This window comes from Phyllobates terribilis, unplaced genomic scaffold (genome assembly GCF_046119375.1).
Source record: "Phyllobates terribilis strain yellow unplaced genomic scaffold, ASM4611937v1 Scaffold_1__5_contigs__length_1240528914, whole genome shotgun sequence".
Taxonomy (NCBI): domain Eukaryota; kingdom Metazoa; phylum Chordata; class Amphibia; order Anura; family Dendrobatidae; genus Phyllobates; species Phyllobates terribilis.
In genome coordinates this window covers 375,766,692-375,838,780 of record NW_027362761.1, presented here as the reverse complement: position 1 = coordinate 375,838,780, position 72,089 = coordinate 375,766,692, and the positions used below count along the sequence as shown (strand labels likewise).

At 45.0% G+C, this 72,089-nt stretch overlaps 1 protein-coding gene across 1 annotated transcript; it reads right to left on the bottom strand.

Annotated features, from left to right (window-relative positions):
• Positions 1-15,119: 15,119 nt before the first annotated feature.
• PEBP1 (phosphatidylethanolamine binding protein 1) lies at positions 15,120-46,419 on the bottom strand. The gene is made up of 4 exons (XM_073676386.1): positions 46,225-46,419; positions 23,365-23,471; positions 18,565-18,665; positions 15,120-15,556 (listed from the first exon to the last, which is right to left on the bottom strand). Exons 1-4 carry the CDS (start codon positions 46,357-46,359, stop codon positions 15,339-15,341), a joined length of 561 nt encoding a protein of 186 aa, XP_073532487.1. The 5' UTR covers positions 46,360-46,419; the 3' UTR covers positions 15,120-15,338.
• Positions 46,420-72,089: the final 25,670 nt, after the last annotated feature.

The window sequence follows — 72,089 nt, the reverse complement described above, 5'->3', positions numbered from 1 at the left end:
CAGGATAACTTATTGATTAGTGAAGGTTCGACCGCTGGGATCCGCACCGATTGGACAGAGCGGGGAAATTTTATCCCCATCAGAATAGAGCGGCAGTGTTCATGTGTGACCTGCGCTCCATTCACTCCCTATGGGTTGCCAAGTGCTGCACTTGGCTTTTTCCGGCAACCCTATAGAGAATGAATGGAGCAACGGTCCATTAATTTAGAAATGGAGATAAAACTTCCAAAGTCTGCCGATCTAAGTGGGTCTCAGAGGTCAGATCTTAACTTATCTCATTGGTTGGGTGATAATTTGGTTTCACTGGACAAGCTCTTTAAGGAAGTAAAGATTTTTTTTTTTAGAAGAAATTTTATCTAAAATAATTTACATAATACTTAACTATATACCTATTATTCAAAGGTAATAAATATGCAATTTTTTCCCTAATTATTGGGGCAAGTGATGTAATGATGTCTCCATTCTGATGTCACGGGATCTCCTATAATCAGGGATTTAATGGACATTTTCTTGACAAAAAGTACATCTTGAGTATAGAGATGTTGCTCTGCAGCGCGCGTACGCCATCTTGAGGTGCAAACATATAATATCAGAGCAAGCACTGACAACTGTATATTTAACGTTTCCAGCCTACAAGAGGTTACTAAATTATTTATTCAGTGAGCAATCACCCACCCAAGTATGAAGCTGCACATGCTGTGTTAGGAAATTAAATGTGAGTAACTAGCAGTGTATACAGCGAAGCTTGTAGTGGGGAGGAGGGTGGAAGCTGATCACATGAAGGGACCACTTACCTCATCACTTGCATTATACGAAATATTAACTTTTTATACATAAACACAAATAAATACATACATACTGATATGTACAATAATATAAACTGGACATACATATACACTCAATATATAATGTAATATATCAGAGACTGCAATCTTGTTTTAGTCCTGATGTCTGACAGGGGTCATTTAGTATTGTCTATAATTTACTGTATATATTATATGTATAATATAAATATATATATTATAGACACACTAAATGACCCCTCTCAGACATCAGGGCCGGAATCTGATTGTAGCCTGTGATCCCCTATGGTTAGTTTATAGTTTTTGGCTGGAAGTTCTCAGTCCAGTTTTTATTAAAACTGTCTCCATGGAGGCCAAAAACATATTCTCTTGCTTATGATCAGCAACTATCTGACTGCTGTGTTCTTGGCAATGAACACCACCAACCAACCCTGCCACACACACACTTTCTACAAGGGAATTAAAATGCTAAAGCGCCATGAAAAATTCCCAGAGAACAAGAGACCGATACTCTATATGAAATATGACTCCGATTCATGGGCGTACCCAGGATCAAAATTAGGGGGGGGGGGGGGCAAGCCATGGTCACATGGTCACAGATACCGAAGAGAAATATATATATAGTACAATGCAAAGATTTCACTTCTTACATTACATGAGTGATATCTATTGTAAATTCCACAGTAGCTCAGAAACCAGCGAATCGCTCCACACAGTATACTGGCCCCCATAAAATGCTCCATACAGGAGACTGGTCCCCATATAACGCTCCATACAGGATACTGGCCCCCGTATAACACTCCATACAGAATACTGGCTCCCATATAACGCTCCATACAGGATACTGGCCCCCATATAATGCTCCATACAGAATACTGGCCCCCATATAACGCTCCATACAGGATACTGGCCCCCATATAATGCTCCATACAGAATACTGGCCCCCATATAATGCTCCATACAGAATACTGGCCCCCATATAATGCTCCATACAGAATACTGACCCCCATAAAATGCTCCACATAGAATACTGACCCCCATATAATGCTCCATACAGGATACTGGCCCCCATATAATGCTCCATACAGAATACTGGCCCCCATAAAATGCTCCATACAGAATACTGGCGCTCATATAACGCTCCATACAGGATACTGGCCCCCATATAATGCGCCATACAGAATACTGGCCCCCATAAAATGCTCCATACAGAATACTGGCCCGCATATAACGCTCCATACGGAATACTGGCCCCCATATAACACTCCATACAGGATACTAGCCCCCATAAAACACTCCATACGGAATACTGGCCCCCATATAACGCTCCATACAGGATACTGGCCCCCATATAACGCTCCATACAGAATACTGGTCCCCATATAACGCTCCATGCAGGATACTGGCCCCCATATAACGCTCCATGCTGGATACTGGCCCCCATATAACGCTCCATACAGAATACTGGCCCCCATATAACGCTCCATGCAGGCTGTTCCCCCCACATAATGCCCCACGCAGGCTGTTCCCCCCACATAATGCCCCATGCAGGCTGTTCCCCCCCCATATAGGATGTCACCCCCTTATAATGCCCCATGCAGGATGACACACGCCCCCCCTTCCTTATAATGCCCCATGCAGGACGTCACACCCCCCTCCTTTATAATGTCCCATGCAGGATGTCACACACACCCCCTCCCTTATAATGCCCCATGCAGGATGTCACACACACCCCTCCCTTATAATGCCCCATGCAGGATGTCACACACACCCCCTCTTTTATAATGCCCCATGCAGGATGTCACCCCCCCGCTCCCTTATAATGCCCCATGCTGGATGTCACCCCCCCTTATAATGCCGCATGCAGGATGTCACCCCCCCCTTATAATACCCCATGCAGGATGTCACCCACCCCCTTATAATGCCCCATGCAGGATGTCACACACACCCCTCCTTTATACTGCCCCATGCAGGATGTCACACAACCACCCCATATAATGCCCCATATAGGATGTCACAAACACCCCTCCCTTATACTGCCCCATGCAGGATGTCACACAACCACCCCATATAATGCCCCATGCAGGATGTCACACACACCCCCCTCCCTTATAATACCCCATGCAGGATGTCACCCCCCCCATATAATGCCCCATGCAGGATGTCACCCCCCCTCCCTTATAATACCCCATGCAGGATGTCACCCCCCCATATAATGCCCCATGCAGGATGTCACCCCCCCTCCCTTATAATACCCCATGCAGGATGTCAACCCCCCCATATAATGCCCCATGCAGGATGTCACACACCCCCACCTCACCCCCCTCCCTTATACTGCCACAGGCCTCCATACAATAAAAAAAAAAAATCAAATACTCACCTCACTTGCTGCCGCTGCTCCGGACTCCTCAGCGTCGCCGGCCTCATCCCGCTCTGCGCTGTGACTGCTCAGGAGAGAGCGTGTGTAAAGACATCACCGCGCCCTCTGACCTGAGACGTCACAGTGCAGCAGCCGCGGAGGATGCAGGAGCTGCTGTGGAGGCACGGGGAGGGGTAAGTATTGTGCTGGGTGCCGGGGCCCTGAGCAAGTGAGGGGGGGATCGGGCGCTGACACCGCTCTCCTCCGCTCACGGGTCCCATAGCGCGCGGGGTGCCCGACGGTGAGGGCCCCCCCGCCTGCTCAGGGCCCGGCATTTGCCCGGGTGCGCCGGGTGCTGACGCCAGCCCTGGTGTGCGTCGCGCGTCCCTGCTTCTAGGGGGGGGGGCAGCTGCCCCCCCCGCCCCACGGTGGGTACGCCCATGCTCCGATTCATGTGCTTTTTTGAAGTGCCTTATCTTTCTTGTCTTGTGTCTTCGAAATGTGTGGACATGCTGGTTGATGAATTTTGTGAAAAATCAAAGGTTTTTTTTGTGCCATTTTTGCTCATTTTTAGAGGAAAAATACATATCCTTTAACCCCTTTTAGTGATATCTGCTGTACACGTATGGTACAAATTGGTAGCGAGTGTATGAAACGGACTCAAGTGGTGAGCTCGCCCCATATCCGGCAGATAATGACTGTGTGTTACAGCAAGGACTTCCCTCTTACAGCCATGGGTGGAGCGAAGCTGTCGAGGGACGCCGAAGCGTTGCAATGACAGCCGAGGACTGTTGAATACTGTGCTATTGCTTTATATGGTACAAGCGATCAGACAATCGCAGGTTAAAATCCCCTAAGGGGACTAATAAATACAGTGAACAGGAAAAAAAAAAAAAGTTAAAAAAATATGAAAAAAAAAACCAAAAACATAACTTCAAATCAACCACCTTTTCCTCAATTAAAAATAAAGATAATAAAAAGATTTAAAAAATACACATATGCAGTATCCAGAAAAGTCTGATCTGTCAAAATATAAAAATAATTAACCCGATCAGCACTGTAAACAGAAAAAAATTTAAAACGCCCAAATAGTGGTGTTTTTTTTTTACACTGCAATACTGGAAGAAAATGCTGTATGCAATCAAAATGTCAGATCTATTCCAAAATGGTATCAGTGAAAATGTTGTCTCACCCCGCAAACAATCTCTCAAACTGCTCTATGAACCAAAAAATGAAAGCCTTACAGTCATCAGAAAATGGGACACAATCAAAAAGATTTTTTTTCTTCAAATTTCAGATTTTTTTTTCACCACTAAAATAATAAAATCACTGCACAAGTTTGATATGGTATCACCATAACCGTACCGATGATGAGAATCGTGTTGCAGGTCATTTTCACAACGCTTGGATTTTTTTTTCCTGTTTCCCAGTACACTATGTAGTAACATGAATGGTGTAATTAAAAAGTACAACTCGTCCTGCAAAAAACAAGTCCTCATTCGTGAATGTGGACAGAAAAATAAAATAGGTATGGGTCTTGGAAGAAGGGGAGGAAAAAATGAAAACGCAAAAGCGCAAATTGGCCATGTCGGGAAGAGATTAATAATGTTGCATGTCAGTCTTCAAATGCGCAAAAAAAAATTAGACAGATTTCCTACCCGACTGGCGTACTGGAGTAAAACTGCATAACAATTTTGAGACATTTTGCTCAAAATCATAAATGCTCTTTTTTCATCTTTTTGCCCTTTTAGAGTAAAAAAAATCACATCATCTTCCACTGTGAAAAAATACAATTCGGCAGATTTTCACCCCATATGGTACTAGAGTAGAATTGCACAAAAAATTGTGAGACATTTTGAAAAGTCACAAATAATGAATTAAGATAAAACCACACCCATAATGCCGAAACAATAATAAAAAAACAAACAGGCGAAACTAAGTAAAGTTAGTGTAAAAAAGATGCAAATAAAATAATGAATAAAGCACAAACATAAGTCAATTCTAGAAACATTTTTACTTCAGACAAAAAGGCACAAAGACAACAATGAATGGGAGGCTTATGTTTATTTCTTACATGAGTGTTACATGTGGATTAATGTTTCATTTAATTAAGAGGAAAATGCAGCTTAATAAATTTGTTCCTTCTTTATTTGTCGATGCACCAGATTCAAAATAGATTTCTGGTGGAAATTATAGTAAATCTGTTGGGAAACAATTTGCCAAGAACTGATCACTAGCGCTCACCCCCATTTCCGACACTTTTGAAAGTTACCAGAGTGTTGAAAAGTTTACATTTTTAAATTACTGTGCAACTAAATTTGCAATTTAAAAGTGATGTAATAAATGTCATAAATTCTCTCCAGTGTTTGTATCCAGGGATGTTGAGAGTACTGTTATTTTATATGTACAGTCATGGCCAAAAGTATTGAGAATGAGACAAAAAGTAATTTTTCCAAAGTTTACTGCTTCATTTTTTGTAATGGCAATTTGCATATACTCCTGAATGTCAAAGAGTGATCAGCTTAACAGCAATTACTGTACTTGCAAAGTCAATATTTGCCCAGAAAATGAACTTTAACCCCCAAAACACATTTCAACATCATTGCAGTCCTGCCTTAAAAGGAGCAGCTAACATCGTTTTAGTGATTGATCCATTAACACAGGTGTGGGTGTTGATGAGGACAGGGCTGGCGATCAATCAGTCATGATTAAGTAAGAATGACATCACTGGACACTTTAAAAGGAGGCTGGTTCTTGGTATCATTGTTTCTCTTCAGTTAACCATGGTTATCTCTAAAGAAGCACGTGCAGCCATCATTGCACTGCACAAAAATGGCCTAACAGGGAAGAGTATCGCAGCTACAAAGATTGCACCTCAGTCAACAATCTATCGCATCATCAAGAACTTCAAGGAGAGAGCTTCCATTGTTGTCAAAAAGGCTCCAGGGCGCCCAAGAAAGACCAGCAAGCGCCAGGACCGTATCTTAAAACTGTTTCAGCTGCGGGATCGGACTACCAGCAGTGCCGAGCTTGCTCAGGAATGGCAGCAGGCTGGTGTGAGTGCTTCTGCACGCACTGTGAGGCGGAGACTCTTTGAGCAAGGGCTGGTTTCAAGGAGGGCAGCAAAGAAGCCACTTCTCTCCAGAAAAAACATCAGGGACCGACTGATATTCTGCAAAAGGTACAGGGAGTGGACTGCTGAGGACTGGGGCAAAGTCATTTTCTCTGATGAATCCCCTTTTCGATTGTTTGGGACATCTGGAAAACAGCTTATTCGGAGAAGAAGAGGTGAGCGCTACCACCAGTCTTGTCTCATGCCAACTGTAAAGCATCCTGAAACCATTCATGTGTGGGGTTGCTTCTCAGCCAAGGGAATCGGCTCACTCACAGTCTTGCCTAAAAGCACAGCCATGAATAAAGAATGGTACCAGAATGTCCTCCAAGAGCAACTTCTCCCAACCATCCAAGAGCAGTTTGGCACCCAACAATGCCTTTTCCAGCATGATGGAGCACCTTGCCATAAAGCAAAGGTGATAACTAAATGGCTCATGGAACAAAACATAGAGATTTTGGGTCCATGGCCTGGAAACTCCCCAGATCTTAATCCCATTGAGAACTTGTGGTCAATCATCAAGAGACGGGTGGACAATCAAAAACCAACAAATTCTGGCAAAATGCAAGCATTGATTATGCAAGAATGGACTGCTATCAGTCAGGATTTGGTCCAAAAGTTGATTGAGAGCATGCCAGGGAGAATTACAGAGGTCTTGAAGAAGAAGGGGCAACACTGCAAATATTGACATACTGCATTAACTCTTTCTAACTGTCAATATAACCTATTGGTACTCATAATATGATTGCAATTATATTTCTGTATGTGATATAAACATCAGACAAACACTAATAAAAACCAGAGGCCAGCAGATCATGTGAAAATTTAATTTTGGTGTCATTCTCAATACTTTTGGCCATGACTGTATGTATCCGAAATACAGTATATAGCATATCAGACTGATTGCAAATCCACTAGTGGATTTTAGGGTTGGAACTACTGAATATTTTTCTCCTAAAGCAGGGGTGCACAAAATGTTTTGGTCCAAGGGCCAGAATGCCATACCGAACCAATCCCAAGGGCCACTAGTGCATTGGTAATCTGGTGTTGGTAAGGCTCTTTTTTTTCCTGTGTGATGCAATGTCAGGTCTGCCCCATGTACAATTGTATCGCATGAACCCACAAGTCCCATTATATCTTTAACAATGGTAAGGAGATACTGGGATTGTTGCTAACAGTCATCATCAGACTCTAGACCATATAGAAAACACAGCACCGATGAGACATAGTCAGGATCGCCATTACGTATTTACCTTCAGGTACCTTATATTTGACGTATTCTTTGATTGAAGTTGTTCTCATCCCTTTTGTCTCCACGTAGCACAGACAACATGATGAGATTTCATGACCAGAGCTCGTCTCTCTAGACTTCCTTCTTTTCCGATCTTCTGCACCACTTCTCGACACAGTGCCCTTAAAAATAAAAGTATCAATATACTACCCTATAAATATCCTCTGCACACTGCCCCTCTGTAAAATATTCCCCCACACTGCTCCTCTGCAAAATATCCCCCCACACTGCCCCTCTCAAAAATATTCCCCGCACACTGCCCCTCTGCAAAATATCCTTCCCACTAACCTTCTCCAAAATATCCCCTGCACACTGCCCCTCTACAAAATACCTATTTCCTACCCCCACTGACCCTCTCCAAAATATCTCACTGCCAGTCTGCAAAAACTACCCCACACTGAATAAAGTATCCCCTCCTGAAAAACTGTGCCCCCTTTCACAATTGTCCCCTCATTAAGTGCCCTCGCAGTAACATTAACCCTCACGCTCCCCTCATCCGCGATAATTTGCACTTAATCTTCGACTCCTTGATGGAGCGCTTACTGTAGCCCGCGCTGTCGCTACTCCTCTGCAGCGCTTTGGTGCTGAGGTGCCAGCATCAGTGTGATGAGGTCACAGCGTGCTGACCTCATCACGCCGCTGCATGTCGGGGACAGTGTGGACAAGTGCTGCTCTGCCTCAGTCCTGACACCATAGTATTCAAATGTATTCGCATCTGAAAAACGGTAATACATTTAAATATAAGAAGGGAGCGGTGTTTCCCAGATGAGTCCGAGGGCCGCAGCAAACCCTTTGGCGGGCCTCATGTTGTGCAGGCCTGCCTAAAGCATTACCACCTAATAGCGCGTAGAAATTGATATGTCCATTTTATTAGGGCTCGCTCACATGAGTGTATAACACAGCCGAGTGCTATCCAATGTTTTATCGAATAGCACTTGGACCAACGTGATTCTATGAGGCAGTGCAGATCTGCGAAAAATCACAGCATGCTGCCAGGGCCAGCTTCAGGTTTTTGTGGGCCCTGGGCGAAAGAGTCTCAGTGGACCCCTTTAACACACACCACGATTCATGATGCACAGATACGGCGGAGAAATATATATATATATAGTACAATGCCGAAGATTTTACTTTTACATTACATGAGCGATATCTATAGTAAATTCTACAATAGCTCAGAAACCGGCGAATTCTCTCAACGCACAGTGCAGACCGGACAGTATAGTCTTCCATACAGTATTATGGGCCCCATATATTGCTCCATGCAGAATACTGGTCCCCATATAACGCTCCATACAGGATACTGGTCCCCTTATAACGCTCCATACAGGATAGTGGTCCCCATATAACGCTCCATACAGGATACTGGTCCCCTTATAATGCTCCATACAGGATACTGGCCCCCATATAACGCTCCATAGAGGATACTGGCCCCCTTATAACACTCCATACAGAATACTGGTCCCCACATAATGCCCCATGCAGGATGTCACCCCCTCACCCTTATAATGCCCCATGCCGGATGTCACCTCTCCCCCCCATATAATGCCCCATGCAGGATGTCACCTCTCCCCCCCATATAATGCCCCATGCAGGATGTCACCTTTCCCCCTATATAATGCCCTATGCAGGATGTCACCTCTCCCCCCATATAATGACCTATGCAGGATGTCACCTCTCCCCCCATATAATGCTCCATGCAGGATGTCACCTCTCCCCCATATAATGCCCCATGCAGGATGTCACCTCTCCCCCATATAATGCCCCATGCAGGATGTTACCTCTTCCCTATATAGTGCCCCATGCAGGATGTCACCTCCCCCCCATATAATGCCCCATGCAGGACGTCACCTCTCCCTCCATATAATGCCCCATGCAGGATGTCACCTCTCCCCCCATATAATGCCCCATGCAGGATGTCACTTGCCCCCCCCATATAATGCCCCATGCGGATGTCACTTGTCCCCCCCATATAATGCCCCATGCAGGATGTCACTTGATCCCCCCCATATAATGCCCCATGCAGGATGTCACTTGCCACCCCCCCATATAATGCCCCATGGAGGATGTCACTTATTCCCCCCCACATAATGCCCCATGCAGGATGTCACTTGTTCCCCCCCATATAATGCCCCATGCAGGATGTCACTTGTTCCCCCCCAACATATAAGGCCCCATTCCTCCATACATATATAAAAAAAAATCAAATACTCACCTCACTTCTCACCTGCTGCTGCTGCTCCGGGCCCCTCACCCACAGCGGCGTCTTCCCGCCCTGCGCTGTGACGGCTGAGGAGACAGCGTGGTGTAGAGACGTCACCGCGCCCTCTGACCTGAGGCGTCACAGTGCAGCAGCCGCGAAAGAGGCCGGAGCTGCTGCGGAGGCACGGGGAGAGGTAAGTATTGTGCCGGGGCCCTGAGCAAGCAGGGGGGAACGGGCGCTGACACCGGCACTGCACCGCTCATGGGTCCTATAGCGTGCCGGGGTGCCCGACGGTGAGTGGGCCCTCCGCCTGCTCAGGGCCCCGGCACTTGCCCAGGTGCGCCTAGTGCTGACGCCGGCCCTGCATGCTGCGAGTAGCTCCAAAATTCGGATCACGAACACCCATTCAAGTCTATGGGTGCGTGTAAAACATTGAACTGCACTCAGATGTCACCCAAGTGCAGTACGACATCCGCGGACTCAGACAATGGAGAAGATGGAGAAATTAAGTTTTCCATCTTCTCCACACCTGTGCTCAGAATCTCTCATGCGTGAGAATTGGATCACATTAAGATGCCACTCTGCTCAAACTGTGACAGAGTCATTAGCATGATCGGCCCCATTCTCTCATATGTGACCCTGGCATTACTGAAACTTCTGTTGTTTATACAGTATATAGTCAGCAGATTTCTAAAATATCCAGCAAGCCTTTATGCTCGGATGCGGAACATTCACGCTTTCCACGAGATGTGTATGTGAACCAATATACATGTCTTATGGAGGCCTATAATGAATGACATACAGTGGCATCTATCACCAAGAAGCACCCATGTAAAAAAGTAAAAAAAATACCACTGTATATGTTTTGTTTTGTGATGACCTTCTGAATAAATAAACGCAGAAAGCTAAGCATACCTGTAGAAATGAAATAGGGGGGGTTCTATGCGTGACATCCCAACTGAGGTTGAAAAGACATTGTATTTTATTTCTCACTTTTTTCAAGTACAAAAATTAATATTTATAAGTGTGTATTGGAAAACCTTTTAGAAACCTCCTTCACAAACATTTTTTTTCTAAAACAAGTGTGAAAAAGGCCATGTGCATCAAGTTCTTTCAGTGGTGTCATTTATTTTATGACATTTCGGACAGGCATTTTTCCTGCCATTTTTTTTAAATCTCCATAGGGAACCCTAAAAAGGAGAAACTCATACCTAGAGCATATTATAAAGATGGCACAGACTAGACATTCTCATACTTATTGATAAAATTTTAACAAAACTTTTGCTGCAGACTTTATGTACAAAAAGCAAAGCACAAAAAATAACATTAAAATGCATCAAAACACTTAGTGTGACCTCAGCCAAAAACGTATTAAATCACACAAGACTGTTTAAAAAATCGTCAGCGTTTCATCCTGAAAAGTGGGCCAATTTATTTCTTATATCAGTGTGCAGTCTGTGTACAATCCGTTTTTTTCCTATGTTACAGAACTGCAATGGGTCCCTAAAAATCGGATGCTGTACTGTGGCTCCATCTGGCATCTGATTTTTTTGGCACCCATAGACTTGAATGGGCGAGTCTTATCAGATTTATGGAAGTTTTTTTAACGGATAACACTTGGACCAAAATATGGTCGTGTGCACGAGGCCTATGATTAGAAATTGAATTATGGCCCCTATACCTTCTAATGAACCAATAGGATCCACAGCCGATCCACATCAGGACATCATTATACACTAAAATGGATTAAACACAGACATATTACACAGAATCTTGTTGACAGGTTCTTAATAGTAGAAAAATAGTCAATGACGATATAAAACATATCCTACATTTGTAATCAGAAATGATTATGAAAGAAAAATCATCAATTATCTACTACTGCCCTGCAGGTGGCGCCAGCACAATACAAACACCAGTTACAGCCGCCTATATTGCACAGAGACTAGCTGTCATTGCTGTCAGATGTGGATCAAAACTTTAGAGTCCATTACAGGCAGGTGATTGACTGGGAATTTGAACCTCTATGTAATATCCCTTCTGAGATGAATAATTTATTTACCCTTTCACTGCCATGGGGTTTCTTAACATTTTGCGCCTCTGGTAGCAAGGACAATTTTTGTATTTTTGACATGTACAAATAAAATCTAAATTACAAAATTAAAATTGATATGAAACCCCTGTACAAAACTGTATATATTTTCTGAAAGTAGACACCTGCCTCATTGTCAAAATGCCACTTTGGCAGATTCACCAGATTTTGCGTCACCACGCCTCGTTTATTCCAGGGGCGTGGGACACAGTGCCTGAGACCCTATAGGCTGCAAATTGATTTTTTCAGGCAACTTTACCCATTCATATTGTTTCAGTTATGCTGCGATGAGGTATATAGAAACCCAGGGATCAAACTAGCTTGGAACTAAGGGTAGTGATAGGTATATACCTAATTACTGTTAGCACTTGCACTTTATTGTTCTGTAGCCTAGGCTACTTTGTTTTAACTCTTACATTACGTCTTAGGTTTCTCCAGGCTTATTATGTGTTCCTATTATGAGGTATTCCCTGTCATTTTATAGATTTTTTTTATGTAGTTTTTCAACAATTATAATTTTTAATATAGAATTTTTGCATTATTCTCTTCTTATACTGGGATTACACACTATTTTATGGGTTGTGGTTATTATTTATCAAGGGGTGTAGTTACCATTTTAATCCCAAAAATGTCCTCAAGAAGTTAATGTGCTCTAGATGGCAAAAAGTGAAAAAAAAATTTTTTTTTCTGAATTAGGGTTTTGTTTTTTTGCCGTTGACTTTGTGGCATAAAATACATATTACGTTTATTCTGTACGAGTAACAAAATGCCAAATTGATATAATTTTATTTATGTTTTCGTATCTATGCACAGTAGACCTATCCTGTATAAAACTAAAATATTTGTGTGTTGGTAGACATAACATTTTTATTTTTCTGTTGATGGAGCTGTATGAGGCTTATTTTTGTAGGATGCGTTGTAATTTTTCTTTGCACCAGCTCGAGGAATATGTGACTTTTTGATTACTTTTTACTCCTTTTGTGAGACAACGCAACATAAAGTGATTCTGACGTTTTTTTATGGTCTTCAAAGAGGTATAAATAGTGGGCTCATTTTATAGCGTGGATAGTTATGGACATGATGATAAATGTGGTTTTTTTTGTCATCATATTGTAAGACTTTTTTTTGACAGAGCCGTGTGAGGGCTTCTATTTTGCGGGCTTAAATATAGTATTTATTGAGATTATCACTTTTTATTCTTTATCTTTTTTAAGCAAAATAATCATAAAACCACAATGCTGTTTTATATTTATTTTGCTGGTGCGATACACACTTAATGTTGTACAGAGACAGGAGGAGATCAGACATCATCTCCCTCCTGTCCCTGCTGCAGCAGCCTCCCAGCTCCCCTGCAGACCCCACTCTTCTATTGTACACTGGCTGAAGTGGGAGTGGGGAGCATTTTAGAAAGTTGCATCTCAGCTTGGAAGCAATTAGCTGACATTCTTTATTTAAGGCCATGTACACACATTTAGTATTTGTTCATTATTTTACATCAGTATTTGTAAGCCAAAACCAGGAGTGGGTGATAAATACAGAAGTGGTGACGTGTTTCTATTATATTTTTCTTCTGATTGTTCCACTCCTGGTTTTGACTTACAAATACTGGTGGAAAATACAGAACAAATACTGAACGTGTGAATGTGGTCTTAAAATAAGTAGTCAGCCAGCTTCTTTCACAATGGGGTTACATAAAAAAATTTGGACTATTTGGCTTCTACAGCCTCCATGTATTGCCTCCTTCACAAGTCCATGTTTAAGCATGTACACGAAAAAACAGTACCGCTGTCATCAGTGTTTTCCATTATTGTTTTCCATCAGTGTGTCATCAGTGTCCGTTTTTCCCATCAGTCTATAATCAGAGTTTTTCAAGTATAAAGAAACAAAGAAATTACAAATCTTCTCCTATACTTTTCAATGTTAAAAACATACAGCATACGGACTGTACACTGATGCTATCCGCGTGCTTTACGTTTTTTTCACGGACCCATAGACTTGTATTGGCCCTTGTCATCTGTGCTGCCAGAAAAAAATGGACATGTGCATAGCAGCATAGGTTATAATGGGTACATGTTCTATCCATGAAAAAAACGAATACAACATGTAGTTGGAAACACAGATGTGTGAAGGAGGCCTATCATAGTATGGCTAGGGTCACATGACAGTATAAAAAATTGTTCAGAGTTGATCCAGAAAAGTGGGACATTTTTTTCTCACTTGTTATCGGTGTACAGTCCGTATGCAATCCAGTTTTTTACTCAACAGCAACTATTAAGCATGTACAGGACCATTTACAGTTTCCTATGTTACAAATTTGCAATGTATTTGTTAAAATTAGATGCTGTAGTGTTACTCTATATGGCATTCGATTTTCTTCTCACACCAATATACTTGAATGGGTGAGTCTCATCCACTTTTTGGAGGTAAATTGTGCATGCTGCGATTTTTTTCCATGCAGATTCAGTCAGTGAAAAAAACGTTCATCTGCACTGCCCCACTGAATAACATTGGTCTGACTGCGATCCTTCTTTTAACGGATAACACTCGGACCGAAAATACAGCCTTAAGTCACAGCAGCAGCCTGCAGATTTAGTTAATGGCAGAGACAGACTGCTGTATTTCTTGTGTGAGGATCGCATCATAAACCTTGGGGTGACCATCGTCTCTCCTGATCTGAGCTTGACAGCTGAATAGAAATACATCACGCTGTCATGCTCAAGTCAGGAGAGGTGCCAGCCAGTCGGTTCAGTGCGATGTGATCATCGCACGACTTATATGGCAGTAAGTCTCTGCCCTAACAGTCAAATCTGTCAATGAACGTGTTCTGTTGGTACAACCTGTAACCCTTATCTCTCAATTACTGAACAATCTTCTAAGCTGATTTATGACCATGTCAAAGTTCAACTTTGATTTGTTCATAAATCAGCTTACAAGATAGATGGCTACTGTGAAGTACTGTGATACATAAAGAATGTGGAAGCTAAATGGTTTTGCAACATTGTTTAGCCCAAAATACAAAAATTTAAGTAAACACAAGTCCCGTAAATGTGCCACTATCCCTTGATATATACGTTACTTTAGTGGTTTTGTTTTTTTTCATTTTGCTTTTAAACACAATCCATCATGAAATAAACAATCTATATATTTCCCTGGAGGCATCTTGTAATATGCTCCCTATGTAAAGCAGCCATGACTCAATGCTCAAAAGTCTTCTTTTAAATACTCTTTAAGTCACACAGCAAACAACCTTTTATACAAACTATTACACTACCTTTTCGATTTTATTCAGTTCATTTAGTACAGTGACCATATTTCCAATGATTTGTGTATTACAAGTATGCATAGCTTAATTAGAAAAAGCTCCTTTGTATCAAATTAAACTACACGATTTTGACCTTTCTTCTTAAAGACATCTGCAGATATATATAAACTACAAAAGCAGAAATACACTGATGAACATTAATTGTGGGTTACATTAGTTTTATGCTACCCCCAACTGTCTGTAAAGTTCAGGAACAGATTCGTCCCACTCAGCCTGGAAGCAAATAGCGGCAACTGGGGGGCCAAGTCCATACTTCTTCCGGAAACCAGCTGCATCAAACCTTTCCCGACGTTCAGCCGTTTTATCACTCACATGAAGTTCGTCACATTTGAGTGGTGTCGTCTGTTCATATACAAGCCAGGTATACCGATGCAAACCTGGACCAGGCAAAGAAAAAGTTACAGACTGTTCCTTACATGTACAATCATCACAGCCTTTAATAGCAGTCACACATCTATCAAACAATAGCCAAGATTTTTATTAATGGTCTAGAAATCTCTAACAATACCACAATCTATGTATTAAAATAGATTCACTTTGAACACATCAGGGATATTTCAGCAATTACTTAAAGAGAACATGCACATTGACCATGGTGTCTGATATACAAGAGAGAAGTTAAAGATAACCCGGCAGCTGATAGATGCTGTCCGATCCGTGGGCAGCATGTATCAGGCACTGGCTGTATGATCTCAGCCAGGTATGGCTGAGTCTGCAACGTTGCGGTGCTTCAAAGAAAAACATACTTTAAGAGAAGCCGGGGACCGAGCCGCGCTGGAGATCAGTTGGATAGGGGGGGTCCCTGGCAGCTTCTCCCTGTCAGCTGCCCTTGAGTGACAGGTCTCTCCCTATACGTACACACAGGCAGAGACCTATCAATCCAGGGCAGCGGGCGGGAGATGCCGTTGGGAGACTCATATGTCCAACTAGTCTCCAGCGCGGCTCGGTCCCCAGCATCTATTAAATTATGTTTTTTTCTGAAACGCCGCAGTAATTCAGAGTTAAACACATAGGGCTGGAATCGTGCTGCCACTGTCTGATATATGTACCAGCTGTCAGGTTCTCTTTAGAGAGGTTTTCCAATCTTCTTCATTCGAGCAGTTAAATGGGTTGTCCAATCTTCTCTCTTCTGGAGGTTGTGCACTCCTGAAGATTGACAGCTCGGGCTGGCGACATGGTTGCAAATCTGTCTGAATTGTGCCATCTGTGATGCTGCATGCTATGACTCTGCAGCATCGGGCAATAATAGGAACACTGAAGCTATCTGCATCCAGCAATCTGGCCAGCTTCAGAGGTGAGCATACAAGCTATCTAGCAAACAGCTTGCAAGCGCTCACACCTTGACTAGCACACCGGCCAGCCCTACCAAGACTGCAGAGGTGGTTGATAACCTAGCCAATGAGCTGCAAACTAGACAGTTGAAAATCCCTCCATTCTTGAGAAAAGAGAGGATTTTTAATTGAGGTAAATTAAAAAGTTGCTTATTTTTACAAGTGCTTTGCAATTGTTCCCATTTAAAAAATTGAGACAACCCCTTTAAGCAGATTTCTACTATAAATATATTTATCCTGGATGTATAGTATAATTTAAATGAGCATTAAAAGCATACTATGAGTATATTCCCAATATTGCACCACTTCGCCACTAATACTGTCTACCCACAGCCCCGCACAGCATGGGAACAATTAAAAAAGTATAACAAAAATATAATGTATTATTATACTTTTGTTTTTCCATAAAGGCCATGTTTATTTTGTTTTCTGGTTTACAACAGTAATAAACCAGCCACAGACTTTAACCCCCAAGTTTCCTGTGTCTACCTCTGAGAGCAGCTCAGTGAGTCAACCTACCACACTTGTTTTCACTTTTCTTGTAGTGCCACTGAATGCAATTGAAACTTTGGAAAGAGTCACTGAATAGAAAGCAAGAGATGACTTTTATTCAATTAAAATATTTGAAAATAGGTATTCTTAACCAGAAAACCCCTTTAGGCATTCTGGTGGCATATATTACTGGACATCACCCTCCCTTGTTAGCACTAGAGGAGGGAGGTTGATGGGTTGACCAACTCCAACATTGTCCATCATGACTAAAATCTAGGATAAACTTAAAAATATGTGTCAGGTCAATGCAATTTCTATATGGCATAACCCCAAGATCCCAAAGTTCTTTTGGCTTCATCCCATGGAAGGGAGTAGATATTTAAAGCAGCACCAAATTAATGTAGTGTTATAACAACTCAATAAAATTCAATATTCCGCAGAGACTGTCTTATCAGTTCTTACAACTGTGGTATTCCTATAAGAGACAGAGGAGAAGATACCCTATAGCCTTAGTTCTCATCCTGTAATGGAATGTATTGGAACCTGTGGTGGGGGTATAGGGTTATATCCTACATCTACTATCAGTTGCTGCCTGCTGTTTTGAAAAAAAACATCCATAGTCAGTTAGAACCAGATGGGAGTTAGATCTTGGCCCAATTACAGAGGAAAAGTGGGGAAAGGTCCTGGTGTTTGTGCTGAAGCTGTCTCCCAGTGAACGATTATGATTCTTCCAACATTTTTGTTACGCAGAATGTATAAGTCATATGGGGAAGATGTAGAGATGAGTGGATCAATCTACAGAGGATCGACTTTAAATCGAATTTCTTCAAATTTGCAGGTCCCTGAGAATTCTAACACTTTGTGATTCGCTTCTGGAGGATCGTGAAAAAAATTTGTTGCGCTTTTTCACACACTGCTGAAGACTCAGATAATGGCTAATGGCATTAAGACATGGTCTAGCGAAGCCAATCGGGGGGCTATCACATCATTTATAGAATTGTAACACTTCAGTGCTGATGCACACTGAAAACAGGAGTGGTAGTCTCAGTGGGTGAATAATAATCCAAATGCAAATGATATAGGGAGGTCCTGTACGTAGTCACTGAGTGTGATATATTATCCTACAGTAACTGTACCCTAATAACACTTCTTTTTCTTATTCGTCACCTGTATAGTACCTACAGTGGTGGTAGTGCCCTTATGTGGGGCTACACGAGTGCTCTTTGTGTTGGCCACATGGCAGTGGTCTGTGGCCACTCCATGAGAGATGGAGTATCGCCTCTTACCTACGCAGCTCTTTTTTTGATTTCCCAGTCTGGCGCAACATCACATGTGTGTCACACCACAATGAATGTTTGCTATGTATCTTTAATTCCGGCATTAGTTGCACCAAACTTATGTCACATATGATTTTAAACACATTTATTCATTCAATCTAAAAGAACAAATGTCCTTGCTAGACTCTTTGTATAAGTGTCTAGAGAAAAGGCATCGATTTTATTGCTCTGCAAAATGCACAAAATTATCAAATTACATCATATGCACCAAGTTATATCACACACCTGTATCTTTTCCTGCTCCTGAACCAACATATTCAGTCAGAGTGGTGCCGCTGTTCAGGTCATTTCCCTTAACATTCACCACCAGATAGTGATGCCATTGTCTGTAGAGAAAGGTAATAAGTTGACGTAGTGTTTGGGCACCGAAGCAGAGAGTCACTCACCCTATACAAGTCAGAAACATGGTGCCAAAGTAAAAAAAGGGTTTAGCACACAAAAAACATTTACTACCTATACACAGCGATGCTCACGCATGCACATTACCACTTTATTTGTTACCTGTAGGACTGACAGATAGAAGAGAGCTGTACTCAATATAAGGCCACGGCCCCACTATCAGTATTTGGTCAGTATTCGTTCAGTATTTTTTCTCAGGAGTGGGAGCCAAAACCAGGAGTGGGTGATAAATGCAGAATTGGTGACTTGTTTCTATTATACCTTTTCTCTGATTGTTCCTCACCTGGTTTTGGCTCCCACTCCTGAGAAAAAATACTGACCGAATACTGATAGTGAGGCTGTGGCTTTACAGTTCGAGAAGGAAGAGAGAAAGATTTTCCAGCTCCAAAGTTCGTGTCCCTATTGATTTCTATGGGGTTTGCGTTTTGGTTCAAGTTTGGGCATAGTTCTAGTGGAAGTTTGGACTAAAGTTCGATCGAGCCCAAGCTTCCACGTGACCGCTAATCTCTACACATAACTAAAGAGAATAGGAGCTGTCCAGCAGGACCCAGGAGAGGCCACTATACATTGAATGGATCTGTGCTTTTCAGCTCCATTCCAAATGTCGAAGCCGAAAAAGCTAAATAACAGATGATGGGTGGTGCTGAATGTCAAAATCGCTCTGATCCTATATTGATCTATCCCATAAGTAGATTACCATTTTGTTGTGACCAGACAAACCCGTTCAAGGCTTCCACCACCCTAAGTCTGCGGTCACTCTGTCAGAGTTTGAGCCGAGTGTCAGTTGACTGTGCTCCGATTGTCTCACATGAGAGAATCTGCGCATAGGTGTGGAGGAGACGGAGAAAGTGATATTGTAAAGGACATATTGATATTCATGCTATGGCAACTCCATTTTGTCTGCTTGCTTCAAAATCATGTTATTATACTCTTTGCATAACATACATTCTTTCCTCTTGATTCACATGCAACTTTTCCACACTAACCTTTTCTCTCAGGAACATTCTATGAGACACCCCGCTCCTGTTATCTAGCTAGTCTGAGCCGGGATGTACGACCTTGTAACTTTCCACTATGCACCGAACTAACGATAATATGACGATATGTGTATTTCCGTATTAATTGTACTAACATTGGTTCAAGCTTGTAGTATGGCTGTAGGTGATTGGACATTAATAAACTCAAAACAATATAAAATGCTAAGTAGAAATAAACGGGGTTAGAGATTCTTGAATCCCCCCATACAGAGCTTTGCCTCCATCTGGTTTTCTATTGGATTGCAATCAACCTTGTAACATAATAATTTGACACTCACTTGGTCAACGGTGAAGGGTCATTACTGCCCTCCCTCAACAATATATCCATCTTCTCCATTGCTGTCGTCTACGATAATCAGACCGCACTTGGATGGCATCCGAGTGCAGTCCAATGTTTCACACACACTCATAGAATTGTATGTGTGCGTGTGATCCAATTCCCGGATGCACACGCAGCATGCTGGGATTGTCTTCTCATGCCGAATCGTCATGAAAAAATCATCACAGGTCTGAGCTGCTACATAGTATAACATTGGGCCGAGTACCATGTGATAAAATACCGGCTAGCACTCGTCGTGTTATACGGCAGCCTTAGCGAGCCCTTGGGGAGAGATTTACTAACCTAATGCACTGGAATTCAGGGGCAATTTGCATCAAAAACTGTCTTTCTTGACTTGCACCATATTTATTATGTGTTTTGGGCACCTTAGGTGTCTCGTCTGACAAGAGTGCATGGTTTCCCTGAAAAGGGGCTTAGAAAATGTGTAAAAATTTTGGTGTAAATTTCTTCCTATAAGATTTCTTAAAAATAATGAAAAACTACTACAATAATGACAATTTGAATGCACTTTTTTTAAACAAAAATATCACAAATCAGCAAATAACATGAACATAATTCGTATCTCTGTGATTGTAAGAACCAGTACAATCCAGTGAACAGATTATTTACAGTGATATTCACTAATTATTGTGTTTTTGCTGCATTTTTTATACCCTTTCCCCCTTTTTTATGCGTTTATGGTGCAGATTTGAAAAGAACAATTTTTAATGCATTTTCACAGTACAGAAAAACTTGATTCTGTACTTAAAGATTCAACTGCATTTTTTACATGCATTTTTTTCAGACTCCTTATAGAAGCTTATAAAGAAAAAACACACAGTTCCACAGCGTATTTAGACACAGTGGGCAAGCAAGTCGATTCCAGCAGCTAAATACTAAAGGTTTCTTTACAGTTAGAGCAGTCAGACTGTGGAATGTTATATGACACAAGCCTATTTGGCTAAATCCATTCTTGTCTCAAAAATGACATATTATACATATTTCTATGTCTATTTAGTACCACACAACTACAAAGTATAACAGATTGATATATAGGCTTATGTGCAAAGATTTATTATAACTTATAGAATGGATATTTTATTCTGGTTTGGCAGACAAGGAGACAGGTATAATCAGTGATTCACGGTCATTACTATGTAAGTGTTGTGGTGCAGCGGCATTGCTGTAATGATCCAGTATGTGTGTTTATGCTATTTCCTCCCCCTCAGGTGACTGGTCACATGACTGTGACATCACACAGGTCCTTTTGCACACAGAAGGTCTGAACACATGACTGTGACATCAGCTCAGGTCCTGTGTGTGTGTACTGGATGGATATAAAAACCCTGGTAGTTTTAAGACAGCGGTGTGAGTGAAAGGCATGAGGCCTGTTCCCGCGTGGGACACCGTGAGAGTGAGAGGCCTGGTGAAGCCTGGTGGACTCCTGGAAGGTGAAGCCTGGATCCTTTTGTGTAAGGGATGCCAGTAAGCCTTGGAGGGCCAGAGGCTTGGGAAGATAAGCGTCCTGGAAGGCAGAGCCTGGATCTGTGTGTGTGAGAGATGCCAGTGGCCTTGGACGGGATAAGGGCTGGAGACCACGTTTGGTAAGCCTTAGAGCCACAGTGGTGGCGGGACAAAGCGGACTGAAGCAGCTACAACCCCTCAAAGGTAAAACACTGCTTGATGTGGACGTTGATGTGGACATTAATATAAGTGCCTTTGCTGAGGGATGTAACTGGAGCCAAGAGGGCCTGTCTGCTATTTAAAAGGCTCCTGGATGTTATATGTATAATATGCCAGTGAGACACTAAGATGGACTGTGTGACAAGCAGTTTATGAAGAGTAATAAACTGCTGAACTGTGAAATATTGAGAAACGTGGCTGGTGTGCGTTAATTGACCCGGCGCAGCGAGTATCCCCCAGGATGATGACTAGCGCTGCTTTACAGTGTGCATACAGAGATAGCTCTCAATCACTGGTTAGGACTGCCCCCTTGACTACTAAGCCCAGAATGAGTAGAGATTTTATTAAATAAAATGTAAGCAAGCATGGGTCACATGACCGTAGATTCTCTCATCCGAGAGAATTGTGTTTATTATGCTAATGACACTCTGATCAAACTCTAGTCCGAATTTGCTCAGAGTGTCAGCATAGTGTGACCCCAGGGCTGTGGAGTCGGGGTCGGTGTCCATTTTGATGGAGTTGGAGTCGGTATAAAATGGACCGACTCCAACTCCTAAAATATATAATAAATTGGGTACAGTAGTTCAATGCAGTTTGTGGGGAATATTTTTTTTTCATAAGAATTTGGAAAAGTTATGAAATGTCCTATAAATGTCCGTCCTATTCCTGATCTAAGGGTCTAGACTTTTAGCTGAGATGAATCTGTACTACAGTAAATTTATCACTTAAACATGAGCCATGTATGAGGGAGTCAGAGTCGTGTAGTTGGAGTCGGTGTCATGGAAATTGAGGAGTCGGAGGTTTGACTTACAGACTCCACAGCCCTGTGTGACCCGACCCTCTCGGATAAGAGAACCGTAGCACAAGTGAGGAGCAGATAGATAACTAAATTTCTCCATTCTGTCAATGCGCGGAAATTGGACTGCAGTCAAATGTCATTTGAGTGCAGTCCAATGTTTTCTATGCACTCACAGACTTGAATGGGTGGGTGCACAGCATGCTGTAATTTTTTTTACTGACAGACTCTGTCAGAAAAAAATCATGCATAATAATAATAATAATCTTTTTATTTATATAGCGCCAACATCGCCGCAGCGCTTTACAATTCAGACAATTTACAGACAATAACGCACTGTCCCCATTGGGGCTCACAATCTACATTAAATAAGCACTGCCCCATTGAATAACATTGGTCCAAGTGCTATCCGATAGAAAGTCGAATAACATTCGTACAATTTATATGCTCGTGTGACCCTGGCCTTATACTGAATCTTTTCCAGCAAACCTAAATACCAATGTGTTCAGCTACTCTTATTCTATAACATGCTGCCTATAAACTGGTGGCGCGGGGTGGTCATGTGACTGCAAGTATGTGATTTGAATACATCCTGCCACATTCCAACTAGACTGTGTGCACATGTCTAGTCAACACGTGACTGAGCGCGCTGTGAGGATTCACAAGTATGCAGTCACATAGGGTGATTGCACATTTGTGTCCTAAGGTTGGACAACCCCTTTTATGTGACCAGTCACTTTTACATTTACTTTACTGTAAACAAAGGTGAATATATTGTTTGTCGTTCTTACGCCAAAGAGCGATCACTCTTGCTGGGAACATCAGGATCCGTCAATATCACAGTATACAGCTTCTTGTCATTCTTGCCCTCCCATTCAATGGTTGGTTTATCTTTAATCTGAAAGATGAATATTAGAATAATCCTTTTAATGAAAAGATATCATGTATGTTATAGGGTGTTGTGTGCCAGCTTGATGAACAGCCTTGAAGGTGACTTCATATTATGATTTTGCCACAGTTTTGTGTAAAAACACAAAGCCATAGGCTGAGCTCCATAGGAGACAGAGATTTTCACTAAGTCGCGCAGTACCATGGTAGTGCAGTATTTAGTATAAGCAATCAACCATCTCAGCTTCAAGTCTTCTAAGGGGACTAAAAATAAAGAAAATAAGTTTTAAAAAGTAAATTAATAACAGTTCAAATCACCCCTCTTTTCCTCATTAAAAATAAAGGAAGGAAAAAAATACATATCTGTCATTGCTGCATTTGTAAAAGTCCGATCTATTAAAATATGGAATTACGGTAATTAACCCAATCAGCAAACACAGTGAAAAGAAATCAAAACAACAGAATTGTCGTTTTTTGGTCACTTCACATTTCTAAAAATGTAATAATAAGCAATCAACGCTTCGTAAATACACAAGATCGGTATCAATAAAAAAATCATCTCACTGTGCAAAAACAAGCCTCATCAACAGAAAAATAAAAATGTCTTGGAAAATGGCGACACAAAGCAAAAAATAGTTTTTGCAATATTCTGAATTTTTTTCATCACTTAAATAGAAAACAAAAATCGATGCATGTTTAGTGTAGCCATAATCACACTGGACAATCATGTTTCCAGATCATTTTTACCGCATGTTGTAAAAACAAAAAAATAAATGGCGGAATTGCATTTTTTTCACCATTTCATTACACTTGGAATTTGTTTCCTGTGTTTCAGTTCATTATATAGTAAAAAGAATTGCACTATTCAAAACTACAACCTTACCCACAAACAACAAGCCCTCACATGTCTATGTTGATGGAAAGATATAAAAAATGATGGCTCTTGAAAGTAGGCGAGGAAAAAAGCGAGAGCACAGGAATTAAAAATTCCCTAGTCCTTAAAGGTTATCTACAAACACGTATCACATAGCAAAAGATGTATATGCTCCCATAGGGGTAAACCAGTCATAGAGGTTACTCCAATCTTCTAATCAGCTTTATGACCAAGCCAAAGTTTAAAGAGTTATTCCCAAAATATAAATTTTAGCTCAGTGGTTCAAAATCCTAAAATAAATAATCTTGTTAAATGCAATCAATTTCCAAAAATGTTCACTGCGTCAGATATCACCCCCTGAAAATGTGAATGTTACAGACTTTGTTCATCTGTGTGCCATGTGTGGCACTCCAGGGGTCCGGTTGCCACAGTGACACTGCCTCCCTCAAAAGAGGTAATGCCATGCCTGGAAGCAAGCAGGTATCCCCTAGTCAGGTATACTAAACATGCAACACTTTCCTGGCTCCAGACCAGCAAGGGGAGCCACTCCCCTTGGCAACTGGGATCTGGGGGTGGGGTTAGTTAGTCTTAGTGTGAGGAGTTGAAGCGAGGACGTCGAAGAGAGAGGAGCTGGGGACTGGAGCAGCGCGGCAGCTCACCCCAGAAGTACCGCACAGAAGAACCGGACACCGGAGTCCGAGGCTGTTGGGCACCGAAGGCACAGCAGTAGAGACCGGAGGGCAGGAGATTGCAGGTCTCCTGGCCCCATCAGACGCCCGGAGGCTCAGCAGCACCGCAGGGTCCAGCACCGCCTCGTGGGAGAGACGCACCAGCAAGGCCTGAGCTGCCTGCCATACGGTTGAGCACAGAAACGTTGCACTCAGGGACGAGGGCCACCGCACAGCTACAAGCAGCAGGGCCAAAGAGTTTAGTGGAAAGGGAAGGCCTCCAACTTCACCTGGCAAGGAGGATTCTTTACTTGCTTCCAGGCTGCCCGGACTCCCACTTCTAGCCAGTACCTTAGTCCCGGCTTGTCTAATCACCACCAGTAAAGACCCTGGGACTGCACTTCCTTGTCTCTGTGTTTCTTGCTGCGCCATCAACCCCTGCACTACAACGCCCAGCACAACCTGCACTATCTACACTGCCCTGGAGATAAGCTGTTCCTGTGGAGAGCCACACCATCCCTGCTGCAGTAACATCAGCTTCAGAAGACTGCTCGGCAGCGGCGGCTCCCTTTGGCCGCATCCCACAGGTGGCGTCACAAACTCTATAAAAACACTATAAATCCCCTATCCAGAACTCCTTTTATTGACCGCCCTGGGTCACGGACCGGGTCACCGCCACTGTGACATCCCCCAGCATCCACCGGCCCGGCACCGGGTACCCCACGGCCCAGGGGGCGCGTCAACTTGGCGTCACGAACAGGATTCACGAAGCCCGGTATAACCGGGTCCTGTGTGCCATAGACTTTTTTGAACTGTGCTATCACGTGGTTTGCCGCCCGCCGAGAGGGAAGAAAGAAGCCCCGATCCGGAACCGCCGGGTAAGAGATCCTTCCGCCTGCAGAGCAGCATACTGGTGCATGAGGAGACGCCCAGGACCTGGCTGAGGTTCACTAGGGGGGAGGAAGATGCCCAACATGGAGGAGGGTTCAGTCGCAGGCGCCGCCGCTGCCACTGTGATGCTGTTATCTATGCCATATATACCGGGGGCGGCGTGGTTTCCCCAGTATTCAGGAGAGTCGCACACCCTGAACGACTTTGAGGAGAGACTGCACAGTTTGTTTAAAGTGTACCCCCTGTCTGAGGAGCAAAAAGTCAGCATCCTCATAGGACAGCTAATCGGTGCAGCCCAGAGAGAAGTGAAGACCTGGCCAGGCAGAGACAAAGGCACTGTAAAAGAAATACTGGTTCGGTTGAAGGATACCTTTGACACCCGCACCGCAGCAGAAATTAAAATGAAGTTTTATGGGTGCAAACAAAGGGTGCAGGACAGTGTACGGGACTATGCTCTAAACCTGCAGGAGGCGCTGTGGGCCATCAAACAGGTAGACCCCGACAGTGTGCATGATGAGGACAGATTGCTAACTGAGCAGTTTATTGAGGGGCTCCTGTTCAGCGCTCACAGGACACAGCTGCGCATTATGGCTCTGCAAAACCCTGATCTGGACTTTGCGCAATTTAAAGACAGAGCCATCCAGGTGCTGCGAGAATCCACACTAGGAGGCGCTGCATCCCACCGGCGCCCAGCTATCACCTACCACCAGGAGGTGGCATCCTTTTCCCCAGAACCTGTGGGGGCTGACGCGCAGACTCTGGACAATGACCCGTCTGCAGACCTGCGCCTTCAGGTCCAGGAGCTGACCAAAAGTGTGGCTGCGTTAACTAAAACCGTGCAGGCCAATCAAGTGTCCCCCAAGGAAAAGATCCAGCTGGCTTCCAGTCCAGATGACGTCCCGTGGCGACCACAGAAAAGAATTCCACCGATCAGAGGGAGGAACAGCGATCGCTACGACCAGGACGGACAACCCATCTGCCGCCGCTGTCAAAAGGCGGGACACTACGCAAGATTCTGCAATTTAAACGAGCAACACCTGGGGCAGAGGGCCAACCCCCAGGAGTAAGACGTCCAGGCCCACAAAGTTGGCGACACAAGTACGTGGAAGGACGGCCAGTCCTACCTGTCGTGCTTGATGGCATCCCAATGAACGCGTTGCTGGACACTGGGTCCCAGGTGACCACGATGCCATATATCCTTTATAAACAATACTGGACTGACTCAGACATTACCCACAGTCCAGATGAACATCTTAACATCTATTCCAGCAATGGTCAGCCCTGGCCTCAGGTGGGGTATAAAGAGGTGACCATAAAAGTTGGCAAAGTAGAATTGCTATCACAAGGAATGATTATTGTAGATATTGATCACCGAGAAAGTCATCCCATGATAACCTTAGGCACTAATGTGATAGAAAATTTGTCTTGGAGAAATTATTGTTTTGTTGCAACAGGTCACAGAGACTGCCAGTTCCAGTCAGCAGCGAGTTCTCCAGAAGGAGATCAGAGCCCTGATGAAAAGACAACAGGTAGAACTGCCTGGAGGGGAAATTGGCAGTGTCAGGATGAGTGATCCGTTCCCCATTGCAATGCCCCCTATTAGCGAAATGTTAATATGGTGTCGGGCAGCAATTGGTCTCAGGGGTCAAGATTATCAGGCCCTGGTAGAACCTGTATACTCTGACAGTAGGCCCACCATCTTGACAGCCAGGGGGATAGTCGACGTCCGCAAGGGGAAAGTGCCGATCCGCATCCTGAATTGTGGGGAGAAAGAGGTCCATTTACCTCGGTATGCTACCCTTGCTAAGTTATTCACTGTCAGTAACAACTCAATAAAGACAGTGGAACTCTTGCCTCCATCCAAACCGGCGGAGGATAATGGCTCCAAGGGGCAGATGGAGGATTGGTGTCAGAAGCTACAAGTGGGCACTGACTCCACCCCTTTGCACCAAAAGCATGCAGTATACCAGGTGGTCCAAGAGTATGAGCGGGTCTTCAGTAAACACCCATTAGACTTTGGGCAGGTAAAAGGGGTCCAACATCATATCCCCACGGGAGATCATCCACCCATTAAAGAGAGGTACCGGCCTGTACCTCCAGCTCACTATCCATGTGCCAAAGGAATGTTACGGGAGATGAAGGAGGCTGGGGTGATCAGAGATAGTTGTAGCCCCTGAGCAGCTCCATTAGTTCTTGTGAGAAAGAAGGATGGTACAATGAGGATGTGTGTTAACTACAGGCAGATTAACCACATTACACATAAGGATGCCTACCAATTACCCAGGATTGAGGAGTCACTAGCTGCATTAAGATCTGCTAATTATTTCTCCACTTTGGATCTTACTAGTGGGTATTGGCAGGTTCCTGTGGCAGAGGCGGACAAAGAAAAGACCGCGTTTACCACACCAATGGGCCTCAGCGAGTTCAACTGCATGCCATTCGGGCTCTGCAACGCCCCAGGAACCTTCCAGCGGTAAATGGAGTGCTGCCTAGGACACAAAGACTTCGAAACTGTCCTGCTGTACCTGGACGATGTAATTGTCTACTCGAAGATATATGAAGACCACCTGGAGCACCTGGCCGAGGTGTTTGAAGCCCTATCTGGTTTTGGCCTGAAGGTAAAGCCGTCCAAGTGCCACCTGTTGAAGCCCAAGGTGCAGTACCTAGGTCATGTGGTAAGCGCCGAAGGTGTAGCACCAGACCCTGAAAAAGTCACCGTGATCAAGGACTGGCCAGGACCCTCCACTATCAAGGAAGTGCGGCAGTTCCTCGGGCTCGTAGGCTACTACAGAAGATTTATCAAGGGTTTCACCAAGATAGCAGCACCCATGCAGGACCTCCTGGTAGGCCAGTCCAAGAAGGCCTAGAACCCGAAACCTCCGTTTAAATGGGGTAAACCAGAAGACGAATCTTTCACCCGACTGAAGATGGCTCTGACCGGAGACGAAGTCCTGGCCTACCCCGACTATGGCCAACCCTTTATACTCCATACAGATGCCAGCAACGTGGGATTGGGAGCGGTGCTGTCCCAGGTACAGCAAGGCAGAGAGCGAGTGATTGCATACGCCAGCAGGAAGCTCCGGCCCACGGAAAGGAACCCCGACAACTACAGTTCCTTCAAGTTGGAGTTTCTCGCCATAGTATTGGCTGTAACAGAGCGCTTCAAGCACTATCTCACCTCCACCAAATTTACAGTCTTCACAGATAACAACCCGCTGACGCACCTGGAGACTGCGAAGCTTGGTGCCCTAGAGCAACGATGGATGGCCCGACTGTCTAACTACGAGTTTACCATCAAGTATTGGGCGGGGCATAAAAATGCAAATGCTGATGCGCTGTCCAGCATGCCCACCTTGCCAGATGGGGGAGAAGACCCGGAAGAGCTGGAGGAGATAGAGATACCCGCTTTCCATCGTCATGGGGTGACCCAGTGCTCCCACTGTGTAAGGGACGAGTGCTCCACCAACAGAGGCCACGTTCAACCCATTGCCCCAACATGGATGGGCAGAAACGCAGGATAGCGACCCGGCTGTCCGCCTAGTCAAGGAGTTGCTGACGCAAGCTGACTCGTACCCTGATCCAGATGCTCCACAGGAGACCCAACAGTTGTGGAAGGAGAAGGGCAAACTGTTCATCTACGAAGGAAAGCTGTGTCGAAGAAGCATCAACTCCCGGACACATGAACTGGTCTGGCAGGTGGTAGTCCTGAGGCTAGATGCGTCAATGGTCTTAAAAGCGTACCACGATGGAGCAGGACACTTCGGGTGGAAGAAGTTGGAAGTCCTGCTACGTGAGCGATTCTACAGGGTTGGCATGAGGAAAGCAATCGAGAGATGGTGTCGAGAATGTGGTCCATGCAACCTGAGACGAAAAGACCGTGACAGCCATAGGGCTCCCCTGCAGCCCATCATCACCAAACAGCCACTAGAATTGGTAGCCTTGGACCACGTGAAGCTAGCCCCAAGCAGGTCAGGCTATGTCTACACTCTAACCATAGTAGACCACTACTCCCGGTTCCTGGTAGTAGTGCCAGTAAAAGACCAGACGGCTCAGACGACAGCCAAAGAGTTTCAACAGCACTTTTGTCGCCCACACGGTTACCCTGAACGGGTGCTTACCGACCAAGGTCCAGCCTTTGAGGCAGAGGTGTTCCAGGAATTCTGTAACTTGTACGGCTGCAAGAAAATCAGGATGACGCCGTATCATCCCCAGGCCAACGTGTTGTGTGAAAAGATGAACCAGGTGGTGATAGACTTGTTGAAGACGTTGCCCCTTGAAGAGCGCAGCCTGTGGCCAGACAAGTTACCAGATTTGATGGACCTGTATAACCACATCCCGGTGAACTCCACCAACTGTACACCCGCTTACCTGATGAGAGCAAGACCTGGTAAGCTACCCATTGACTTGGATATGGGAGTCCTAACACCAGAGACGACTTCACCAGATGCAGATTGGGATACCGAGCGGCAGCAACAATACCGCAAAGTGCAAGAGTGTGTTGAAAGAAGTTTGTCCCCAGGCAAGACAGAAGCAAAAGAAAGCTTGCTTCCAGGCATGGCATTACCTCTTTTGAGGGAGGCAATGCCATTGTGGCAACCGGACCCGTGGGGTGCCACATTCCCCCTAGTTAACTTCAGTACTCCCGGACTGAGGATAGTTTTCAAAATTAACAAATAACAATTCACATTATAAGATTATGAATTTAACATTTCTTGAACATTACTGGTTATCAAATCATTATAAAACACTATTAATAACATTCTTCAACAGTTACAGTAAATTCTGTAACCGGGTGTCCATTCTTCTTTAGTAAGGTACAATTTTGAGCAACATGAGGGACCCATCCAAAAACCCTCAACGTAGGCCCTGGGCGTGGCTGCAGGGCATAGGTGATCCAGGTGTTGGACCACGTCTTCGGCCATACCAAACGGGTTTTTGTTCTGAGGTCATTTGTTGTAACCATAAAACCAATAGGGGGCACTCTAATAAGTGCAACTATTTACAATGGAAAGTTCTTTGGTTATTCACCGTCCATAACCTACAAGTCTTCATACCTTTACCGGGTAACTAAATGCAGCATACATTTTAGTTCTCTTATACTTTTAATTCTTTACATTTTAGTTTCTCCAATGGGTAGGGAGCGGACCTTTTGTACTCCTGGTCGATCTACGTAGTGCATTGGTAGTCACTGCTCTACCCTGGTCCCTTGTGTCTACCCCTGGTGTGGTGGGTTCAGTGTGAACTACTCTACGGGTAGTCTGAGGTAACACTGGTAGGCTGGGTAACCTCCTACGAATTCTTTGGCTCACCATGGGTATGACAGGTTCACTGTTAGCAGAGGGTTGATTCTCCTGGTCAGGTATACTAAACATGCAACACTTTCCTGTCTCCAGACCAGCAAGGGGAGCCACTCCCCTTGGCAACTGGGATCTGGGGGCGGGGTTAGTTAGTCTTAGTGTGGGGAGTTGAAGCGAGAACATCAAAGAGAGAGGAGCTGGGGACTGGAGCTGCGCGGCAGCTCACCCCAGAAGTACCGCACAGAAGAATCGGACACCGGAGTCCGAGGCTGTGGGGCACTGAAGGCCCAGCAGTAGAGACCGGAGAGCAGGAGATTGCAGGTCTCCTGGCCCCATCAGACGCCCAGAGGCTCAGCAGCACCACAGGGTCCAGCACGGCCACGTGGGAGCGACGCACCAGCAAGGCCCGAGCTGCCTGCCATACGGGTGAGCACAGAAACGTTGCACTCAAGGACGAGGGCCACCGCACAGCTACAAGCAGCAGGGCCAAAGAGTTTAGTGGAAAGGGAAGGCCTCCAACTTCACCTGGAAAGAAGGATTCTTTACTTGCTTCCAGGCTGCCCGGACTCCCACTTCTAGCCAATACCTTAGTCCCGGCTTGTCTAATCACCACTAGTAAAGACCCTGGGACTGCACTTCCTTGTCTCTGTGTTTCTTGCTGCGCCATCAACCCCTGCACTACAACGCCCAGCACAACCTGCACTATCTACACTGCCCTGGAGCTAAGCTCTTCCTGTGGAGAGCCACACCATCCCTGCTGCAGTAACATCAGCTACAGAGGACTGCTCCGCAGCGGCGGCTCCCTTTAGCTGCATTCCACAGGTGGTGTCATGAACTCTATAAATCCCCTATCCAGAACTCCTTTTATTGACCGCCCTGGGTCACGGACCGGGTCACCGCCACTGTGACATCCCCCAGTATCCACCGGCCCGGCACCGGGTACCCCACGGCCCAGGGGGCGCGTCAACTTGGCGTCACGAACAGAATTCATGAAGCCCGGTATAACCGGGTACTGTGTGCCATAGACTTTTTTGAACTGTGTTATCACGTGGTTTGCCGCCCGAGAGGGAAGAAAGAAGCCCCGATCCGGAACCGCCGGGTAAGAGATCCTTCCGCCTGCAGAGCAGCATACTGGTGCGTGAGGAGACGCCCAGGACCTGGCTGAGGTTCACTAGGGGGGAGGAAGATGCCCAACATGGAGGAGGGTTCAGCCGCAGGCGCGGCCGCTGCCACTGTGATGCCGTTATCTATGCCATATATACCGGGGGTGGCGTGGTTGCCCCAGTATTCAGGAGAGTCGCACACCCTGAACGACTTTGAGGAGAGACTGCGCAGTTTGTTTAAAGTGTACCCCCTGTCTGAGGAGCAAAAAGTCAGCATCCTCATAGGACAGCTAATCGGTGCAGCCCAGAGATAAGTGAAGACCTGGCCAGGCAGAGACAAAGGCACTGTAAAAGAAATACTTTTATGACAGGCAGGGGCAAACATAGAAATCATGGGGCCCCCGTAGCAGAAGTTCTAACTGCCCCCCCCCCCCAAAAAAAAATTATTTGTCAGGGTCATTTGAGAATATCTCACAACTTTGCAGCCTTTACAAAGTAATTTTCCTCATATTGAAGACCCTAGATTCCTCTTTCAGTGCCCACCATTATGTATGATGCCAAGAAAAGTCCCCCCCCCATAGTGAGCTCCTCCACAGTACCTTCCACACGCACAGTATGGTGACTGTACTCACCCACCCCCCAGCAAAGTATGGTGACCAAAACACAGTATGATCACCCAACTGTGACACCATCACAGCCCTCAACACAATATGATGGCCTCCACACAGAGCTCCATACAGTATAATGGCCCCCACACAGCCCTCCAAACAGCATAATGGCTCCCACTAGCCCTCCAAACAGTATAATGGCCCCCACACTGTATGATGACCCAATGCAAACCTCCACACTGTATAACAGCCCGCACTAGCCCTCCAAACATTATAATAGCCCTCACATAGCCCTCCAAACAGTATAATAGTTTGCCATATAGCCCTCCAAGCAGTATAATGGCCCCCACATAGCCCTTCAAACAAAATAATGGCCCCCACATAGCTGGTTTAATGTCAACGCATTTCGGAGTCATTCCAACTCCTTTTTCAGGTCCTGAAGGAGTTGGAGTGACTCTGAAACACCTTGACATTAAACAAGCATTTCTTCATCTCATCGTGGCTTGTCATTTAATCAGCAGCGCAGGATACTTCCATCGCCTTGGCACATTTGTATATATTTCCTTTGGAAGCTGCAGCGGCTGTAATTTATGCAATTCTAGCGGTTGTGTCTCGCACAACGGTCCGCGGGCCAGACTGGAACAGCCAGAGGGCCGGATGTGGCCCGCGGGCCGCACTTTGCCCAAGTCTGCTATAGCCAATTAGTTGCAGCAGTCATACGACATGACAATAACATGTGACCGTCAGGAGCCAAAAGAACATCACCTGTGTAGGAGGTATGTGTTTTTTTTGTGTATTATGTGAGGTAGTTTAGTTAAAGGTTTTTCCAGTGAGAATATATTGATGACCTATCCGCAGAACAAGTTATCAGATTAGATTGATGGGAATCTGACACATTCACAAATTATCTTCTAAAAGACCTGGAAGCAGCCGGATGAAAACAGATAGAACAGAGATCCACTGAGCAGCTTCAGTCAATGTGCAGTGGCACCTGACAAGTACTACAGAATAGCTCCTACACTGTGTGCAGAATTATTAGGCAAGTTGTATTTTAGAGGATTATTTTATTATTGATCAACAACTATATTCTCAATCAACCCAAAAGACTCATAAATATCCAAGCTTAATATTTTTGGAAGTTGGAGTGGTTTTTTTTTAGATTTGGCTATGTTTGGAGGATATCTGTTTGTGCAGGTAACTATTACTGTGCAGAATTATTAGGCAACTTAATAAAAAACAAATATAATCCCATCTCACTTGTTTATTTTCACCAGGTAAACCAATATCAGTGCACAAAATTTAGAAATAAACATTTCTGACATGCAAAAACAAAAACAAAAAAAATTAGTGATCAATATAGCCACCTTTCTTTATGATGACACTCAACAGCCTTCCATCCATAGATTCTGTCAGTTGCTTGATCTGTTTTCGATCAACATTGCGTGCAGCAGCCACCACAGCCTCCCAGACACTGTTCCGAGAGGTGTACTGTTTTCCCTCCCTGTAGATCTCACATTTTATGATGGACCACAGGTTCTCTATGGGGTTCAGATCAGGTGAACAAGGGGGCCATGTCATTATTTTTTCTTCTTTTAGACCTTTACTGGCCAGCAACGCTGTGGAGTAGTTGGATGCATGTGATGGAGCATTGTCTTGCATGAAAATCATGTTTTTCTTGAACGATAATGACTTCTTCCTGTACCACTGCTTGAAGAAGTTATCTTCCAGAAACTGGCAGTAGGTCTGGGAGTTAAGCTTCACTCCATCCTCAACCTGAAAAAGTCCCACAAGTTCATCTTTGATGATACCAGCCCATGCCAGTACCCCACCTCCACCTTGCTGGTGTCTGAGTCGGAGTGGAGCTCTCTGCCCTTTACTGATCCAGCCTCTGGCCCATCAAGAGTCACTCTCATTTCATCAGTCCATAAAACCTTTGAAAAATCAGTCTTAAGATATTTCGTGGCCCATTCTTGACGTTTTATCTTATGTTTCTTGTTCAAAGGTGGTCGTTTTTCAACCTTCCTTACATTGGACATGTCCCTGAGTATCGCACACCTTGTGCTTTTTGATATTCCAGTAACGTTGCAGCTCTGAAATATGGCAAAACTGGTGGCGAATGGCATCTTGGCAGCTTCACGCTTGATTTTCCTCAATTCATGGGCAGTTATTTTGCACCTTTTTTGGTCAACAGGCTTCTTGCGACCCTGTTGGCTATTTGCCATGAAATGCTTGATTGTTCGGTGGTCACGCTTCAAAAGTCTGGAAATTTCAAGACTGCTGCATCCCTCTGCAAGACATCTCACAATTTTGGACTTTTCAGAGCCCGTCAAATCTCTCTTCTGACCCATTTTGCCAAAGGAAAGGAAGTTGCCTAATAATTAAGCACACCTTATATAGGGTGTTGATGTCATTAGTCAACACCCCTCCTCATTACAGAGATGCACATCACCAGATTTACTTAATTGGTAGTTGGCTCTCAAGCCTATGCAGCTTGGAGTAGGACAATATGTATAAAAAGTATCATGTGATCAAAATACTCATTTGCCTAATAATTCTGCACACAGTGTATTCTTTTGAATAGATACTGTTCTACAGTACTCAGGAGAGGCGACTATACTTTATATGAAGTTGCTCAGTGCAACTCCATTCCATGTGTTTACATCTGGCTGTCACCGAAGCTTCTAACAGCTTCTTCAGTGGGTATTAAAGATGTGAGACCCCCTCCGATGTAATATTGATGACCTGTCCTACACATTGGTCATCAAAAAATTCTGATTGGACAACCCCATTGAAGATGGCGTTGTCCACTAGAGGACAACCCCTTTCATTTTCAGTTGTCTCTGAACGAGTGGGTGGAAATTAGCTGGTGTGGTATCTCCTATACACAGTATACAGTGACAAAGGAATTACTGCTCATTTTATATTGGCATCAATATAAAGCAGCACTGAGCAATGAAGCTGTGAATCCAGCTTTAGAGTGAAATAAACTATGTGCTAGAAGCTGCAACCTGATCTGCCTGTCTCTCTGAATATGCCTGTTCTGTCACTGTGCTCCTTCCCATTCTCCATAGAGTGCTAAAGAAGGTGTAACCTGACATCTCACTGTGCTGGCAGTCTATCTTGTTTTGACCGAGACTAATTTGACGTGTTTTTTTTAGAGAGGATGGTTCAAGTAGCAGGGGGAGAAATGATTCATAGGTGGAGAAAGAAGCATATTTGTTTGATATGATATAATACAAAGTTTCTTATATCATGTATTCATGTACTATTGATTTACGCAAAGTTTGATCAAATGATATTAGCCATTTTGAGCTATCTCCCCAGACCTCCGCATAAGGCTTTGTTCACATGCAGCGGTTTTTTTTTTTTCATGTAAATTAAAAGCTTCTTTCTACAGTACCAGCAAAAGCTATGGAAACTCAAGCACATGCTTGTTTTTTTTGTTTGTTTTTTTTACTGAATTTGAAATCCGCACCATGTCGATTCTTTCAGCTCACAATTACTAAAGTGTTGATAGTGAGATGTATCGCAGTGCTCACTGCTGGGCTATACAACAATTAGCTGATACACCCCTGTGAGCAGGGTCGGACTGGGGTGCCTAGGGCCCACCAAGGGGAATTGACTCTAGGGGCCCACGCTACAGCTACCATAAACGGTTTTACTACTTGTTAATTTTTCGGGCTCTCTCACTAAAATGTGTGCCTTTTAAGCAAACTATATAGTGTGCAAAATAACTGTAATGTGCACTGCACTGTATCAAAATGTTTTTTTTTTTTAAAAATTAAAATGGAAGAAACACAAGATGACTGTCAATCTTTCTCGGTCTGGGGCTCCATGCAAGATCTCGCCTCGTGGGGGAAGGATGATTCTGAGAAAGGTCAGGAATCAGTCTAGAACTACACGGGAGTACCTGGTCAATGACCTGAAGAGAGCTTGGACCACAGTCTACTGTTAGTAACACACTACAAAGCCATGGATTAAAATCCTGCAGGGCACGCAAGGTCCCCCTTCTCACACCAGAACATGTCCAGGCCCGTTTGATGTTCACCAGTGACCATCTGGATGATCCAGAGGAGGCATGGGAGAAGGTCGTGTGGTCAGATGAGACCAAAATAGAACTTTTTGGTATCAATTCTACTCGCCATGTTTAGAGGAAGAAGAAGGATGAGTACAACCCAAGAACACCATCCCAACCATGAAGCATGATGGGGGAAACATCATACTTTGGGGGTGCCTTTATGCAAAGGAGACAGGACGACTGTACCGTATTGAAGGGGGGATAGATGGCTCTATGAAGCCAGAGCTGTCAATCAAATTAGAGGGGGGTGGAGATTGAGGGAAAACAAGCAGTGGGAAGATGTATATAAATCATTGGCCGTGCCGTGAAGCACAGAGTGGAGGGACTTCATTTGAACAGTCACTCTGTACTGACAGAGTCCTTTTAAGGGTAACTTGTCACCTTGATCAACTCTATTAATCAGTAAATATAGAGATAATCTGCAGGTAAATAGGGTTTAAAGCCTGGTTAGACGGCTTAATGGAAAAGCGTTGGCTACAGGGAGAAAATTACGTTTTATTCTCCCTACCGCCACTCACTTCCTGTCATAGGGGCGGTGCAAGGAGGGAGACATTACAGTGATCGCTAATTACAAACAGAGCTGTGGAGTCGGAGTCATGGAGTCGGTGCCCATTTTCGTGGAGTCGGAATAAAATGGACAGACTCCGACTCCTAAAATATATAATAAATTGGGTACAGTAGTTCAATGCAGTTTGTGGGGAATATTTTTTCATAAGAATTTTGGAAAGTTATGAAATGTCCTATAAATGTCTGTCTTATTCCAGATCTAAGGGTCTAGACTTTTAGCTGAGAAAAATGTGTCCTACCGTAAATTTATCACTTAAACATGAGCCATGTATGAGGGAATCGGAGTCGTGGAGTCTGTGTCATGGAAATTGAGGAGTCGGAGTCGAAGGTTTGGCTTACCGACTCCACAGCCCTGATTACAAAGTGAGCGTGCTGTAATAACATCTCGGGACCTTGATTGTGACATCGTCCAAGGAGCCCAACCTCTGGCTAGGCTTCATTGAACAACTAACATGGCAGCAACACCTGTCAACCCATCAGCACCTCACAACTGCGTCACAGGGGGCTGATGGGAGCAGGTGAGTGCATGCATCGGCCATCGTGCTATATAATGCCGCTGTCAGTGATTAACAAGGGCATTTAAATACTTAAAACCAGCAATCAAGACGAGCTTTGATCACTGCTGTTACAGGCAGACGCCGGCTATGTATCACAGCCTACATCTGCCTGGTTGGAGAAGGCTCAGCTCCTGAACCTGCTCCATACAAGCACATCCCTAAGGTGACAGTTACGACAAGATTAGCAAATTTCACTGGTCTGTTCCTAAATGTGGAAAGACAAATGGAATTTCCTAACACATGTGAACGAGCCCTGATAGATTTAGTAAATGTGCCCCAAGCATATGAATTTTGTTACACAGCACAACACTGTTGCATACACGCATCTTACAAAAATACATATAATTCCAGATACACAGACATACTGTATATGCAGACACGCAGAAACACATCAGTACATAAATACAGTGGGGAAAAAAGTATTTAGTCAGTCACCAATTGTGCAAGTTCTCCCACTTAAAAAGACGAGAGAGGCCTGTAATTGACATCATAGGTAGACCTCAACTATGAGAGACAAAATGAGAAAACAAATCCTGAAAATCACATTGTCTGATTTGGAAACAATTTTTTTTTTCAAATTTTGGTAGAAAATAAGTATTTGGTCACCTACAAACAAGCAAGATTTATGGCTCTCAGAGACCTGTAACTTCTTCTTTAAGAGGCTCCTGTATCCTCCACTCATTACCTGTAGTACTGGCACCTGTTTGAACTTGTTATCCGTATAAAAGACACCTGTCCGCGACCTCAAACAGTCACACTCCAAACTCCACTATGGTGAAGACCAAAGAGACACCAGAAACAAAATTGTAGCCCTGCACCAGGCTAGGAAGATTGAATCTGCAATAGGCAAGCAGCTTGGTGTGAAGAAATCAACTGTGGAAGCAATAATTAGAAAATGGAGGACATACAAGACCACAGATAATCTCCCTCGATCTGGGGCTCCACACAAGATCTCACCCCGTGGGATCAAAATGATCTCATGAACGGCGAGCAAAAATCCCAGAACCACACGGGGGGGACCTAGTGAATGACCTGCAGAGAGCTGGGACCAACGTTACACAGACTACCATCAGTAACACACTACGCCACCAGGGACTCAGATTCTGAAGTGCCAGACGTGTCCCCCTGCTTAAGCCATTACATGTCCGGCCCTGTGTGAAGTTTGCTAGAGAGCATTTGGATGATCCAGAAGAGTATTGGGAGAATGTCATATGTTCAGATGAAACCAAAGTAGAACTGTTTGGTAGAAACACAACTCGTTGAGTTTGGAGGAGAAAAAATTCTGAGTTGCATCCAAAGAACACCATACTTACTGTGAAGCATGGGGGTGGCAACATCATTCTTTGGGGCTGTTTCTCTGCCAAGAGACCAGGACGACTGATCCATGTACATGAAAGAATGAATGGGGCCATGTATTGTGAGATTTTGAGTGCAAACCTCCTTCCATCAGCAAGGGCATTGAAGATGAAACGTGGCTGGGTCTTTCAGCATGACAATGATCCCAAGCACACCACCAGGGCAATGAAGAAGTGGCTTCGTAAGAAGCATTTCAAGGTCCTGGAGTGGCCTAGCCAGTCTCCAGATCTAAACCCTATAGAAAACCTTTGGAGGGAGTTGAAAGTCCGTGTTGCCCAGCGACAGCTCCAAAACATCACTGCTCTAGAGATCAGCATGGAGGAATGGGCCAACATACTAGCAACAGTGTGTGCCAACCTTGTGGAGACTTACAGAAAATGTTTCACCTCTGTCATTGCCAACAAAGGATATATAATAAAGTATTGAGATGAACTTTTGTAATTGACCAAATACTTATTTTCCCCCAAAATTTGAAAAAAAATTCTTTCCAAACCAGACAATGTGATTTTCAGGATTTGTTTTCTCATTTTGTCTCTCATAGTTGAGGTCTACCTATGATGTCAATTACAGGCCTCTCTCATCTTTTTAAGTGGGAGAACTTGCACAATTGGTGGCTGCCTAAATACTTTTTTTCCCCACTGTATATCACCTGAACCCCCATCAGTATATTGTAAATCAATTGTAATGTCAGGTCAACCCCTTATACCTTTGTATAGTATGAACCTACAACTCCCAGTATGTCCTTAAAAATGGAGATACTGGGAGTTGTTGTTATAAGTCACCATCAGACTGTGGACAATACAGGAAGCACAGCACTGATGAGATGCAGGCAGTATCACAAATAAACACACACACACATACACGCACACACAGACAGGCGCAGACACATACAAACAGAAATGCAAATGCAGTCATGCACAGACACACACACATACATACACAGAAATGCACATGTAAACACAAGCAGACATGCACACACAGACACATGTGCGTGCACACACAGTCATGCAGTTACGCACAGACATGTACACACGCACACACAGAAATGCACACGCACATTCAGGCAGACACGCACACGTACACATTCACACACACAGATATGTACATGCAGACACACAAAGACATGCACTCAGCGCGCACACATGAAGACATGCACACCCAGGCCAACACGTACACACACACACAAACATATACACAAACACATACAAATTCACATAAACATACACAAATATTAAGGGTGTTAGTATTAATACACTACCTTGGCTTGCGTGAAGCAGCAGTGCAGGGCGCACAGAGTGACATCACTGTGATGCGGATGTGCGCATGACCCCGGGTCCCCTGGCTTTGGGGTCCTGTGCGCACACTGCCCTGGCTGTGGGGTCCTGTGCGTGCTCTCTCCCAGCTGTGGGGGCCTGTGCGCGCTCTTCCCCAACTGTGGGGGCCTGTGCGCGCTCTTCCCCGACTGTGGGGGCCTGTGCGCACTCTTCCTCGGCTGTGAGGGCCAGTGCACGCTCTCCCCTGGCTGTGGGGGCCGATGCGTGCTCTCCTGCGGCTGTGGGGGCCTGTGCACGCTCTCCCCCGGCTGTGGAGACCTGTGCACGCTCTCCCCCGGCTGTGGAGTCCTGTGGCCCTGCACCTGACCGCCACTCACCAGCGTGTCGCGCGTGGCCCTGCACTTTTAAAGGGCCCGTGGCCACAAATATATGTATATATTTCTATTTTTATACCCTTTCTCCTCAGCAAGGGCCCACCGGGGACTTCCCCGATACCCCGCCAGGCCAGTCCGACCCTGCCTGTGAGAAAGCTAATGCGAAACGCGCATCGGGGCAGTCCCCCTAGAAGTTTATCGTACACCAGCACAAAGCATTTTTTCTATGGGTAAAACCTTCTGATCATTAACCTCATGCATACAAGATTACTTCTGGGATATTCTCCCTGTTTCTAAGATAATATATCTATGAAAGTTATAGGACATGAGTTTTCTGAATTGCACATGCACTTTACCTTCCTTTATGATTAAATATATGCTCTCATAGGCTGTATTGATTTGTTAATAGGACAATCAGGATTTTTTGAAATTGCTGCTAATTCTCACTCATGCCCTATGAAAAATATACTTGTTTTTGAATTCTTAGCCCATAGTTTCTCCCCTGGGGACTTTGTAGTTCCTCTTTATATTCTCCTCTTTTTGAATGTACTTGCATATGAAATGCATTGTCTCTCAGTTTTATAATTTGTGATCAATAAATTGTGTTTTTATTATTACACTTTTCAAGTCAGCACTCCATTGCTTTTGCTCTAATAATAAAATAGCTTATCCTTGTTGATCGTGGCTGCGAGACCAACTGATGGTGATGTAATACTATTGGCCAGACACAGATTGCAGGAGCCTTTAACCCTTTCACAACTTCCCCCATGGATAAAAAAAGGAAAAGGAGAAAAGAAAGGGGGGCGCAGATCTAAGTGTAAATTAAGTACCCAGAGACTATAACTGCGAGTGGCTCAATGAAGTAAATACGCAAATATTGTAGATATGGGGAATCTAAATGTATGAGTTCCAATCCCGGCAGATACTGGTTCATATATTGGTGATAAATTTGTTATACCTTAGAATTGGGAGAAATATTTTTCCCTTATTGGTGATGTAGTAGATAAGATAAAAAATGGAGTTCTTAATATTGATGACATTGTTATATTCTAGAATCGGGAAAAATATTTTTCCCTTATCAGTGAAGTAGAAAATAGGATAGTAAATGGAGTCATATGACAAATAATTTTATTAATTTTATAGAAAAAAAATTTATTGAATAGGAAAAAACAATATATAGTGGTGTTTTTTTTTTTTTGTTGTTTTTTTGTTTCCCCCTCCCCCCTTTCTAAAGCCATATAGAGTTCCCTTTTAATTAACTGCTTAATACCTTTTAGAAGTGCACATGTGTTTTAAATTGATGAAAATTGATTGAGGGGTTGGATTAGTTCCTCCTCCTCTTTTTATGCTATATAAATGTATTCTTTAAAGACAATTATGATTTTACCTGATGAAGGCTAATGTTATGTATAGCCGAAACGCGTTGTTTGTATAAAAATAAACTGGATTATTCCTGAAAGATTTGGAGTAAGTAATGAATCACCTGGAAGCGCTCCCTGACAAACTGGAAACTCTTTCTTACAACTTCCCCCATATATTTCTGGACTGATGTCACAGACTTGTATTGAGCAGGCTCCATGAATAAATAGCCAGGCTTCTGCTACAATAACCAGAAATTAAAGACAGGCCAGGGTCACACGACAGTATAAAAAATCAGTTCCAATCTCATCCATAAAAAACATCAGATAGCACTCGTCTGATTTATACACTCGTGTGCAGAAAACTCCTATTGTAGCTGTTTAACCACTCGGGTGCCACAGTAAATGAGGCCCACTGCATCTGAGGGGTTACACCGAGGGATGAAGATCCATGGGTTGACCTATAATTTCCCTAAAAGTGTTTAAATCCTATAATGGGGAAAAAAGGAAAATAAACTTTAATAAAATGTTTAAAATATCTCTTTCTCACGCTATATACTAGTGGTTCTCACAAAATTAGAATATCATCAAAAAGTTAATTTATTTCAGTTCTTCAATACAAAAAGTGAAACTCATGTATTATATAGAGTCATTACAAACAGAGTGATCTATTTCAAGTGTTTATTTCTGTTAATGTTGATGATTATGGCTTACAGCCAATGAAAACACAAAAGTCATTATCTCAGAAAATTAGAATACTTTATAACAGCTTGAAAAATGTTTTTAAAATCCGAAATGTTGGTCTACTGAAACGTATGTTCAGTAAATGCACTCAATACTTGGTAGGGGCTCCTTTTGCATCAATTACTGCATCAATGCGGCGTGGCATGGAGGCGATCAGCCTGTGGCACTGCTGAGGTGTTATGGAAGCCCAGGTTGCTTTGATAGCAGCCTTCAGCTCGTCTGCATTTTTGGGTCTGGTGTCTCTCATCTTCCTCTTGACAATACCCCATAGATTCTCTATGGGGTTAAGGTCAGGCGAGTTTGCTGGCCGATCAAGCACAATGATACTGTTGTTTTTAAACCAGGTATTGGTACTTTTGGCAGTGTAGACAGGTGCCAAGTCCTGCTGGAGAATGAAATTTCCATCTCCAAAAAGCTTGTCGGCAGAGGGAAGCATGAAGTGCTCTAAAATTTCCTGGTAGACGGCAGCGCTGACTTTGGTCTTGATAAAACACAGTGGACCTACAACAGCAGATGACATGGCTCCCCAAACCATCACTGATTGTGGAAACTTCACACTAGACCTCCAGCAGCTTGGATTGTGTGTCTCTCCACTCTTCCTCCAGACTCTGGGACCTTAATTTTCAAATGAAATGCAAAATTTACTTTCATCAGAAAACAACCCCTTGGACAACTGAGCAACAGTCCAGGTCTTTTTCTCCTTGGCCCAGGTAAGACGCTTCTGGCGTTGTCTATTGGTCATGAGTGGCTTGACACAAGGAATGCTACACTTGTAGCCCATGTCCTGGATACGTTTGTGTGATGTGGCTCTTGAAGCAATGACTCCAGCAGCAGTCCACTCCTTGTGAATCGGCCCCAAATTTTTGAAAGGCCTTTTCTTAACAATCCTTTCAAGGCTGCGGTTATCCCGGTTGTTTGTGCACCTTTTCCTACCACACTTTTTCCTTCCACTCAACTTTCCATTAATATGCTTGGATACAGCACTCTGTGAACAGCCTGCTTCTTTAGAAATGACTTTTTATGGCTTACCCTCCTTGTGGAGTGTGTCAATGACTGCCTTCTGGGTATCTGTCAAGTCAGCAGTCTTCCCCATGATTGTGGAGCCTACTGAAACAGACTAAGGGACCTTTTTAAATGCTTAGGAAGCCTTTGCAGGTGTTTTTTGTTAATTATTCAAATTTACTGAGATAATGACTTTTGTGTTTTCATTGGCTGCAAGCCATAATCAGTAAAATTAACAGAAATAAACACTTGAAATAGATCACTGTTTGTAATGACTCTATATAATATATGAGTTTCACTTTTTGTATTGAGGAACTGAAATAAATTAACTTTTTGATGATATTCTAATTTTGTGAGAAGCACCTGTATGTACACACAAGATTAAAAAAAACAAAACTTTTTATATTTATTAGGTAAAAGATACAAACAGTAAAAAAAAAACAAAAAACACAAAAACATAAATGGTGTTGCTGGATTCATAAGGGTCTGAACTATAAAGATACAATTATTTATCGTATATGGTAAACGCCGTTCCAAAACAATCCATATCAGAGTTGCTGTTTCTGGTCTCTCTGCTTCCAAAAGTGTCAATAAAATGTAAACAAAACAAGTAATTCCCTTCAAATTCCAACACAAACTACAGCTCCCCCTCAAATAACAGTCCTCACACGGTTCCATCTATGGAAAAATAAAAAAGTTATGTGGATGACGACACAAAATGGACTTCTAATAGTTGTTGTACATTGGAAATTTGATAAAATACAACAAAAGCTCTAAAAATGTGGCATCAGTGTAAGTGCACTGTCCGACATAACAGCGGTAACATGTAACTTACCACACAGCAAGCACAGTGACTACAACACCCAACAGATCCCTAAACAGCAAACGCAGTAACTACACCAAACAGATCCCTAAATAGCGAGCGCAGTGACTACAACACCCAACAGATCCCTAAATAGCGAGCACAGTGACTATAACACCCAGCAGATTCCTAAACAGCGAGCGCAGTAACTTCAACACCCAACAGATCCCTAAACAGCAAGCGCAGTGACTACAACACCTAACAGATCCCTAAATAGCGAGCGCAGTGATTACAACACCCAACAGATCCCTAAATAGCGAGAACAGTAACTACAACACCCAGCAGATTCCTAAACAGCGAGCGCAGTAACTTCAACACCCAACAGATTCCTAAACAGCAAGCGCAGTGACTACAACACCTAACAGATCCCTAAATAGCGAGCGCAGTGATTACAACACCCAACAGATCCCTAAATAGCGAGAACAGTAACTACAACACCCAACAGATCCCTAAACAGCGAGCGCAGTAACTACAACACCCAGCAGATCCCTAAACAGCGAGCGCAGTAACTACAATACCCAACAGATCCCTAAACAGCGAGTGCAGTAACTACAACACCCAACAGATCCCCTAATAGCAAGCAGTGACTACAACACCAAACAGATCCCTAAACAGCGAGTGCAGTAACTACAACACCAAACAGATCCCCAAACAGCGAATGCAGTAACTACAACCCCCAATAGATCCCGAAGAAGTGCAGCATTCTGTTTTCCATACATTGTGTGGTACATTAACCCATTAGTGATGCATATAGTCAGTGCTTGGTCACAGGCATCATTGTAAATGTATGTAGTAGGGTTTAAGCCCCTATAGTCTAGTGAGGGCAGGTTAGGTGCCAGCCGTCACAGAGTGTGGGTGGATAAGAAATGCCAGTCAGCGATGTCACCACAAACGGTTACTCTTATTTGGGGCTGCTATGATTGCCCCTTGGACACTGGTGAACTATTTTTTTTTAAGTTACCCTTACACATTAAATGATCAGGAGTGCAGGCACCTGGGCATCATTATGGGCACATCTGCGGGTAACGCATCCTTTACACATGATCACTAATGAATACAGTGCCACTATTATGTCTCCAAAATTAACCCATTGTAAGCCTGAGCGCTGCCTAACACCAGTAATGGCTGGGACAATGGTGCGGACACTCACCTGGCAGGGTTTCACCACTTTGCCCAGCTGGTCTATGCACACGCACTCATGCGTCACAGTTAGGGGAAACTTTGGTCTTTCGTCCACATCACTGAGCTGCAGAGGACCGTCCCACTCACTAACATCAAACACCATAGTGACAACTGGGCACCACCCGAACAGCGCTGGCACTGCCCGTGTGCAGGTATAAGAGCGGCCGCCGACCGCCCCGCCCCCTGCTGCTCCTAGCCAATGGTTGACGCGCAAGAAGTCCGAGCTCTGAGGTGATTGGTAGCTGCTGGTGCCGCGCTGCCTGTGAGTGCAGGACGGGGCTGCAGCGGGCTCGGGCTTGCAAATGTTTGGCTTGGCAGCTGGCACTGGAGCTGTTGGTACTAGAGCTGATGCCCGCAGGTTCTGGCTTACCGCCCCGGTTCTCATGTACAAGTAGAAACAGCAGCAGCTTGTAGATAGCAGAGGGAGAGAGGAGCTGAGGAAAGTTACCTGCCACCTAGGGTAAGGTCATGTGCCCACGTAGCGTTTTTACGGCCACGAAAGCGCTTGTAAAACCATCTGCCATGCAAAGCAATGTGAATTTGAATGTGCTGTGCACATGATGCTCTAATTTGCGCGCCAAATTCGCATTGCGTTGCAAAACGCAGCATGACCATTTCTACCGCGATTACACTGCAAATTCGCGGCCATTGAGGAACATTGAAACATTGATTCATTTAAATTCAATGGCCGCGAATTTGCAGCGTGATCGCAGTGCGTGTGGTACACACGATGAAGAGGAGACTACAACTCCTCTTCATCCCGGCTACCACGCGGTGAAAAAAAGAAATAAAAAAAAACTTGTATACTCACCTCTCTGGTCTCCTCCCGGCGGCATCCTCTCTCCTCGGCGTCCCGCGGTGTACTGGAAGGACCTGTGGTGACGTCATTTAGTCAGCTGATGGTCACGCGACCGCTGATGTCAGCGGTCAGGTGATGGTCGCGTGACCATCAGCTGACTAAATAACGTCACCACAGGTCCTTCCAGTACACCGCGGGACGCCGAGGAGAGAGGATCGCCGCCGGGAGCAGACCGGAGAGGTGAGTATACAGGTTTTTTTCTATTTTTAACGTTTTAATTCTCTCATTTTTTACTATAGATGCAGCATTTAAAGCATCTAAGTTGGTCACACAATATAAATCCATGCCGGTTGCATGGATTTATATTGTGTGACCAACTTGTCAAGCACTTTTCCAAGTGATGCTAAAAAACGCTGTCACATGACTCAATGACGTCATGGCATGTCCTTTCACACCACCGCGACCCATACAACAGACCAGACGGAGCGGAGAAAACTCCGGGGGCCATCAGAAGGTAAGTATAATCTTTATTTTTTATTTTAAATTCTTTTTTTAACAGGTACTATGGTACCCGGCTCTGGAGGAGAGTCTCCTCTTCTCAGCATATACTCTGTAGGATCTTGTCCCTGTGCCATGAGAAGAATTTTGCACAGTGACAAAATGATACTGAGTATATGTGCAATCTCGCCGGCTCTAATGAGAAGTGACGATATAGAAAGAGAGCATGTAAGGCGAGGACGGGGAGACCAAAGACCAGTGCTGCCCCCGATAATGAGAACACTTTCGTGAGTGGGGCTGGTCACTGCTCGCTGCGTTCCTTCCTTGATTGACAGCCGGCTTTCAGTCAAACTACTGGGGCATGCTTATAACTGCCGCTCTCACTGCTGTGAGATGTGACTGTAATTGCTCTGGGCTCGACTGCATGACTGAAAGCCGGTGGCTCCTGGGAGAAATACACTGTGTTCCAAATTATTATGCAAATAATATTTTCTCAGATTTTCCCAAATTACCTATATGAATTGCAGTCATTGTAATTTTCCAGTCAAATAACTATTAGAGTACAATTGAAAGGTTTTTGTACAAACTGCCTATGATAACAGTATATTTTTTAAAAAATAAAAAACTCAAACTGCACTCAAAATGCATGTTCCAAATTATTATGCACAGCAGAGTTTTCAACCTTTTCATTTTAATAGAGAACAAAAAAATGGTCATTTTTGAAATTATAAGGATTAGCAGGTTATTAGAAACTGAAATCAAACAGTTTTCAACTCAAAACTAGTGTTGAGCATTCCGATACTGAAATATCGGGTATCGGCCGATATTCACAGTATCGGAATTCCGATACTTAATTCCGATACTTTTAGAATATCGTATACCGGAATCGGAAGTTCCCATAATGCAATGAGCCAGTTTTATTTTATTCAGCCAGTGAGGATCCTAAGAAGTGTGGGCTCATCCTGTTAGGCATGTAGGCATGTTAACTAATGGCATGGCTGTGATTGGCTGCTGAAATGATGTCATGATGCACTATAAAAGCCGCCACCACCATTTTGAGCTCACTCTGCTGTGAATTCAGTTAGGGATAGGATGCTGTTTTTCTGAGGGACAGTTTTAGCTACCTATTTGGTCTATTCTGCTTTACCCAAGCTACTTTATAAATCGCTGTGCCTTGCAGCGCTAGTGCACAGTTCTCTGTGCTGTTCACCGCTGTCTGCAAGGTCTCTGTGTGTGAGTGAAGCTCATGCTGTAGTGTGTGCTTCAGCCACGTCTGGTTGTAGTGCACTCAGCGTGCGTCACTGCCTCATACATTGTCCTTTTTTGCTAATTGAACATTTTTCCTGATTTCTCCTATTAGTGTGGTGGTTCCATCTGTATTCAGCTACATTGGTTCCAAACACACTATATAGGAGTAGATAGAGGAGCCTTTCTGCAGCATTGTGCCCTGCAGCCCCAGCCAGATTAGTATTAGCCTATTTTTGTAGCCTCATCTATTGCATTGTAGGTTACCTTCCTACATTGTAATAGCTACAAAAAGTTTGTGATACTATCGGTATTACATCTTTGGGCACATCCAGTGTCTTTTTGTGACAAAAAACACCTAAATAAAGTTCACCAAACACTCCACTTTACAGTTGTGTAGGCCACATTAGCTCATATTAAAGTCTAGTCCACACTTTATAAAATTAGTGTTTCTTATACCTGTTAGCAGCTATTCAGGAATAAGCACAATAAGCCCTTAGTACTTTTCTGCCTATCTTTATCAGTCTACCAAGATGAAGAAGGCAGCGAGTAAGGCATGTGGTCGTGGGCGTGGAGTTTCTGCAGGGAGAGGACGTGAGGATTCTGTGCCTGCAGGGAGAGGACGTGGGGATTCTGTGCCTGCTGCGGGCACCAGTGACTCAGCATCCCCCAGTTTTACCAAGGAACAGTCCTTTATGCGCAGCTTTGTAGGAGCTAGCCGTACCCCACTTCTGCGGGAGGACCAAATTGAAGCCGTTGTCGGATGGATGCCAGCTAACGCATCGACTTCAATTAGTTCCAGATCCTCTCAGGTCCTGAGCACTGAAGAGCACCCATCTGTCTCTTCACCACCTGCCAAATTGCCCAGGCAGTCAGAGAGCCCTGGACAGGAGCCATCTCTACTTCTGTTCTCTGAATCTCTTGGCTTGGAAAGAAGGGGGCCAGCCAAGCAGAATTCGAGAATTTGAAGAAGAGGTAGTATGCAGTGATGCGCAACCGTTTTGTCTCTCTGAATCTGAAGAGGCGGGTGGGCCAGTGCCTATGGTCAGCAGCACACCTCAGTACGCATCTGATGATGAGACTCAGGTGCCACTTTCTGGTGCGTACTGTGCTGTCGAGACTACCCAGGAGAAGCAGTTGTTTGAAGAGGGTGGTGTAGATGATGAGGTCCTTGACCCATCATGACGTGAGGGACAGGAAGGTGGTGGGAGCAGCTCTGAGGAAGAGATTCCCCAAACGGCCCAAAAAGGAGGGAGGGGGAGGGGGCAGACTTGGTTGCCTGTAGCCTCCACTTCGGCACCCATTAGGAGCATGGCTCTTCCAAAATCCAAAGCGGGCGCTCCCAAGACTTGCAGTGCCTGGTCCTATTTTGACACAGTTGCGGATGACATTTGCTTTGTCAAATGCAAGCTGTGTAATCAGAAGGTGAAAAGAGGGAAAAGTGTCAGCAACCTCAATACCACAAATATGTGGAAACATGTGCGGACCAAGCACGTGGTGGAGTTACAAAAACACACTGAAGACCCAGGCCAACCTACAGCGCCACCTACCACCTCTTCAGCTCGTGTTGTAGCCTCTTCCTCCAGCTCACACACAGCTGGTTCGGCTTCCTCACAGGATCGCCATGGAAGAATCTCTGGCACTGTTGTACAGAGACACAGTGTAATTCCACCCACAGCCCCACTTTCCCTGTCATCCTCACACTCCCAAGCCAGTCTACAGCCATCGTTAGCACAGGCATGGGGGAAAAAGGCGCCCATACTCGGCAAACCACCCCCGAGCACAGGCTCTGAATGCTGGCATTGCTATCATTCAGGCTGGTGGAGACTGACACCTTCCGTAACTTTATGGCATTGGCGGTCCCACAATACAACGTGCCCAGCCGCTTTTATTTCAGCAGGCAAGCCGTCCCTGCCCTGCAACAGCATGTGGAGGGAAAAATTAAACATGCGCTACAAAACGCCGTCAGTAGCAAGGTCCACCTGACCACCAATGTGTGGACCAGTAAGCATGGACAAGGATGATACCTTTCCCTCACTGCCCATTGGGTAAATGTTGTGGAGCCGGGTACAGATCTTGAGAGTGGCGCTGTACGTGTTCTGCCAACTCCAAGGATTGCAGGAATCCAGTCTGTACACATTGACTCGTCCTCATACTCCAGTTCCTCTGAATCAGCGCTGCAGGAGCCGTCACGGTCTACCTCCACATCGACCCGTGAATGGTTACCTGTTATGATGACCGATATGAGCACAGCCGTGGCCAAACGTCAACAGGCCGTATTAAAATTAATTTCTTTGGGGAATCGAAGCCACACAGCTCAGGAGCTCTGGAATGCCATCAAGCAGCAGAGCGACGTGTGGTTTGTGCCAGCGAATCTCCAGCCAGGCATGGTAGTGTGTGACAATGGCCGAAATCTGGTGGCAGCTCTGGGCCTAGGCAACCTCACTCACATCCCATGTCTGGCACATGTGCTCAACTTGGTCATGCAGAGTTTTTTGAGGGACTATCTGGATCTTGATGCACTGCTTCACAAGGTCCACATAGAGTGCGCTCACTTGCGGCGTTCCAGCAACGCAAGACCGCGCATTGCAGCTCTGCAGCGCCGATTACGTCTTCCGGAACATCGCATCATATGTGACCTACCCACCAGGTGGAATTCAACGTTACATATGTTGGAGAGGTTGTGTGAGCAGCAGGCAGCAGTAATGGAGTACCAGCTGCAGCAGGCGCAAACAAGTCGCAGTGCGCGCCGTTCACACTTCACCACCACTGAGTGGGCCTCTATGAAGGACATTTGCCACGTTTTTCATGCCTTCGATTATTCCACGCGGATGGCGAGTGCAGATGATGCACTAGTCAGCATGACTATCCCCCTTATCTGCCTGCTTGAAAAAACACTGCAAGCACTAAGGGAGGAGGTTTTGGAAGAGGTGGAGGATGAGGAGTCACAAATGCCATCTGCTTCTGTACAGTCTGCGCAACGTGGTTCCTCACGAAGGCCTAGGCAGGGGACACTTTGTGAGGAGGATGAGGAGAAGTCAATGGAGGAGGAAGACATCTGTCCAGAGGAGGGAGGTACACAATGCTCTAGTAGTCAGTATCTACAGCGAGGGTGGGGTGATGCAGAGCAGGCAGAGATCACGCCTCAAGCAGGGGACAGCGTTTCTTGGCCAGTTGGCAGTCTGCAGCACATGGTTGATTTCATGCTGCAGTGCCTGAGAAACGACCGCCGCATCGCCCACATTCTCAACACGGCTGATTATTGGGTGTCCACCCTCCTAGATCCTCGCTACCGGGACAACTTACAAAGCCTCATAACACCATTGAACCGGGAGCGTAAAATGCAGGAGTACCAAGACGCACTGGTGCATTCCATCATGTTCTCCATTCCAACCGAGAGCAGTGCTGCTAGTGCTTTACAAATCAGCTCAGTACGTTGAGGCAGTGGAGGAAGCTCTGCACAAAGAGGGAGCAGAAGCAGCGCCTCAGCACAAGGCAAGACCAGTATGGCCCAAATGTGGCAAAGTTTTGTGTCCCCGTCGCCACAAACGTCTACACCATCACAGACGGCTCCAGTCAGCAGGAGGCAACGTTTCCGTCACATGGTGACAGACTACATGTCTTGCCCTCTCAGTGTACTCCCAGACGGCTCTTCTCCCTTCATGTTTTGGGTCTGTAAGCTGGATACATGGCCAAAGCTTAGCCAGTATGCATTGGAGGTGCTAGCTTGCCCTGCTGCTAGTGTATTATCGGAACGCGTTTTTAGTGCCGCTGGTGGTGTACTAACAGACCGTCGCATGCGACTATCCTCCGATAACGTTGACCGGCTTACTTTTCTCAAAATGAACAAGGCCTGGATCTCGCATGAATTTGCGAGTCCTCTTCCAGATTAAATAATTGGTTGGCAACAGTATCCAGGTCTCCTGTTGTGTTCATGTTTCTACCACCTGAACTGTAATCCCTGAGCTCCAACACCGCCAGTTGCTGCTCAGAAGTGCCGACTGCACAGTCAATGCTTGCTCCAGTGTTATTGGGGTTCAGTAACGTCAGCTGAGCCCCAGCTGTGTGTCCGGCAAATTCTCCTGCTCTGTCCACATCCACTGTACTACTGATTTAAAACTTGCTCCAATTACACCTCTGGCTCCTCTGTTTTTAGTATTTACCCTGGGCTCCAATACCGCTAGTTGCTTCTCAGAAGTGCCATCTGCACAGTCAATGCTTGCTCCAGTGTTATTGGGGTTCAGTAACGTCAGCTGATCCCCAGCTGTGTGTCCGGCAAATTCTCCTGCTTTGTCCACATCCACTGTACTACTGATTTAAAACTTGCTCCAATTACACCTCTGGCTCCTCTGTTTTTAGTATTTACCCTGGGCTCCAATACCCCTAGTTGCTGCTCAGAAGTGCCGTCTGCACAGTCAACGCTTGCTCCAGTGTTATTGGGGTTCAGCAACGTCAGCTGTTCCCCTGCTGTGTGTCCGGCAAATTCTCCTGCTCTGTCCACATGCACACTGCTACAGATTTTAAAGTTGCTCCAATTACGCCTCTGGCTCCACTCTGTTTTTAGTATTTACCCTGGGTTCCAGCACCGCCAGCTGTTTCCCAGCTGTGTCTTTGGCACGGGTACTCCCTCCTGCCCAGCCTGGTTCCAGCACGTCAGCTGTTTCCGGGTAGTGTCAACGTCACTTTGCCTCCAATGCATTGTCCTGTCGTGTTGCGGTCGGGATAGCCGACTCTATGGTGCCTGCAGTTTAGGTGACTCCTATGTGGGCTGCGGGATCTGGCAATGAAGGCTGGTTCCATAGTGCCAATAAGACAAGCACCCCCTGTAGGACTGTGGGTTTCGGTAACTGCGGCCGGCTCGCGGCCTTGAAACTTTTTTTTACATGGGTACCTTCTGCTACCCATCCGTGTTCCAGTACCGTCAGCTGGTTCTCGGCAGTGCCTTTGGCTTAGGTGCCTCCTTCTCGGTATCCAAGTTCCACCAACATCTGCTGGTCCTTGGTAGTGCTTTCTGGCACAGGTACCTCCTGCTTAGTAACCGAGTTCCAGTACCGTCAGCTGGTCCTCGGTAGTTCCATTGGCTCTTGTACCTTCTGCTACCCATCCGGGTTCCAGTACCGTCAGCTGGTCCTCGGTAGTTCCATTTGCTCTTGTACCTTCTGCTACCCATCCGGGTTCCAGTACCGTCAGCTGTTCTCGGCAGTGCCTTTGGCTTAGGTGCCTCCTTCTCGGTATCCAAGTTCCACCAACGTCTGCTGGTCCTTGGTAGTGCTTTCAGGCACAGGTACCTCCTGCTTAGTAACCGAGTTCCAGTACCGTCAGCTGGTCCTCGGTAGTTCCATTGGCTCTTGTACCTTCTGCTACCCATCCGGGTTCCAGTACCATCAGCTGGTTCTCGGCAGTTCCTCAGCCTTCTTGTACCTTCTGCTACATTTCCAAGTTCAAGCTTTTTGAAATGGTTCTTGGTAATCACTCTGAATCTCCCTGACGAGGACCCTGAAGACCAACCCGAAGAAGACGAGGACCCCGAAGACGACGACCCTGAAGACGAGGACCCTGAAGACCACCCCGAAGAAGACGAGGACCCCGAAGACGACAACCCTGAAGACCACCCCGATGAAGACGAGGACCCCGAAGACTAGGACCCTGAAGACCACCCCGAAGAAGACGAGGACCCCGAAGACGACGACCCTGAAGACGACGACCCTGAAGACCACCCCGAAGAAGACCAAGAAGATGACCCTGAAGAAGTTGACCAAGAGGACAAAGAACAAGAAGACAACCACCAAGATACAGAAGAACAAGAGACAGAAAACCAAGAAGCAGATGTACAAGAAGCTGAGAAGCTGCAGAACAAAAAGCGGAAGAACATTAAGCATAAGACTAAAAATCAGAGCAAAAGATATTATCTAAATTATAAGCAGAAGATGACTAAGCAGTGTATGGGGGTGAGTCCGTTCCTCCTCGTGGTGCCCCTGGAAAAGACCTACTGCTGCAGGCCAAACTGAACGCGGACAAATCCTGTTGTAAGTCTTTTGTGACGGGCAGAACGAAAGGTGTAATGTTCAAACTTTTATAGATAACAACTACAGGAATGCCTGTCACAAATAAGAATATGATGAAGAAGAAGAATATGAAGAAGATGAGGAAGTAGAATATGAAGAAGAATAATAGTTGAATAAGAAGAATATGAAGAATGTTAAAAAAAAGAATATTATGAAGAAGGTGAAGAAGAAGGTGAAGAAGAAGTTGATGAAAAAGATGCTGATGCTGAGGATGATGAAGGAGAAAGTGTGGGAGAAGTAAAAAAGAAGGTGAAGAGCATGGAAGTAGTGAAACATAAATATCTGACAAAATATAAAAAAACTTAACATAGTCAATATTTCCGTAACTCAGAACGTCTTAAAAAATATATTAATTCCTGCTATTCCATTTGATTGGGCTAAGCCTCTATGCCTTTATTGTCTCCCCCACCTCCCCCAATACATTCTGCATTATTCTTAGTTGTTTTCCTTCATGTAGAATTAACCTACAAGGAAAGAAAGGGTTTATTTTTATTCCGATATTTCTGTCCCATTGACTTGCATTGGTTTCCGGCATCTTAAACGGCGATATCCGATACTTTTTGGGTATCGGTCCGATCCAATCCGATCCGATATTTCCCGATATCGGAAGGTATCGCTCAACACTACTCAAAACTTTATTCTAGGTGATGTTACATTTGCACATAGGACCCCTTGTTCGAAAGGAGCTTCTGAACTCTCTCGTCCATTGAATTTGTCAGGTTTTGGATGGTTTCTGCTTTAATTGTTTTGCATGAGGACAGAATACCCTCCCAGAGCTGTTGCTTAGATGTGAACTGCCTCCCGCCATCATAGACACTCCTTTTGATGATGCTCCAGAGGTTCTCAATGGGGTTGAGGTCAGGGGAGCATGGGTGCCACACTATAAGTTTGTCCCCTTTTATGCCCATAGCAGCCAGAGATACAGATGTGTTATGTGCAGCATGAGACGGGGCATTATCATGAATGAAATGATCTCGATGGTCCAGATGGATGGAGTGGAGGATGGCTGGTTGATGGACACCCCATGCAAACACGGCTACGGCGCTAACAAGGAGGAGGTGGAGTAATGTTTTGGGCTGGAATCATGGGGAGAGAGATTGTCGGCCCTTTTAGGATCCCTGAAGGGGTAAAGATGAACTCCATAATGTATGTTGAGTTTCTCAAACAGCACTTCCTTCCATGGTTCAAGAAGAACCGTGCATTCCGCAGCAAGATCATATTCATGCATGATAATGCCCCGTCTCATGCTGCACATAACACATCTGCATCTCTGGCTGCTATGGGCATAAAAGGGGACAAACTTATGGTGTGGCACCCATGCTCCCCTGACCTCAACCCCATTGAGAACCTCTGGAGCATCATCAAAAGGAGTGTCTATGATGGCGGGAGGCAGTTCACATCTAAGCAACAGCTCTGGGAGGGTATTCTGTCCTCATGCAAAACAATTAAAGCAGAAACCATCCAAAACCTGACAAATTCAATGGACGTGAGAGTTCAGAAGCTCCTTTCGAACAAGGGGTCCTATGTGCAAATGTAACATCACCTAGAATAAAGTTTTGAGTTGAAAACTGTTTGATTTCAGTTTGTAATAACCTGCTAATGCTTATAATTTCAAAAATGACCATTTTTTTGTTCTTTATTAAAATGAAAAGGTTGAAAACTCTGCTGTGCATAATAATTTGGAACATGCATTTTGAGTGCAGTTTGAGTTTTTTATTTTTTTAAAAATATACTGTTATCATAGGCAGTTTGTACAAAAACCTTTCAATTGTACTCTAATAGTTATTTGACTGGAAAATTACAATGACTGCAATTCATATAGGTAATTTGGGAAAATCTGAGAAAATATTATTTGCATAATAATTTGGAACACAGTGTAAAGCTTATTTTGTCCCTTGGTGCCGCACTTTCAGTACAACGGTCATGCATCTTCATAACGCTATTAACCTGCAAATTAACCCGATATCTGCAGGTAAATAGAGTTATAACAACAAGAAGCAAAACAAGTGTACGCTGAGGTTTCATAAAACTGAAATCTTTATTAAAGTAGATCAAATATATAAACAAAATTAGGTAAGAAGCAGAGTAACACAATGGAGGACCACATATCCAAGTATATAGCAAAGCTTGTAGGTTCTTTGGTATGCATCCCAGTGCTTGCGGTATATATGTATCACAGTGGAAAATACAAAGTGTACAAATAAAAACACTAAGGCTATGTGCCCACGATGCAGAAATGCTCAGGATTTTTTCCTGAGCGTTTCTGCATCTCCCTGGCAGAAAAAAACGCATGCGGATTGTACATGCGTTTTCCTGCCAGGGACATGCGGAAGTGAATCGTTCTTCACTTGCATTTCCGCATGCGGGTTGGCAAGCGCTTTCCAAGTGATTTTAGCATCACCTGGAAAGTGCTTGTCAACTTGGTCACACTATATAAATACATGCAAACGACATGGATTTATATAGTGTGACCGAAAGAATGGTAAAAAATAAAAAAAAAATCTATACTTACCCTCTGATGGCCCCCGGTGTCCTGCTTCACTCCTTTCTCCCTTGCCGGCAGCGGTACACTGAAGGACCTGCCGACGTCAGCGTCGCGTGACCTGTCATATGACTATGACGTCGGCGCAGGTCCCTCAGTCCATCGCGAACTGCCGGCATGAAAAGACGAGTGCAGCGGGGGCCACCAGAAGGTAAGTATATTTATGTTTTATTTTATTCTTTTTTTTTCACAGTTTCTATGGTACCCAGGTTCGGAGGAGAGTCTCCTGTCCTCTAGACCTGGGTACCATCCGCACATTAGAACGCATGGAATGCGCATCTACATATACAGTGATGCGTAATCCATGCGATCTAATGCAAGTCAATGGCGGTGAAAATGCAGCACTTCTGCAAAATAATTGGTAGTGCTGCGTTTTTTTCCGCAATGATAATCCGCAGCGGAAATTTCCGCAGCATGTGCACAGCACATGTGGATTATCATTGGGGAACATGGCAGGCCTTCTACCATGCGTTTTTTAAGCGTTTCTGCAGCGTTTTTGCCGCTGCGGAAACGCTTAAAAAACGCATCGTGGGCACGCAGCCTTACATCATGTTATGATGAGAAGATCTGATTGCTGTGTGGCCCAGGTGCCTGCCTGCTTTTATATTTTTCACTGATATATACACTGTGTTCCAAATTATTATGCAAATAATATTTTCTCAGATTTTCCCAAATTACCTATATGAATTGCAGTCATTGTAATTTTCCAGTCAAATAACTATTAGAGTACAATTGAAAGGTTTTTGTACAAACTGCCTAGGATAACAGTATATTTTTAAAAAAATAAAAAACTGAAACTGCACTCAAAATGCATGTTCCAAATTATTATGCACAGCAGAGTTTTCAACCTTTTCATTTTAATAAAGAACAAAAAAATGGTCATTTTTGAAATTATAAGCATTAGCAGGTTATTACAAACTGAAATCAAACAGTTTTCAACTCAAAACTTTATTCTAGGTGATGTTACATTTGCACATAGGACCCCTTGTTCGAAAGGAGCTTCTGAACTCTCTCATCCATTGAATTTGTCAGGTTTTGGATGGTTTCTGCTTTAATTGTTTTGCATGAGGACAGAATACCCTCCCAGAGCTGTTGCTTAGATGTGAACTGCCTCCCGCCATCATAGACACTCCTTTTGATGATGCTCCAGAGGTTCTCAATGGGGTTGAGGTCAGGGGAGCATGGGTGCCACACCATAAGTTTGTCCCCTTTTATGACCATAGCAGCCAGAGATGCAGATGTGTTATGTGCAGCATGAGACGGGGCATTATCATGCATGAAATGATCTCGATGGTCCAGATGGATGGATTGGAGGATGGCTGGTTGATGGACACCCCATGCAAACACAGCTACGGCGCTAACAAGAAGGAGGTGGAGTAATGTTTTGGGCTGGAATCATGGGGAGAGAGATTGTCGGCCCTTTTAGGATCCCTGAAGGGGTAAAGATGAACTCCATAATGTATGTTGAGTTTCTCAAACAGCACTTCCCTCCATGGTTCAAGAAGAAGAACCGTGCATTCTGCAGCAAGATCATTTTCATGCATGATAATGCCCCGTCTCATGCTGCACATAACACATCTGTATCTCTGGCTGCTATGGGCATAAAAGGGGACAAACTTATGGTGTGGCACCCATGCTCCCCTGACCTCAACCCCATTGAGAACCTCTGGAGCATCATCAAAAGGAGTGTCTATGATGGCGGGAGGCAGTTCACATCTAAGCAACAGCTCTGGGAGGGTATTCTGTCCTCATGCAAAACAATTAAAGCAGAAACCATCCAAAACCTGACAAATTCAATGGACGAGAGAGTTCAGAAGCTCCTTTCGAACAAGGGGTCCTATGTGCAAATGTAACATCACCTAGAATAAAGTTTTGAGTTTAAAACTGTTTGATTTCAGTTTGTAATAACCTGCTAATGCTTATAATTTCAAAAATGAACATTTTTTTGTTCTTTATTAAAATGAAAAGGTTGAAAACTCTGCTGTGCATAATAATTTGGAACATGCATTTTGAGTGCAGTTTGAGTTTTTTATTTTTTTTTTAATTTACTGTTATCATAGGCAGTTTGTACAAAAACCTTTCAATTGTACTCTAATAGTTATTTGACTGGAAAATTACAATGACTGCAATTCATATAGGTAATTTGGGAAAATCTGAGAAAATATTATTTGCATAATAATTTGGAACACAGTGTATTGCAAGCTCTGGGAAGCATTACTCTGCTTTTTACCTAATTTTGTTTATATATTTGATTCTGTAACCATGCTCTGGCACTGACAGCCGGCTCTGTACTGATGTGGTGCTGAGCCGGCTGACAGTCAGTGCCGGAGCATGGTTACGGCAGCCGCTCACTATGTACTGACCGGTCACTGGAGCCGTGTCTCTGTGGTTGAAAGCCGGAGATTTCCAGAAGGAATAAAGCTCATTTCCACCTGGTAGCCGGACTGTCAGCCGCACAGTTTTAGATTGCTATTAACCTACAATTAATCCCATATCTGCAGGTTAATAACGTGAAAAACTTCAACTGCCGCTCAGTGGTTAAAATCAGTATGCAGCACTTCAAAGTGTAGCCTAGACCTAGGTGATAACTGGGCGTCACTATTCCCCTTCTCAAAGGGATGTGTTCTTACACAATCTGATATTGGGAGGGATAATGGTACTCTGCCAAACTGTTGATAGAAGAATAGTGATAATTTATTAAATTAAGGCTGCATTCACACATCTGTGTGTCACGGTCCGATTACAGACAGTCACGAACTGGCCACAGGTCTTTTGACCTAAAATTGACAACCTCATAAGCATATACAGTATGAGGTTGTAAAGTTAAGGTCGGTAAACCTGTGGTCGGTTGGCAAATAACTGTCTGTACTCAGCCTGTGACACATAGATGAGCTGCTGCTCCCTCTTCCTCCGGATGTATGTGATACATCCGAAAGCGGGTAAAGTGAAGCCACAGCTGATTGGCTACAGAGATCGCATGACGTAACGCTGGTACATGATCCGAGTACCGACACCGCTGGAACGTCGCCAAAACAGGAGGTGAGAATAAGTTTTATTATTCTGAAAGGGGAAAACATTCGGATTGAGAAGGGGTTGTCCGAGTAGTGCACAACCCCTTTAAAGTGGTTATCCAACACGTTTAAGCAAGTAGTGTAACAAGTAAAGCAAAATTTGACACGACCTGTCAGTGTTCTACGATTTGGGTTGAGGACACTTATTGTATGTGGGCTGGTGAATTTTGTTTCCAGGCCTGCTTTTTCCAGTCTGACTCTTAATCACCCCCATTATCTGAATGCAAGGAAGAGTGTGAACTTATGCTAATTGAGCAGTGTGTCATCTCTGGTCTGTCCTGTCTTCCAGCAAAGGGTTAAAAATGCTCCAACTTCGTATCTGGCTTCATGGCTTGATCATAGATGCATGCTGGATCGTGATTCCCAATAAGATCCCACCAACCCAAGATTGTGAAAGAAAAGCACAAAACACTTTTATTGGATGTTAAATCAACCAAATTTTATTACAAATTACACATTACTATTATTTTATTCAGTGTCTGAAATTTAGAATCAGCCAATTGCTATGAAAAAGACACTGAAAATGGCAAACCTTTGACTCACGAAGAATCATCCTTCAGCACTCAGGAGAGGAAAACCCCCTGTGGAGGAAACCTCTAGGGAGGACTGCCCTTCCCTTGGGCTTAGAAGGTTAATGCCAACACGTAACAGTAAATTGTAGCAGAATTTGTACATTGTATCATATTTACAGTGAGACATAATATACATTCACTATAGATATGATAGCAGTGACATCACATAGTCACACAAGTTACACATTATATCAACAGAAAACAGATAGTAATGGAGAAAGTCCAAGCAGGCGCCCTGTGTGAGCAATGTATGGAGAAACCTAATGCGACCTCTCCAGGCTGTACACATAAAGGTGAAGGCTGCTATTACCGGACGTGAGGGAGATCTGGCTGCAACATCTGTCACCCCATTGATCGCTAGGGTTAGTTTGATCTGGTTAGCTAGGCGGTATGGCTGATCTGGCGGGCTAGGCGGCATGGCTGATCTGGCGGGCTAGGCGGCATGGCTGATCTGGCTAGGCGGTATGGCTGATCTAGCTGGCTAGGCATTATCCCCTTCCTACCTTACAGATTGTGGAGTGATGAAGCTCCAGGTCTCCAGACACATCAAGTACAGCACCTTATACAGCTGAATGACCTGTGGTTTCGGAATCATCTTCTATACCATAGATGTATGTGTTTGTGACATCAGCAGAGTTACCATAGTTACCACAGGTGTTTATTACTGATGCTTCATTGGCTAGAAAGTCCATCTCAGCATTCCAAAGGTTTAACCCTTGAATGATTGGCATTGTTCGTTTCTTCTGAAGTCTGTAAAATAATCTTGTCACTAGGCAGGATCATTATCATTATTATATTTTAAAGTTTCTCTAATCAAACTCTTAATTAGTGAGCACATCTACAGATTTGATGTGTAACAGGCACAATAATTCCATTTCTACTAAATGCAAAAATGCACAATATGACTACAAAGCAGTCTCATAGAGAATTAATGATACAGAGGTCAATGCAGTTAGATAAAGAAGTAGAAAGCCAAACCGGGGTGAGTGTTTCTGATGATACAATACAGCATACACTGCAGAGGAATGGCATGCATGGGTGTCATCCACAAAGAAAGCCACTCCTGATGCCGAGGCACAAAAAAGCCTGTTTCCAAGTTGCCAGGGCCCATGCTGAAAAATGTGAAGACTACAGGGACTCTATACTTGAGTGATGAGACCGAAGTAAATGTTCTTGGAAATTATGGCTTCAAAACTGTATGGTGTCACAAAGGTGAGGTTTACAAAAGAAATGTATGCTGCCTACAGTGAAACATGGTGGCAGTGTCTTTATGTGAAGTTGCAAGAGTGCTGCTGGTATCGGGAAGCTACATTTCATTGATTGTGTTATGCACACGCCCGGACTGACTGGCGTGTACGTGATTAGTGATCCCACTGTGCCATGGACCGGAGAGTGCCTGGAGGGGCGTAACTAAGTATCAACCCGATCCGACCAAGGTCGCATGACGGCTACGATGCCGTGCACCAAGGAGGAATCGAGCAGAGGGACCAGGTGCTACTCCAGGTCAGACCCCGGACACGGCTGTTGACCCACACCGGGGAATACAGGAACAGGCAGGTTAGGCTGGTACACTGACAGGTGGGTATAGGCAGGCACGACTGGTATTCAGGCAGGTGGGTGCTGGTAAACACGACTGGTATGCAGACAGGGTAGTACTGGCAAGCACGGCTGGAGTGCTGACAGGGAGGCACTAGCAGGTTGGAGCGCGGGCTGGATAGGGACCAGTACAGACTGTGACTCAGGAGCAGAACCGCAGATGCGGTAGACAAGCAGAGCAGAGAGGAACCGCTGGAGCGGTGGGCAAGACAGAGCAGAGAGATACCGCCGGAGTGGTGAGAAAGACAGAGCAGGGCGAGACCACCGGAGCGGTGAGCAAGGCAGAGCAGAGAGGAACCGCCGGAGTGCTGAGCAAGGCAGAGCAGGCAGGAGCCGCCGGAGCGGTGAGCAGGGCGGAGCAGGCAGGAGCCGCCGGAGCGGTGAGCAAGGCAGAGCAGGCAGGAGCCGTCGAAACGGTGAGCAAGGCAGAGCAGGCAGGAGTCGCCAGAGCGGTGAGCAAGGCAGAACAGAGATAAACCGCCGGAGCGGTAAGCAAGGCAGAGCAGGAGGGATACCGCCTGGAGCGATGAGCAAAGGCAGAGTGGAGAGAAGCCGCCGGAGCGGTGAGCAAAGGGAGAGCGCCGGAGTGGTGAGCAAGGCGCAGCAGGCAGCAGCCGCCGGAGCGGTGAGTAAGGCAGAGCAGAGATAAACCGCCGGAGCGGTAAGCAAGGCAGAGCAGGAGGGAAGCCGCCGGAGCGGTGAGCAAAGGCAGGGCAAAGGGAAACCGCCGGAGCGGTGAGCAATGGCAGAGCAGAGGGGACAGGGCTCTGTTCACACGGAACAGACTGGAAGGGAAAGGCAGAACCAGATACACACAAGCTACTTGCAATGAAGTAGCGAGTGGACTATAAACTCACAAACGGAAGTAAAGCGAAAATGAGTAGGAGTTAGGTGCAGGTTCAGACTCTGCAGAAAAAGGGAAGGTACGGACATAGAGCAAAATAGGAAACAGGCTAGGAGAGTGTTCAGACAGGAACTGAGTGTTCAGACAGGAACTGACACTGTAGCGAGATACAGGATTGAGTCTGGGTATACAGCCCCCAGAATGGCAGACAAACAAGCTAGAAGACACAGATAACAGGTCTGAGTATGCGGCCCCCAGAAGGCGGGACGAATAGGCTAGGAGCGTGTTCAGACAAGCCTGGGAATACAGCCTCCAGGAAGGCGGACAGGCAGGAAAAACAGAACGGGACCTGGCACATCAGAGGCAAGGAGACCTCTGAGAGTAAAGTTGCTCAGGCACCAGCTTCAAGGTGGAGCTGGTTTAAATATCAAGTGACAGACAGCAATAGGCTGGGGACGCATTAGGGGTGTGCCCACAGCAGCTACAAGAGCCAGGAAGTAACCGGGCCTCCGCCCTAAGCAGTCAGAACAGAGACAAGCAGACAGTATGAATAGAAGCCAGGCTAGCAGACTCGAGTGAAGATCAAGTTTGCGATCTTGCATAGTGGGAGATGGTGCACTATGCAAGCCCGCCACCAGGTATGTTACAGTACCCCCCCTTACGCCCCCTCTTCTTCAAGCCCGCAAGAGTGTTCCGCAGAGAGTTTGGAGGCCAATCCTTCTCTTCAAGAGGACCACCTCTTCTGTCCACTAGAGGAACTGGTCTCATCATCTTGGTAACTAGGATGCTTCCTCCCATTAAGCCATCCTCAGCAACAGATGAAGTGGGTGAAGAACCAGGAACAGCACACAGGAAAGTCTCTCTCCATTTATTATCAGATAGCACCCCGGTGGATTCAGGAGACAACTGGAGGTCCTCCGCCTGGTTGGAGGGGTGCCAAAACTCGGGGGTAACCATAGCTTTGGAGCACACTTGGTCAAGCTCACTGGATGAAGTGGGCGAGGTATCAGGTACAGGGTGTAGGAAAGTCTCTCTCCATTTGTTATCAGGTAGCACCCTGGAGGATTCAGGAGGCAACTGGAGGTCCTCCGCCTGGTTGGAGAGGTGCAGAGACTTGGGGGTATCCACCGCCTCGATGGACGTAAGGCCAGATTTATTAGAGATGGAGGGTCCTTGCTTTGGGACCATCTTCAATCTGGTTTCAGAGATGACCTGTCTGTGAGGCGGGACGGTACCTGAAGCCAGATCATTGGTACAATCGTCGAGACTGTGTGGGGACATTGCCTCTGCTTCTCTCCCTTCGGAGACTTCAGCGTACAGCGAGTCAGCGACTAGCAGATCTGGTGAAGAAGAAGAAGACATTGCTGACAGTCCTGAAGATATGGAGACTGGACACCCCTTATACCTTAGCAGTCCCCCAGGATACACCATACAAGGTCTCCAGACCTGAGCGGGCACTAGATCTCTCGGCTCTGGACGACTTGTGGGTAAACCAGTCAGCACCTGAAATTAAAGCTTCTTCAAGTGTAATGCTCCAATCTGGAGCTGAATTTGTGCAGACATCTTTTGACTGTTTCTGAGTAGGGCTCGTCCTTCCGCTGACAATGCCTAAACCGGCTTCTGAAGTTTTCGGACGTGAATCAAACACAGATTCTTCAAGGCCTTATGCCCGAAACTTCCGGTTAATCCGAGGCTTTCACTTGCCACGGAGACAGTCATGGTCATCTGTGGAGAGGAAACACTAAGGCCAAGGGCAGCCTCTCCTACAGGCCTAATGTCTTGGGATTCTCCAAACTTCGCTGGACAAAGACCGTCAGGCGGTCCCAAACACCCGCAGCGGGACCACAATCCGATTTTGTGACTGAGTTCCGGCCTCTGTTTTGCCTGCCGAACATGGTCAACCTTCATGGATTCTGTGCGGGTAGCTGCTTCTACAGGCTGGGGAACAGGAGGTCTTTGGGAGGACAGAACCTGGCGTGATGGCTTACCTCTACGCCTTGCACGTCTGGACTGCCTCTTGAGGTTGGGAAGAGAAGTATTCTGTGGAGCGTAGTCATCCTGTGAGGATTCTGGGTGGGCAGCAGTCTCTTCAGGCTGGAGAACTGGTGAGTTACCCACACATATTACCCATCAGGGCTGCTCCGGGATATTGGGAATGGAAGCTTTAGCAGAGGCTTCAGGATTGGGGTCATCGAAGACCATTAGAAAGGCCACCAGGAAGGCCTGCAGGTCAAACACGATAGGATCCCATGCTTCCCATAGGGGGGTGATCCATTTCAAGGCATCACCCGCTAGGTAGGACATCATAAATGCCACTTTAACCCGATCGGTAGGAAAATAGTGAGGATAGAACTTGAAATGCAGCATGCATTGCTCCACAAATGCACGACTTTGTTTTGGATCCCCATAGTACCGTGACGGATCCGCAGGAACGAGTGCTGATAGTTCCATTTGGGCTGGTGCCTTCATCGCCTGGACATCAGCTTGCGAAAAAAAACATTTCTTGGTGCACGTATTTGCCAGAAAATGTCTCTGAGAGCGAAAGGCCGTGGGGCTCAATGGGAACCATGGCTGAAGCAAACTGTTATGCACACGCCCAGACTGACTGGCGTGTGCGTGATTAGTGATCCCACTGTGCCATGGACCGGAGAGTGCCTGGAGGGGTGTAACTAAGTATCAACCCGATCCGACCAAGGTCGCACGATGGCTACGACGCCGTGCACCAGGGAGGAATCCAGCAGAGGGACCAGGTGCTACTCCAGGTCAAACCCCGGACACGGCTGTTGACCCACACCGGGGAATAAAGGAACAGGCAGGTTAGGCTGGCACACTGACAGGTGGGTATAGGCAGGCACGACTGGTATGCAGGCAGGTGGGTGCTGGTAAACACGACTAGTATGCAGACAGGGTAGTACTGGCAAGCACGGCTGGAGTGCTGACAGGGAGGCACTAGCAGGTTGGAGCGCAGGCTGGATAGGGACCAGTACAGACTGGGACTCAGGAGCAGAACCACAGATGCAGTAGACAAGCAGAGCAGAGAGGAACCGCTGGAGCGATGGGCAAGACAGAGCAGAGAGATACCGCCGGAGCGGTGAGCAAAACAGAGCAGGGCGAGACCGCCGGAGCGGTGAGCAAGGCAGAGCAGGCAGGAGCCGCCGGAGCGGTGAGCAAGGCAGAGCAGGCAGGAGCCGCCGGAGCGGTGAGCAAGGCAGAGCAGGCAGGAGCCGCCGGAGCGGTGAGCAAGGCAGAGCAGGAAGGAGCCGACGGAGCGGTGAGCAAGACAGAGCAGAGATAAACCGCCGGAGTAGTAAGCAAGGCAGAGCAGGAGGTAAACCACCTGGAGCGGTGAGCAAAGGCAGAGCGGAGGGAAGCCGCCGGAGCGGTGAGCAAAGGCAGAGTAAAGGGAAACGGCCGGAGCGGTGAGCAATGGCAGAGCAGAGGGGACAGGGCTCTGTTCACACGAAACAGACTGGAAGGGAAAGGAAGAACCAGATACACACAAGCTACTTGCAATGAAGTAGCGGGTGGACTATAAACTCACAAACGGAAGTACAGCGACAATGAGTAGGAGTTAGGTGCAGGTTCAGACTCTGCAGAAAAAGAGAAGGTACGGACATAGAGCAAAACAGGAAACAGGCTAGGAGAGTGTTCAGACAGGAACTGAGTGTTCAGACAGGAACTGACACTGCAGCGAGATACAGGAGCGAGTCTGGGTATACGGCCCCCAGAATGGCAGACAAACAAGCTAGAAGACACAGATAACAGGTCTGGATATGCGGCCCCCAGAAGGCGGGACGAATAGGCTAGGAGCGTGTTCAGACAAGCCTGAGAATACAGCCTCCAGGAAGGCTGACAGGCAGGAAAAACAGAACGGGACCTGGCACATCAGAGGCAAGGAGCCCTCTGAGGGTAAAGTTGCTCAGGCACCAGCTTCAAGGTGGAGCTGGTTTAAATATCAAGTGACAGACAGCAGTAGGCTGGGGACGCATTAGGGGTGTTCCCACAGCAGCTACAAGAACCAGGAAGTAACCAGGCCTCCGCCCTAAGCAGTCAGAACAGAGACAAGCAGACAGTATGAATAGAAGCCAGGCTAGCAGACTCAACTGAAGATCAAGTTTGCGATCTTGCATAGTGGGAGATAGTCCACTATGCAAGCCTCCCACCAGGTATGTTACAGATTGTATCATGAATTCACAGATGTACTGCTCTATATTGAAAGAGAAGATGCTACCATAACTCCGTGCCTTTGGTAGACGTTCACTTTTCCAACACAACAATGCTGCATGTCTTCTGACCTTCAGCCCCCAAGGGCCCTGAACTTCTCCACTTCTCTCAGTTATCCCTCCTGCATATGCTTAAATGTTCCAACACTTTCAACTGTATTCCTCTGTATTCCTCTATCTGACTAAATCAGGAAGTACTCCTTCTTTTTATAACTTCACTCACCCTCCCAACTGGGAAAACCCATGGACCCAACAACTACAACTTCTACCTACTCCTCACACTACAGTGCCCCCTGTCTTCTACTGAACCCCAGGTACCTAGCTAACCTTATCTTATTCCTACACTTATACCCTATTCTTTCCCTATATTATCTTGTTACAGTATACTAACATACACTTTCAATATTTCACCATAATGTACATATTATGCATTACACATGTACCTGTTTTATCAGGAAGAGATTGAGAGCGAGTGCAGGCGTCCCCACACCCTTATTTGTGCACTAAGCAGCAACAGTTACCACTCAGTACACATTGAGCAGCAGTTGTAAGCACGCCCCAGTAATTTGATTGACAGCTCAGGGTGCAGCATGTATCTGCAGAGTGAACTGTCATTCAAAGTGCCGGGGCCTGCTTACAGCTGTCGCTCACATTATAGCGAGTGGTGATTGTAGCTACTGTGTGCATGCCACGTGAATGGAAGCCAGCTCCTGGGAGGAAATAAGTTCATTTTCTTCCTGTAGCTTCACTTTCAGTCAGGTGGTGAGACAGCATTGTATCACTATTAACCTAAAGATTAACCCTATTTCCTCCAGTTAAACACTGCAGGTAAATGGCTTTTTCAGAGTCAACAGGTTCCCTTTAACTCAAAATTTCTGCAATGGACTCATTGGCAAATCTGATTTTTCTAGCTCCTTTATCTGTATGTGTAAACATATGTTTTAAGCCTCATTCAGATGTCTGTATTTCATGTTTGTGTCCTATCCATATTTTTCACGGATAGAACACATACTCAATATAATCTGTGTGACAGTTCACATGTCCTATTTACTTGAGGACTGTGTGGAGTCCATTTTTTATCCAAGTCGTGGCTCAAAATTCTCCAATCAAGTCTATGGGTCTGTGAAATCACTGACAGCACGCATTGCCATCCGTGTGCTGTTTTAAACACTGTTATAAGATAAGCTTTTCAATTTCTGCATTTATTTTGCATATGAGAAAAACTGATGAAACTCTGATGGTAAAAACTGACCAAAATCTGACATTTTTTTGCATACACGAAAAGTCACTGACATCTGATTAAGTCCTAAGGTCCGTTGAAATGTCAGGTTTTAATCAGTGTTTTTTTCAAATTTTCATCCAATTTTGGTTGGTCTGCCAGTTTTTCTCTTCAATGTGGCGTATTTTTCTCATGAAAATTTTTCTCGTAAAAAGCTAAAGGTTTCCTAGCCTAGCTTGCCCTACCTTTAGACACTGGAAAACAGGCAACCCAAGCAAAATGGTTGGTTCTGTCCATTTTATTAATGACTTCAGTAGGTGATCTTTATCTACAAATCAGATGAAAATCGGACCTGTCTCAGTCTTGATTTGCAGATCGTTCGTCCACAAAAAAGAAATATGTAAACATGTCCATAGTCTGTAACAGAATGTATTCTACCTGTTAGAAAACAAAGAGAATGCATAGAATAATGTTGGGTATGTGAAAGGGACCCAACGGTGGTTACAGGCTCCAACAATACCCACTATTATATTAATGCCCCTCAGTGGACCTCCAGATTCATAAAAAATGTTAGCTGTCTGCAGCCAAACAACGGCCCATAAGCGGCCGCTGTTTGGCCGCAGCTCCTCAATATTCTGTTAGGGTGGACATCCACTCTGATGATATAGTAAAGGCTGCAGTTGACGACCAGACGCCCATTGGCTGCAGCTGGCACATGACACAACAAGTCACGTCACTCTCCTGAGAACAGCTGAGCTGACATCATTGACATCGTTCCATTGGATGAGGTGAGTACCAAGTGGTTTTATCTTAATTGGGGTCCTAAAATGATTAAACAGGGGTTGTCCAGGTTTTGACAAACCCTTTACTCTGTTTATCTTTCTGGAAATGCTTGAATAAGTCTGGTCTACCAGGAGACATTTATTTTGACTCTGACTTTTGAAGCTGGTCTTGCATATTTAAATGGGTGTGAGTGATGTGCCAGGTCTGTATTTTAATCCCAGTTCAGCCCTGCCCTGCGGGGATTTATAGGAGATATAGATTAGCCCTATAGTATGTACTGCAATACAGAAATATTGCTGTATATAATACAAGCAATTGATCTATTTTGGGTTCAAGCATTTTTCAAATGAAACCTAAAAAAAATTATTAGAACATAAAAATTAAAAGAATTCAGCGCTGTAATCACATTTCACTATTACTGGAATGATATACTTGTCACGGGTGTGTCAGATGTGACAGACAGTCGCCCTGCAGTTGGTTGCAGAAGATCTCTTCGTTTGGCATTACAGACACCTTCTTAGCTGTTTCACTCTAGGACCTAGCGGCTACCTCCCTCCAGCTCTAATTTACACCCTTGCCTGGGTGTTTAAATAGTTTCACTTTGCTGCAGGGTGGTGCCAGTGATAGTCACATGTTTCCTTGTGAAAGCTTGGAGCGAGTGCAGTCTGTTCACTTCCTCTCTGGTGCTAAGAGGGCGTCTGTGTGATCTCTCTGAAGTCGGCTCAAGCTCCGTTATTATTTCCTCGTGTCTGTCTACCTTGTTATATTTAGTTGTTAGTGGGGATCAACTAGTGCTTATCCCCCCTTCCCTATCCAGGGCCAAGCTCTAGGGAAATACAGGGGTAGGTTCCTGTTTGGCGATTGGTGAAGAACCAACATAGGGACTGTATGGGAGACAGGGTGATATCAGATCACCATAGGAGGTCTCCACTCCCCCCTTTCCCTAGAATCTGGACTTCCTTCCCTTCCCTTTGTGTTGCACTTAGTCTTTCCCACACCTTGCGTGACATTACTGTTCTGCAGAGTATGTGAAGCAAATGTCAATCAAGGAACATGTGGAGTGATTACTGCACGCATAGGGGGAGTGATCACTGCACGCACAGGGGGATTGATTACTGCACACATAGGGGAAGTGATTACTGCGCGCATAGGGGAAGTGATTACTGCACACATAGGGGGAATGATTACTGGACACATAGGGGGAGTGATTACTGCTTATATAGGGGGAGTGATTACTGCACACATACGGGGAGTGATTACAGTGCGTTCACTGCATAGCGAGCGATGTTTATGCTCCCATGCCGATACCTCCCAATTGACTGGAAGCAAGTAACTGCAGGGGGAATATAACTTCATTTTCTCTCTGCAGCTGCTCTTCCAATTAGACTGCTGCAAATGTTTAAAACAGCATTTAATAGCATATTAGCACTATGGTCCTGATTCACCATTTGCAGGGTTTTTTAAGCTACTTTTCTTTTTTAACTTTTTTTGTACCAAATTCTTCAAAACGGCACATGTGGTTTATGAATTTTTTTGCAAAATCAAAAATGTTCTTCATTTATGTTTTTTTTTCTGTGCTTTTTTAGAGCAAAAAGTAGCATTTTTTTATTACAATTATACAAAATTTGCACAAAAATATCAGGCGTATGTAAAATCACTCCAGGGGAGGCTGGAGTACTTTGTGCAAAATTTAGCAACTTTTTAAAAAGTCACAACTAATGAATTAGCCAAAAATGTCTGGGAACTCCAAACCCTGCCCCAACTAGAGAACATAAAAAAAAAATTGTGCGAATACACGTAAAGTCGACTTTAAAAAAGGCCCGCCTTAAAAATGAATATTCTGAAAATTAAAACAACTGAAAAAAACGCAAATGGAATAATGAATGAGGCCCTAAATCTGCAGGTGAATATAATTTTTATAAGGCTGGTTCCCTTTAAATGGCTTTTGTGTAAATGTTTGCCCTATAACTATTATTTATTTTACTCACTTATATAGCACCATTAATTCCACAGTGCTGTAAAGACATCATCATCACTGTCCCCATCAGTGCTCACAATCTAGATTCCCTATCAGTATGCCTTTGGAATGTGGGAGGAAACCCACACAAACATGGAGAGAACATACAAACTCCCTGCAGATGTTGTCCTTGGTGGGATTTGAACCCAGGACCCTAGTGCTGTAACGCTACAGTGGTAACCACTGAGCCACTGTGCTGCCCTTAGGATAGGATATTTTATACATGTTTTCAGTATCAGATAATTATAAAGAGGAATCAAACAATGAAGTTTGTGTCCTTTTATTACCATAACTCTTTATAAATCCGTCGAAGAGAGGAACTTGCACATGCTTTGAAGCAATGGAGTCAGATGTTTGAC

Coding starts and splice junctions, on each gene's coding strand:
- PEBP1 (XM_073676386.1), bottom strand. CDS start 46,359: ATGGTGTTTGATGTTAGTGAGTGGGACGGTCCTCTGCAGCTCAGTGAT. Junction 23,472..46,224: donor AAGTGGTGAAACCCTGCCAG/GTGAGTGTCCGC, acceptor TTCATCTTTCAG/ATTAAAGATAAACCAACCAT. Junction 18,666..23,364: donor AAGAGTGATCGCTCTTTGGC/GTAAGAACGACA, acceptor CTTTCTCTACAG/ACAATGGCATCACTATCTGG.